The 65901-nt window shown below is 40.2% G+C and overlaps 1 protein-coding gene and 1 pseudogene across 3 annotated transcripts; one reads left to right on the top strand and one right to left on the bottom strand.

Moving 5' to 3' along the window:
- Positions 1-17488: 17488 nt before the first annotated feature.
- Positions 17489-18235, bottom strand: LOC139002685 (pre-mRNA-splicing factor SPF27 pseudogene; annotated as a pseudogene).
- Positions 18236-36486: 18251 nt separating this feature from the next.
- On the top strand, positions 36487-65408 carry NMD3 (NMD3 ribosome export adaptor). 3 transcript variants are annotated; one of them, XM_070406884.1, is made up of 16 exons: positions 36487-36544; positions 37191-37251; positions 38163-38297; positions 42345-42441; positions 44081-44161; positions 47220-47348; positions 47457-47547; positions 48642-48720; positions 49399-49495; positions 51418-51535; positions 53093-53238; positions 57363-57475; positions 58245-58317; positions 60231-60337; positions 63082-63152; positions 63801-65408. In XM_070406884.1, exons 2-16 carry the CDS (start codon positions 37208-37210, stop codon positions 63929-63931), a joined length of 1512 nt encoding a protein of 503 aa, XP_070262985.1. In that variant the 5' UTR covers positions 36487-36544; positions 37191-37207; the 3' UTR covers positions 63932-65408. The 3 variants fall into 3 exon arrangements, with proteins under 3 accessions (XP_070262985.1, XP_070262986.1, XP_070262983.1); XM_070406885.1 differs by having other exon boundaries at positions 36532-36563; XM_070406882.1 differs by having other exon boundaries at positions 36539-36628.
- The last annotated feature ends 493 nt before the right edge of the window (positions 65409-65901 follow it).

Here is a 65901-nt window from a genome sequence, read left to right as displayed (position 1 = left end):
AACTCTCTTTAAGTTTACCATTTGGGACTTAGGTCTGACTAAGCAGGCACATGCCTTTTATCTTTCTTCCTTCATTCTCCCCTTCTGGAATATAGATGCAAGGTGGAAGGAAAAGAGCTACTTTGGTATTAAGAGGTGAAAGGATGTAAGTACATGCTAGATATGTCAGAGCAGAGAGCTAGCAGGATCTTTGATGGCTCCTTTGAAGAAACAAGAAAAACCACTACCACAATTTAATTGACAACTGTTTAGTTAAGTTTTCTGTTACATACATACAATTGAAAATAATTTCTACTGATACAGACCATTTATTTAATTTTTAGCAATGTTAAAATGTGGAGTATTTGAGTAGTTTTCGTGTCATTTTGAGTTGGAGTCATCCTAATCCATTTTTGGGATTTGCTCCAATTTTGACATATGTACTCCTGAAGGGAACAGGATATTGTTTTTTCTTTAATGGTGAAAAATATTTAAAAGGAAGGATGTTTGAAAGATTTAAAAGTCAGGTCACCAAGATCAAGCAAGTGTCATCCTCAGTGATAATTACATGAGTCCATGGGAGAACCACAGAAAGGGAAAGTGAGATAGTCAATGGGCTGTTCTTAGAGAAATGGGCACTCTTTCTGCCTATTTTCAAATATTTGACAATGAGATGTTTATAAAAAGTATTTTCTGTTTTCTACTGCTTTTTAGGGATTAAGCCAGAGTCTAGAATTCAGAATTCAGAAATGAGTTTGAAATCGCCTTGATAATATGGGTATTGGATAATAAATTTGATAACAAGTATTTAAAGCAAGAAAGCATGAAATAGTTTAACTCAAGATAAAAGACTATAGCCAATATTGGCTTGGGATTTAGAACAAATCTGTACCTTTTGTTGTCATTACTGAATTAGAGTTGCCTGGTGGCTCTATCCTACTCTTAATTAAGCACTTAGGCAGCCACAGTCATTAACTCCTTCAGGTCCCCAGGATACTACTTGGTTATTGCTTCAATTTACTGTACTAAGCTCACTAATAGGCAATGCCTTAAAACACTGAGAATACCTAGGTCATAATGTGTTTAGACTTCTATATGATTAGAAGGAAAAAGCAATTCTAATTTAGTTCCTCATTCATTTTAATTTGGGTTAGCAGATGTTCGCTGTGTACTGCCGTCAACTATATAATTTGCATTATGAAAGAGCCTATAATACCAATTTGTCAGGTCTATTTTTTTGTTATAGTGTGGCTTTAATGTCCTCCAAGATGTTGCTATAAAAATAGGATACTTTTATTTTCTAATTCATGTAGAATACCCCACAAGCAAAATTGGGCTCATAAAATTCAAGCAATATTTTAAAATTAGTTTTGGCTGAAGAGAGAATGAGGGAAATAGAGGGAAAAAAAAAGTAAAGTGAGGGAAGAAAGGGAAGGAAGCTGAACAATGAAGCTCTTAGCTTGCCCAGGACCCACAACCACTGTGGGAACAGGTGGTGGTGGGTGGGGGAAGCAATTCGCCTGGAGAACATTCCTATTTCTAGTATCTATATAAATAGAAGCCTAAGCGACCATTAGACCAGTAGACTGGTTGACTGGTCTCTATGATGCGCACTGACAACCAGGGGCAGATGCTCAACACAGGGGCTACCCCTGGTGGTCAGTGTGTACCCACAACCAACCTCCCGAGGTTGGCCAACCTCCCACGGTCCCTTCCCCTGGCTGGCCGGCCCTGATCGGGACTGGGCAAGATGGCCCCTGATTGGCCCTGATTGCCAGCCAGGCTGAGGGACCCCACCCGTGCATGAATTCGTGCACCAGGCCTCTAGTTTCTATATGTTACTATTCAAAAACGTAGTTACTTCTATAATCTCCTATATTTGGGCCTATTCTTAAAAACCATGGGTCTTATCAATAATAACTTCATCTTTACATATATTGGTAGATAATGCTTACAAGATAATATTTTAATCACATAAAGCCTCGATCTCAAACTCAATTTCTTTAAGGCTGAGCAGGTCAGGAACATAAACGGAGACAGGTCCTTTAGGAGCTGAAAATACTCAGCTCACCCCAGTGTTCTCATGCAGGAATTTGAATTCTGGGTTGCCAGATTCTCCAAGTTTCAAGAGAAGATATAAATCTGTGGGGTGTTTTTACAATACTTAACAAAAATTCTTTTAATTCTCCATATTTTAAAATATTGTATCATTTAAAAAAACACACTTACAGTTCAAATAAAATATGTCTGTTGGCTAGCGCCATATCCTAGGTACCAAGAGATGAGAGAGAAGCTAAGTGTCTGGTAGTAATTGTATTGTGGCTAAAGCCTGTATCTACTGGGAGTTTTCGAAGTTCGAGTTCTGCACATTTCTAGGTGTCGGATAACCAATGCATGGTTTCTATAAAAAGTTCAGCACTGATGCTCCATCATCAGACAAAGGTAGTGTTTAAAGTCTTCTCATCAACAGTTCTCATTCATACGGACAAACTAGTTAAAATTTCCAAGAAAGATATTTCCCTGCATCTGTAACCACTTCCATGTGGATACACAATGGCCTACAATCTGACAGTGCTGATAAACCAGCTGCAGAAACAGTAAATGGAAGCCAATGTAGAAATAAGGGGTCAGCTGCCAGCTGGCTAGCGCTGATTTATAATCATAGGGCCAAGAAAGCTGAGGTTCTCTCTTCCTCGCTTTACTGTCAGCAGTTTGGAGGGTCCAGAACACATGTGCTCTACTTGAACCTTTCCTCCTTTCACTTTCACAGTGTTTAATACTTTATTCAGCACGGCTACTCATGTAAAATGTGAGTTTATTGTCCTTTAATCATAACCTCAGGAATATTATAATTGTATAATTACCGTGTAGGAGATACCTTTTGAATTTTTGGAAAATGAGAGAGGATGACATCTTAGGCATCATTTCTACCTTATTCTGTTGGTCAAAGCAAACTAGAGGCTAGCTGAGAATGAGCCATCTGCCCTATAGAGTCCCTGCAGGACTCACACACCAGGGATACCAGGGGTTACGTATGGTCTTGAAAATGGGAACCTCCTGAAGTCAATATTTAGAGAGGTCAGACCTTTAGTTTTCTTTCTGTGCATCCAGTGATTCCCAGGCAGGCAATCACAGGCTTGTTTTCTGGAGAAATTGAGCCAGAGTAGTAAGTGTAGGCACATTATGTGTGGTAGAGGGTGGAGGTAGAGGACAGAGCTTCTAAAATCCTTGGAATTTCATGAGTGATAAGAGTCTTTGTAATTCATAATGAACCCCTTTGGATGCAACTGAATTTATGCTAATGAGCTGACTTAGATTGAGGCCCCGGCCTGGCCTCGGGAGGTTGCCGGTCATCAGAAAGACCAAGTGATTAGAGGGTTGGGATTTACAGCCCCAACCAGAGACCTCCAGGGAGGGGGGCAGGGGCTGGAGATTAAGTCTATAAAAATTCTGAACAATGAGATTTGATGAGCTTCTGGGTTGATTAAGATGAAATGCTTGCTGGGAAGGTGGCAAGCCCAGAGAAGGCTTGCAAGCTTGCCCTATATGCATCTCTTCCATCTGACTGTTTCTGAGTTGTATGGACCAAAAAGGGGCCACATACTAAACCTGATGAGTTTAGGGGAGGCCTGCATGGCAGCCTTACAAACTCAGAGACCTAAAGTAACCACATAGGAGGGTCTGAACATAAAAATTCCTAACTAAAAGCGAGTAATGGTGAGTAGCCTCATCCCAGGCCTGTAGCTTCCTTGACAAAGGTCAGTCTTTACCTTAAGTGAGTCTGTCTATTGTCTTTTTACATCTGAGATAGCAAACCTTTGGAATGTCAAGAGTAATCCCCTTTTCCAGACCCCAGAGGGCACAACCTCCTCCCAGAGCACAAGACTACCGAACCCTTCCTTGATATCTTGTTCCCACATACCATCTCTATGTGCTGTAATGTTAATTGTTAATTATCCTATACCCACCAATGTACTAGTAAAAGAAGTATGTGTCTCTTTGTTTTTCTCTTTATTCAGTTCCAGAGATTCCCCTGCTTTACTTTCTCCCACCCCCTTAATCTACCACCAGTGGATTTCAGGTAACCCCTTTATGTCTCCCCCTTTGATTCTAATGTATAAAATAAGCTGCAAAATTGCCATTCTGCAGAGCATTTTCTCAATCCATTGAGATTTTGCTTCCTGGCAATTGTCATCAGTTTGGCTCAAATAAACTCATTAACATTCTCGACAGGTTTGGATGTTTATTACATCGACAGTTGTAAATGTAAGCAAGGTATTTCCCTGAGTTCTGCGAGCAATTCTGGAAAATTATCAAACCTTAGGAGGGAATCATGGAACCCATTTATAGTACAGGTTAGAAGTATGGGTGGCCCAGACTAATACAATGTGCCTATATAATTACTTCTTTTCCCTTCAGTTGAAATTCCAGTCCAGGACTTTTCTATTTTTGAATATGAAAATTCTGTGCTGATCAGCATGGAGACATGGTAATGTCAAGAACAGGTGCTCCTGGTCGTCATTTCTTTAGCAGCTTTCAGGTACACAGCTGCAGACAGTTTTATTTTGAGGCTTACCACGGAATTCCAGGGTTTTGACTGTGTTACCTATTTGGTTAAATCCTTTACGTGAATTGAATTCTTTCTTGAGGGAGGATAAGTAGCTTCCCTAAATGTCAGCATGAGACTTTTGACAGATTGATGCTCAATATCTTAGTGAGAGTCCTTCATGAGGCCCAGATGAGTCACATCAGCCTCCCCTCGCCTTGAAAATTCTATTTCTACTCCAAAAACTCTGCTAGTTTCTCCAGCCTTTGACAGCATTTCCTGGCATGTGACAGGCAGTCATTTTGCAATTGTATTAGTGACAATTCAGAAGACAGCTTTATTTATCTGTGGCCGCTCCTTCATTGTTAATATTTACTTCCCATAGCGAACATTCTTGCAGCTCCATCTCTGTGCTCTCTGCGGGCACAATTTTTGAAGACAATTTAAGAAAATTGGGACTCCAAGCTTAGGTCAAAATGTTTAACCTTGAATGTGGTTATCAATGCCAACTTACTACTCAGCTGGTTAGTGACAATATATTTTTAACTTCTCTGGTCATACAAAACTAACAACTTTGCTAATTTCATATATGAAAGTGGTTTCTCATCACTTCATGACACATATAAGGTGTAGCTCAATTTTTAGATAAGAGGTGAATAAAAATGTATATCTGAGAACAAAAAAAATTGGAAAAATCAGAGAAAAATAATAATTTAAAACCAACTTTGAGGACAGTCATTTCTGCCTTTTGTGAGGGGTATGGAGGGGCAGGATACCATAATTCATTTCTGCAGTTAAGCTATACTGGTGCATCTCTCAGGTGCGACGAGCATGCAGTCACACCCTTTGTATACCTCATTCCAAAGTCCAAAAAGCAGCTGCATATGTATAAGGATTAAAAAAAAAATGTTTTGTCTGTCTGGCCAGCGTGGCTCTGTGGTTAAACATTGACCTATGAACCAGAAGGTCAGGGTTCGATTCCCGGTCAGGGCACGCGCCTGGGTTGCATGCTTGAGCCCCAGTAGGGGGCATGCAGGAGGCAGCAGATCAATGATTCTCTTTCATCATTGGTGTTTCTCTCTCTCTCTCTCTCTCTCTCTCTCTCTCTCTCTCTTTCTCTCCCCCCTTTCCTCTCTGAAATCAATAAAAATATATATTTAAAAAACAAAACAGACAAAAAAATGTTCTGCCTATAAAGGGAGAGAAGAATGTTCCCTCTTCCTTTCCTTCTGAAAGGGTCTCTTCAGAAACAGAACAGGCCTTGAATTTCTGCTCTCACTTTTGGGAACATACATCAATCTCTCCAGGGCTACATCAGCCCCCAGCCCCTCTCCTGTTTCCCTTTGCAGAGATGTCTCCGAGCTCCATGCTTCCTGCTCCCTTGAAATGTCTACACACAACCGTGAAGTCCATCCTGAATAATGTCTCTCAAGGAGATGAGGGAAGGTCCCCTCTTCTTTCTTCTGCTTTGCTTAACGAATTGTGTGAAATTTCCTCCTGACTTTGTAGTTACTCACAGGCTCTCTATGTGCATATACTACTCTGTTGTGTTTACTCAGTGATCAGGGGTTTTTTTTTCTTTTCTGTATTGATATGCAGGGATCTCTCTTTGTTGGTAGAATTTTCAGTTCCCCAACATGTGCAAATGTTATTTTGTGCTTTAAAAAGAAATCAAGGAAAAGGAGATATGACCATTCTCTAGAGAAGAGATATGGCATCCACAGCAAAGCATCCTTACACAGAAATCATTCTCTTTCATCATTGATCTCTCTCTCCCTCTCTCTCTCTCTCTCTCTTTCTCTCCCCCACCTTCCTCTCTGAAATCAATAAAAATATATATTTAAAAAACAAAACAAACAAAAAAATTTATCAAAAACAAAAGTTTGGAGCCAGAGAAGACCAGGAGAAATATAGGGGCTCCCCATCTCCGGCCCCCGCTCCCTGCCAAACACAGACACACTTTAACTCAGAGTGACTCTGAGTTTCCAGTTTTGAAATTGGAATCGATTTATTAAGACCTTCTTATATTAGGTTACACATAAACTATTAATTTTTTACGTAATTGGGATCAACCTGTATGGATTGTTGATTTTAACATATTTTGTTTTAAGGAACATTTATGTAACATTTTTCCATGTTATGGAACATTTTTAAAACATCAGTTTTGATGGCTATGATAATATTAAATGGATATCTAAAAGTTTATTTAAGACATTTTTTTTCTTTTATAGATACTTCAATGAGTAGCTCTTTTGTAAAAACAACAACAACTTTTATTTGGAATAATTTCAAACCTACAGAAAATTTGCCAGAATAATACAAAGAATAGATATATACCCTCTACCTAGATTCACCTATTATTAACATCTTGCCTCTTTTGCTTTATCCTTGGTTCTTTGTTGTGTTTGGGGGGGTGGGGGGGGGGGGTGGGGAGGGTACTTTCTCTCTACCAACTTAGGTCAGAGTTCGGTGGGAGCCTGGGAATTAGCTGACAATAGCTAGATTCATGGGAGAAAAGACCAGGTTTATTTACATGCATGTGGGAGTGCTCATAACAGTTTATTTAGCAGTTGAATAAGAGGAAAAGAGCAGGTGGTTAAGAGCTTCCATGGGAAAGTATGGAAGATTTTACTGGGTTTTCTCATCCTGCTGCACATGGGCAGTCTCCTTCCTGGCTGGAAACTCCCCTGGAGTGGAATTTATGACAGCCGAATTCTTACCTCCCAGGTCTGTTTCCTCCCAAACAGGAAATTCCCTTGGAGAGGGGTTAATGACAGCTGTGTTTTCAGGGGCCTCTGCTTTAGTGAGATAAGGGGAGATCAAATAAGATTTCTCTCTTTATATCTATACTAGAGGCCTAGTGCATGAATTTATGCACAGGTGGGGTTCCTCAGCCTGGACGGCGATCAGGGCCGATCCGGGTGGCTGGCTGGAGGAGGGACCGTGGGAGGTTGGCTGTGGGAGCGCACTGACCACCAGGGGGCAGCTTCTGCATTGAGCATCTGCCCCCTGGTGATCAGTGAGTGTCATAGCGACTGGTCATTCAGTCGACTGGTCATAATGGTCACTTGGGCTTTTATATATATAGATATATCTAGATAGGTGTAGATGGATAGATAGATATATTTTAAACTCTGAGAAATAATATGTATATTTTTCTGAACCATTTCTTCCCACTGTATTTACTCTTTCTTGATTCTCATATCTTTGTGGGGTTCCCATATGTACATACATAAATAAATTTGTTTTTCTCCTGTTGATCTGTCTTTTATTATGAGCAGGGTGGCTGTCAGCCAAGAACCTAGAAGGGTAGAGGAAATTATTTTCCCTCTCCTACACTGCCTCCTGAAATAGACACAACTATTTAACTGAACTCACCTATTATTGGGACTAAGAGACTGGTTCAGTGAGATGGAGGAATATACCAACTCAGCTTCTGGACTGTGAAACTTACTGGAGATTACCGTATTTTTCCATGTATAAGACGTCCCCATGTATAAGACACCCCCCACTTTTCCAACCCAAAATTAAGAAATCAATATTTTAAACATAAAACAGAACACATTTTTATCTAGTAACTAGAGGCCCAGTGCACAAAATTTGTGCATGGGTAGAGTCCCTAGGTCTGGCTGCCGATCAGGGCCTTCTGGCTGCTGGCCAGGGCCTCCCTTGCCCGGCTGCTGGCTGCTGGTCTGGGCCTTCCTTCATTCCACACCACCCCCTGGTGGTTAGCACACATCATAGCAAGCAATCAAACTCCTGGTGGGAAGACATCATGAGTCCATGCAAATATTCTGCTATTCATCAATTTTTTTTCTCTAGATTTAGCATTTACTGATAAATTTTGCCTGCACCAATCAATACTGTTTTGGCTGAAACATTAAGATTTTTTTTTTTCAATTCAAGCATTCTTTTCACACTTATAAGTCAGCACTTTTTTTTTAAATCCTCACCTAAGGATATGTTCTTATGGATTTTAGAGAGAAAGGAAAGAAGAGGAGAGGAAGAGAGAGAAACTGTGTCCCAACCAAGGATTGAAAATGCGCCCTGGATATGTGTCCTGACCAGGAATCAAAACCACAACCTTTAGGTGTACGGGACAGTGCTCTAACCAAGTGAGCCACCTGACCAGGGCTCAGGTCAGCACTTTCTTACAGCTGCAGTGCATGAAATTATGCTTCTCTTCACCCTCATTAATACCTATTATCTTTGCAACTTAATAGATTATAAAGTATATTGTATCTTTTTGTGTTTCCTAGATTTTTAATAGGTTTATTAATTTTTAACTGTTCTTATTAAACAATATGTTTATATTATGTCTGCTTGTATCAAGAGCTTAGTGTTTTATATATCTGCATGTTTATATATATTAATGCTTTTAAACCATTTTCATATTTGTGACTCTTATTTTTCTAGTTTGTTAGTTGCATTTCAATTTTGTTTATACTTTTAACTTAGATTCACGTATTTAATTTTTATATTGAGTCAGATGTGTCCACCTTTTCCTTTGTGATTTTTTCCATTGAAATAATACTTAGAAAGTCTATTTCATAGAATACATAATAAACTATGTGCTAATTATTTCAGTGTTGGTTACATTCATGCTGCCTACATTAAAAGCTTAATTTTTGTGCAAGAGGGGATAAGAGAGAATGACAATTAGTTCCAAAGATAATTTCATAAGAGTAACAGTTATTAATACTGAAACTTTTAATGAAACAGATTGTGTGTGCATTTCTAAGAACTCTTTTAATATCAGGATCATTCACAACTCGCTCCTTAGGGTCAAGTATAGTTGAAAGGTAATATAACAGCATTAAGCCAAAGATTGCTGTTTTTACAAAAGACCAAATGGGGTAAAGACGCCCTCTAGTGGAAGTTTAGGTCCTTTCTACAATCAAGTGGAAAGGAGAAAAATCTATCCATTGTTTTATAAAATGCTCCACATAAGCCAGTGGTTCTCAACCTTCCTAATGCCTCAACCCCTTAATACAGTTCCTCATGTTGTGGTGACCCCCAACTATAAAATTATTTTCGTTGCTACTTCATAACTGTAATTTTGCTACTGTTATGAATTGTAATGTAAATATCTGATATGCAGGATGTATTTAGGCAACCCCTGTGAAAGGGTCGTTTGACCCCCAGAGGAGTTGTGAGCCCACAGGTTGAGAACCGCTGAAGCAGTTGCAGTGTGGGGCTTTTGCTTTCTTTCTAAACAACAAAATCAGTAACAGAGTTAGGACGTTCATTCCATTATATGAGAAATTATATTTCCATTCATATGTTCTTCTTCAATGGATGATATTTAATTATTTCTAAGGCACATTATCTTGTAAATAGGAAAAACCAAATTGTCATGAGCAGCAAAGTCTCTTGTTTTCCCTTGTGATAAAAAGTCAAACATTCTGTATTTTTTTTTATTTTTTGCTAAAAGTATTACAAAGGGTATTACATATGTGTCCTTCCCCCCCCCCCCCCCGCCCTTGACAAACCCCTGCCCTCCCTTACCCCCCAGTGTCTTATGTCCATTAGTTATGCTTATATAGATGCATACAAGTCCTTCGGTTCATCTCTTACTCCCCTCCCTCCTGTCCCCCAACCCTCCCTGGCCTTCCCACTGCAGTTTGACAATCAGTTTGAGGCAGCTCTGCCTCTGTATCTATTATTGTTCAAAAGTTTGTAATGGTCTTTATTATCCATGAATGAGTGAGATCATGTGGTATTTTTCCTTCATTGACTGGCTTGTTTCACTTAGCATAATGCTCTCCAGTTCCATCCATGCTGTTGCAAATGGTAAGAGTTCTTTCTTTTTTACAGCAGCATAGTATTCCATTCTGTAGATGTACCAAAGTTTTCTAATCCATTCATCTACTGATGGGCACTTAGGCTGCTTCCAGATCTTAGCTATGGTGAATTGTGCTGCTATGAACATAGGGGTGCATATATCCTTTCTGATTGGTGTTTCTGGTTTGTTGGGATATATTCCTAGAAGTGGGATCACAGGGTCAAATGGGAGTTCCATTTCCAATTTTTTGAGGAAACTCCATACTGTCTTCCATAGTGGCTGCACCAATCTGCATTCCCACCAGCAGTGCACAAGTGTTCCTTTTTCTCCACATCCTCTCCAGCACTTGTCGTTTGTTGATTTGTTGATGATGGTCATTCTGACAGGTGTGAGATGGTACCGCATTGTCGTTTTGATTTGCATCTCTCCGATGATTAGTGACTTTGAGCATGTTTTCATATGTATCTTGGCTTTCTGAATGTCCTCTTTTGAAAGGTGTCTATTTAGATCCTTTGCCCATTTTTTGATTGGATTGTTTATCTTCTTTTTGTTAAGTTGTATGAGTTCCCTATAAATTTTGGAGATTAGGCCCTTATCAGATATGACGTTGGCAAATATGTTTTCCCACGCAGTGGGTTTTCTTGTTGTTTTGTTGATGGTTTCTTTTGCTGTGCAGAAGCTTTTTATTTTGATGTAGTCCCATTTGTTCATTTTCTCTTTAGTTTCAACTGCCCTAGGAGCTGTATCAGTGAAGAAATTGCTTTGGCATATGTCTGAGATTTTGTTGCCTTTGTATTCTTCTAGAATTTTTATGGTTTCCTGTCGTACATTTAAGTCCTTTATCCATTTTGAGTTTATTCTTGTGTATGGTGTAAGTTGGTGGTCTAGTTTCATTTTCTTGCATATATCTGTCCAATTTTCCCAACACCATTTATTGAAGAGACTATCTTGGCTCCATTGTATGTTCATGCCTCCTTTGTCAAAAATTAATTGAGCATATTGGTTCGGGCTAATTTCTGGACTCTCTATTCTATTCCACTGATCTATATGTCTGTTCTTGTGCCAGTACCAGGCAGTTTTGAGAACAGTGGCTTTGTAATACAGCTTGATATCTGGCATTGAGATCCCACCTACTTTGTTCTTTCTCAGGATCGCTGCAGCTATTCGGGGTCTTTTTTTATTCCAGATGAATTTTTGGAGAGTTCGTTCTAGATCTTTGAAGAAGGCCATTGGTATTTTAATGGGAAGTGCGTTGAATTTATAGATTGCTTTGGGTAGTATGGACATTTTAATGATGTTGATTCTACCAATCCAAGAACATGGTATGTTCTTCCATCTCTTTATGTCTTCCTCTATCTCTTTTTTCAACGTCCTGTAGTTTTCTGAGTAGAGGTCTTTTACCTCTTTAGTTAAGTTTATTCCTAGGTATCTTAATTTTTTTGGTGCGATGGTAAATGGGATTGTTTTTATAATCTCTCTTTCTGAAAGTTCACTATTGGTATATAGAAATGCCTCGGATTTCTTGGGGTTAATTTTGTATCCTGCTACCTTGCCAAATTCATGTATTAAGTCTGGTAGTTTTTTGATGGAGTCTCTAGGGTTTTGTATGTATAATATCATGTTGTCTGCAAATAAGGACAGTTTTACTTCCTCTTTTCCAATTTGGATGCCTTTTATTTCTTCTTCTTGTCTAATTGCAGTGGCTAATACTTCCAGGACTATGTTGAACAGGAGTGGTGAGAGTGGGCATCCCTGTCTTGTTCCTGTTCTTAGGGGAAATGGTGTTAGTTTTTGTCCATTGAGTATGATGTTGGCTGTGGGCCTGTCATCTATGGCTTTTATTATGTTGAGGTATGATCCTTCTATTCCCACCTTGCTGAGAGTTTTTATCAAAAATGGGTGTTGGATTTTGTCGAATGCTTTTTCTGCATCAATTGATATGACCATGTGGTTTTTTTCTTTCAATTTGTTTATGTGATGTATCATGTTTATTGATTTACGGATGTTGTACCATCCTTGCATCCCTGGGATAAATCCTACTTGGTCATGGTGTATGATCCTTCTGATGTATTGCTGGATCTGATTTGCTAAGATTTTGTTGAGGATTTTGGCATCTATGTTCATGAGGAATATTGGCCTGTAATTCTCTTTCATTGTGTTGTCTTTACCTGGTTTTGGTATTAGGGTGATGCTGGCTTCATAGAATGTGCTTGGAAGTGTTCCTTCCTCTTGAACTTTTTGTAGTAATCTGAGGAGGACAGATTTTAGTTCTTCCTTGAAAGTTTGGTAAAACTCCCCTGAGAAGCCGTCTGGTCCTGGGCTTTTGTTTGCTGGAAGCTTTTTGATGACTGCTTCAATTTTTTCCATAGTTATTGGCCTATTGAGGTTTTTAGATTCTTCCTGATTGAGTTTTGGAATGTTGTATTTTTCTAGGAATTTGTCCATTTCCTCCAGGTTGTCTAGTTTGTTGGAGTAGAGTTGTCCGTAGTATTGTTTAACAATCATTTGTATTTCTGTGGGGTCTGTTGTTATTTCGCCTCTATCATTTCTGATTTGGTTTATTTGGGACCTCTCTCTTTGCTTCTTGGTGAGCCTGGCTAGGGGTTTGTCAATCTTGTTTATCCTTTCAAAGAACCAGCTCTTGGTTTCATTGATTTTCTGTATTGTTTTTTTGGTCTCTATTTCATTGATTTCTGCTCTAATTTTTATTATCTCCTTCCTTCTGCTCACTCTGGGCTTTTCTTGTTGCTCTCTTTCTAATTCTTTGAGTTGAAGAGTTAGATGATTAACTACCATTTTTTCTTGTTTTTTGAGATAGGCCTGTAGAGCTATAAACTTCCCTCTCAGGACTGCTTTCATTGTGTCCCAGAGGTTTTGGATTGTTGTGATTTCATTGTCATTAGTGTCCAGGATGGTTTTAATTTCTTCTTTGATGTCATTGGTAACCCAATCAATATTTAATAACATGCTATTCAGCTTCCAAGTGTTTGAGTATTTTGGGTTGTTTTTATTGTAGTTTATTTCTAACATTATGCCATCGTGGTCTGAGAAGATGCTTTTTATGATTTCAATCTTTTTGAATTTGTGGAGACTTTGCTTGTGACCCAATAGTGGTCTATTTTTGAATATGTCCCATGAGCACCTGAGAGGAATGTATATTCCGCAGCTGTGGGGTGAAGTGTTCTGAAGATGTCAATTAAGTCGATCTGATCTAGTGAGTCATTTAGGATTGCTGTTTCTTTGCTGATTGTTTGTCTAGCGGATTTATCCAGTGATGTCAGTGGTGTATTAAAGTCCCCTACTATGATTGTATTGTTGTCGATCTCTCCGCTGATATCTTCCAGACGTTTTCTTATGTATGTGGGTGCTCCTGCATTGGGTGCATATATGTTTACCAGGGTTATATTTTCTTGTTGTATTGATCCCTTTAGTATTATGAAGTGGCCTTCCTTATCTCTGGTTATGGCCTTCACTTTGAGATGTATTTTGTCAGATATAAGTATTGCTACCCCAGCTTTCTTTTCCTTTCCATTTGCGTGAAAGATATTTTTCCATCCCTTCACTTTCAGTCTGTGTGAGTCCCTTCCAATGAGGTGGGTCTCTTGTAGACAGCAGATGTATGGGTCATGTTTTTTTTATCCATTCAGCCACTCGATGTCTTTTAGTTGGAGCATTTAGTCCATTTACATTTAAAGTTATTATTGAAAGGTACTTGTTTGTAGCCATTTCTTTTTTGTGTGTGTGTGTGGCTGTTTTCTTTCTGAGCTTGATATTTCTTCTTTTACACCAGTCCCTTTAGCATTTCTTGCATGGCTGGCTTGGTGGTGATAAACTCCCTTAGCCCTTTTTTGTCTGTGAAGCTTCTTATTTCCCCTTCAATTTTGAATGATAGCCTTGCTGGATAGAGTATTCTTGGATTCAGTCCTTTGCTTTGCATTACTTTGTAGATTTCCGTCCATTCTTTTCTGGCCTGATGTGTTTCTGTTGAGAAATCATTTGATAATCTAATGGGAGATCCCTTGTATGTAACTTTCTGTCTCTCTCTTGCAACCTGTAAGATTCTCTCTTTGTCCTGAACATTTGCCATGGTAATTATGTGTCTTGGTGTGGGTCTTTTCGGGTTCACCTTGTTTGGGACTCTCTGGGCTTGTGTGACTTTTTTCTTCCCCACCTCAGGGAAGTTTTCTGATATTATTTCTTCGAATAGGCTTTCTAATCCTTGTTCCTCTTTCTGTTGTTCTGGCACCCCCTATTATTTGTATGTTGTTTCGTTTCATGTTGTCCCAAAGCTCCCTTAGGCTCTCTTCCTGTCTTTTAATTTTTTTCTCCAATTGCAGTACAGTTTGAGTGTGTTTTGCTTCCTTGTCTTCTAATTCACTAATTCGGTCCTCTGCTTCTCCTAGTCTACTGTTGATACTTTCAATGGCGTTTTTTATTGCAGCTATGTCGCTCTTCATTTCTTCTTGGGACTTACTTAAGTTGTTGATTTTTTCATCTTTTTCTTCTAGCTTCTTGCATATGGTATTGATTTTTTCCTCTGTCTGGTGCATGTACTCTAGGACCCTTATTCTGAATTCTTTTTCTGTCATGTTGCATGCCTCTGTCTCACTTAGCTGCTTTTCTGGCGAGTCCTCCTTATCTTTTCTTTGAGGGTTTCTTTGTCTACCCATGTTTGATCTCACTGACATATCTAGTTGTTGAGTTGTTCAGTGGCTGCTCCCTGGGTGGCAGTGGCTCCTCGGGCTGTGGTTGCTCCTTGGGCAGTTGTGGTAGCACCTGCTCCTTCGTTGGTAGCAGGGCCTCTGGTGGGTGCTGTTCACAGCTGTGGTGGCTCTTCTGGCTGGTGGAGGGAGGCTTCACACACAGTAACTGTTCCCCAGACAGAACGTGTGGTGATCAGGAGGCCGCTGTTGCTTGAATCAGCTGCGTTGATTTAAAGGCACCCAATACAACACAACAAGGCACAACATACCAGGCACTGAACACGAATGTATTTACAATATTAATAACCCCAAATAACCCGATCAAAGAGAGTTAGGAGATAAGGAAGATAGAAGAGAAAGAGAAAGAAGAGAAAAAAGAAAGAAAGAAAAAAAAAGGAGTGCAAAAATGAAATTGGAAAAAGGGAGGGAAAAAAAGAAGAGGAAAAGAAAAAAAAAGTAAGAGAGAAAAGAGAATGAAGTATAAAAGGGGAAGAGACTATTTACATGAGGAGAAAACTCCTATAGAACCGCCACTAATCCCAACAAATTACAGCAACAGATTCCTGGAGATGAATACAAACGACCAACAACCAATAATATCAAGCGACGCAAGGGAAAACAGAAGCACCGAAATAACCGGGGGGGGGGGGGGGGGGGGCGCAGAAAAATAAAAAGAATAAGCAGAATAACCTCAAACAACAATCCTAAAAAAAACCCCAATATACTCGTCAATCAAGCAAACAACAATAAAACAATAGAGAGAGAAAAGAAGAAGAAGAAGAAGAAAAAAAAATTTGGATAGTGAAGGAAGATAAGGGAAAGGTGTATAAGGATTTAGAGCAGGGGATTGGACAAAGGATATATAAGTAGGGTGAAATTATGACAGGGGTAAAAGGAATAGGGAAAATCTAAAGCTGGAGTAGGGTAAGAGAAACAGGACAACAAAAGGAAAAAAGTGGGGAAGAGGGTTTTAGCACAGAGGCAAAATTGAGGTAGAGAGAAATGTCGCTAAAGGGACGATGAAAATAGAATGGAGAACAATAGTCCCAAAATAAAATAAAGACAAAATAAAATGACACTTTAAAAAATGGTAAAATGGTAGCAGTAATAATACTAGTTAAAAATAAAAATGTAGTAATTGAAAGGGTAAAATCAGGTGATGGGAAAAAAAGAAGAAAAAAAAGGAAAAAAATGTTTTCTTAGTTAAGAGGTGAAAAAGTAATTTAAAAAAATAAAAATAAAAATGTGCAGTAATGCAGGTGCTTCAGATCTTCTACTCTTCTTTTTGGCACGCCCGGAATTCAGGAGAATGTTGAATTTCCCTCTGATACACTGTTCCTCCGTGTTGTAAGCCACAGTCCTGATTTTAAGGCAGGCTGTATTGGTCCCCCATACTGCCTTATCTGTATTTACAGAAGAGTCAATTCGTGGCTCTGCCTCTGGGTGGCAGTGTGTCTGGATTGACCTCCAAGGCTATATGTCCTCTCTGACCAGGAGTTCTTTATTGTACCTGAACCAGCTCCACTCCCAGCTCTGTTTCCCAGGCTCCCCAAAAACAATCTTCCCCTACAGGCTCTGCTAGCGACCCCAACTGGGCAATCCCATGCACTGGGCTCAACAATCAAACTCACAGATTTAAGAGGAAGTGTGTAAACAAGAGCCTGGGAAGCTGTGCAAACTTGCTGGGCTCCACCTTCCAGATTTGCGCAGAGACCTCTACGCGCGCTCTGGCCCCTGGCACCAAGTAGCAGGCCGGCTGGAAGATTCTGAGGCTGCCCCTTTGCATCCAGTCCAACTATGGGCTTATTTATAGTGTTACCTTCTGTGAGCAGCCCTGCGGGAGCCCTCCCCACTTGCGGTTCACGCTGGCCTCAATGGGCGCGGACTTTGTGGGGCGCAGATTTCCCCCCCGCGCACACGCGCGTTCCTTGTTCCAACCTGAATTGCAAACTGCACCTTTGGGGGGAGTCTAACCTTTCAGTGGAGGGAAGCAGGTCTCCTCTGAGTTCATGTAGTCGCCCTGCTTGAGAGCCGTTGCCTCTGGGTTAGTAGCCAATCTCTGGATGCGGATAACAGCTGCTCAAGATGGCGCGGTCTCACGGCTGAGCTGGCGCCCAGGGGGAGGTTTCAGCCTCAATCTCTAACCATCCCCATTTTCTAGGAGTTCTCTGTCTTTCCTGGCTGCAGACTGTTTCTCAGCTGAATCTCCTCTCTTTGTTCGGGCTGTATGTTACCCGTTTCAGCTGCTCGGCCTTATCTGCTCTGGGACAAAGCACCAACACGTCCGTCTCTAAACCTCTGCCATTATTTTCTCCAAACATTCTGTATTGATAAGTAAATATATTCCTTCTCATACAAGTAAATATTTTTTCCAAGTTGAAACTTTTTATTTTTCTAATGTACAAATAGAAGATCACGGTCCACTTTTTATGGTTTCTAAACACAAGTGATGATTTCCGTAGATGCTGCCGACCTTCACAGAGCAGTGCCTGATCTTCTGTGAAAGCCCAACCTGCCTTCCTTCCGACCCACCGAATTAATGTCTTTCCAGAAGGCTTGTTGGATGTTTTCTTTTTGTCCTCTCCGAGTTGCTGCTTCCTTTGAAAGACTTCATTTTCTAATTGTACAATAGTCCTTTCAATCTCATAATTCTTACTGACCAGGGATACCCAATTTGACTCCATTTCTCTTAATTTAGATCCAGCTGTGAGTTGCATGTTCTTTCGCTGCCAGTTTAAACCTTGAATATGCTTCCTTAACTTCTGGAGCTTTTTTCTGTGCCTGTTCAGTCATAGGAACTAGATCTTCATTATACACTTTCCAAGCATTGCATCTGTGCTGTGACATTAGTTCTAGATTCTCAATTTGAACCGCTTGATCCTCTAACTGGGCCATAGAACTGTTTACACATTCTCGCCATGCAGTAATGTCATTTTTCTGACCCAAGAAAGGGGCTGGAAGTTCATATCGTTTTATACTGAGCAATTCAATTGGTTGTTGAGCAGCCAATCTTTCAAATTCATTTCTCATTATGTCTGTCTCAAAGCAGAACTACCCAGGGCTGTCAGGTAGCTCAGGCAGTTCTTAGTAGGTCAGTATCTGCACTTCCTCCTCCATCAGTGCTGCAGCCACTTCCCACACTCCAGGGGCTTCATAACCTTGGTCAAAATATGGCAGCACATCTACCACAGCCTCTCCTGCCACCAAACCCATGCCCGCCATCCATAAATTCACCTACGTTTTCTCTCAGACAAGTAAATATTGATTTCTTGTACAAGTAAATATTGATTTTTTTAATAGATACTCAGTTTTCAGAATTTGCTTTAATTTTATAAAAGAAAATAATTTGAAAGTTATCAAAAGATCTATGATAAATACCTAGAAAAGGAAGACATTGACAGAAAGGTTTATTTTATGTCTTTCTGTGTCAATGTGTTTGGAAAAGAGGCAAAAGGATAAAGGAATTGAGTGCATAGTGTTGATTTTTTGTGTGTGGGGAGGGTATATTCTCAGAGGCTAGCTGAGGGTCTTCTTCACAGTGAAAATCAATAAACACTATTGATTTGAGGTGAGACAAGTTTTCCCTAACCATCTAAATAAAATCTCTTCTCTTTTGGATGAATTATTAAAATGACTGAGATGATAAAAATATTTGAAAAATGCAAAAATCCTTAGTTTCATTGGTTTAAAATTACACCCTAGCCAGTTTGTCTCAGTGGATAAAGTGTCGGCCTTTGGGCCAAAGGGTCCCAGGTTCGATTCCCATCAAGGGCAAGTACCTTGGTTGCCGGCTCCTCCCCAGCCTGGGCCCTGGGCCCTGGTAAGGGCTCAGGCAGGAGGCAGCCAATCAATGTGGTTCTCTCACATTGATGTTTCTCTCTGTCTTTTCCTCTCTCTTCCACTTTTCCTAAGAATCAATGGAAAAATAACCTCAGGTGAGGATTAACAAGTAAGTAAATAGAAATAAATAAAACTTATGAATTGTTTATTTAAATAAATAAATAAAATAAAATAATCCTGTAAAGCTCACACATATAGTCCTTTGGTTAGGACGAAAAGAAAGTTGAAGTACAATGGTAAAAGGATGGTCTTTTCAACAAATAGTTCTGGGTGAATTGGATGTTAATCTGGACAAAAAATGAATCTTAGCTTCTACCTGACACCATAAAGAAAAATCAAATCTCAAAAATCAATTGAGAATCTAGAACTAATGTCACAGCACAGATGCAATGCTTGGAAAGTGTATAATGAAGATCTAGTTCCTATGACTGAACAGTGCAGATCTAAATGTGAAAAGTAAAACAGCAATGCTTCTCATAGGAAACACAGACATTTCAAGGATAGCAAATATTTCTCAAACTAAAGACACAGAGCACTAACCACAAAGGGAAAGTTGCTAAGTTGTACTAAATGAAAATTAAGACTGTTTCTACATAAAAGACACCATTAAGAGCAAAGGCAACATGCTGGTAACAACTTATGTAAATAAGCTTAAAAGTATAGATGATAGTCAAATGTAGCAAAATAATTAGGAGGTAATGAATTTTGATTACTTACTAGTATTACTTTGTTTTAATATAACTTAATTAAATGTATATAATTTAATTTTAAATCATGGTTGTGTTTAACAACCGGCTCTCAAAGTTACTGAAAATTTAATTGCTGGCTCCTGAGAGCCAATGAGAGCCAACTCCAGCCCACCATTGACCTAACATAATGAAAAGATAGCCAATTCCAAGTGAGGCCCCATGACCTGACAATTCCTGGATATAGCCCCATCAGAAGCACCCACATAAATTCACCAAAGGCATATACAAGAATGTTCACAGCAGCACTATTCGTAATAGCCCTGAATTAAAAGCAACCCGATCATCTATCAATGATAAAATAAGTAAACTATAGTATATTCAATAAAAAGAAACAAACTACTGTTATACTGGTATGTACCAATATGGATGAATCTCATAATTGTATTGTTGAATGAAAGAAGCTAGATCCAAAGATATACATGCTGCATGTTTTTATTTGTATAATGTTCCAAAATAGGTAAAGTCATTTATAGTATACTAGAGGCCTGGTGCATGAATTTGTGCATGGGTGATGTCTGGCCAGCCTGCCCCGATGGGGACCAATCAGGGCTGGGCCGGTGGGGGGGAGGGAACTCGGGAGGTTGACTGGCTGGCCTCACCCCCGATCAGGGTTGGGGGACCAAATGGGGTTGGGGCCGGCCAGGGGGAGGGGCCGCAGTTGGTTGGGGGGCCGCTGATTGGGGCCTGGATTGGGCTGGTTGGTTGCCACAGTGGGCATCGTAGTGACCGGTCATTCTGGTTGTTCCGCCATTCTGGTTGCTGGGCTTTTATATATATAGATGAGTCAAGAGAGTGGCTACCTCATGAGATTGGAGTGCAAAGGAGAGTTCTGGGTTTCCGTTTATGTTATTTTTCTTATCTGACACTATTTACAGAGGTGTGTCCAATTTGTGAAAATTCATCAAACTGTACAATTTAAGATGTGTGTTTTTCTGTGAATGCTGCATTTCAATAATTTACTTTAAAACATTTTTTTCTCTCTCTTTTTTTTTTATTGCTTAAAGCATTACAAAGGGTATTACATATGTGTCCTTTTTCCCCCCCACCCTTGACAAGCCCCTGCCCTCCCTTACCCCCCAGTGTCTTATGTCCATTAGTTATGGTTATATGGATGCATACAAGTCCTTCGGTTGATCTCTTACTTCCCTCCCTCCTGTCCCCCAACCCTCCCTGGCCTTACCACTGAAGTCCGACAATCGGTTTGAGGCAGCTCTGCCACTATATTTATTATTGTTCAAAAGTTTGTAATGGTCTTAATTATCCATGAAAGAATGAGATCATGTGGTATTTTTCCTTCATTGACTGGCTTGAATTTACCTTAAAACAGTTTTAAAAACCCACTTCCTAGATTAAAAAACAGCAACAATGACCTAACTAATAATTCCAAGGTAAAAGTAAGTTGGCTGATTATATCAGAAGGAGTAGGGGATTAGAAACCAGAAGGTTAAGTAATGGAGTCCCATTATCCTATATAATAAAGAGGTAATATGTAAATTGACCATCACAACGCCCACGGCGGGGGTGGGGCTGGCTGCTCCACTGCCAATGGCAGCTCCCCAGCCACTCAGGGCCGGCCCAAGTTGCAGGCAAGCCTCAGATGGTGGCTGCCCCGCTGCCCAGGGCCGGCCCAAAGCACAGGCAAGCCTCTGATGGCAGCTGCCCAGCTGCCCAGCGCCGGCCCGAGGCTCAGGTAACTAGGGCCAGCCAAGGCTTGCTCTGCCAGCAGTGGCAGCAGCAGAGGTGTGATGGGGCATCGCCTTCCCCTGATCGCCAGGTTACCTCCCGCCCCTGAGGGTTCCCAGACTGTGAGAGGCGGCAGGCCGGGCTGAGGGAACCCCCATCCAGTGCATGAATTTTCATGCACCGGGCCTCTAGTCTCACTATAAGACCCTGTAAAAGGATTTTTTTCCTTTGTGACTCATCCTTTCTGCTAAAAAACAGCAGTATTGGTGGATTACACAAGCCAAAAAATGATTGAAAGGAAAAGTTTACCAAAAATCTGTACTATTCTTAAACAGAGCTAGACCTTTAATGAAGCTAAATTATGTCAGAGAATAATGTATTAAAAAAAAAAAGTCCACATGGTTCAGAACAATGACTTTAATGATAAGAATGAAATCACCTTTTAAAAGGTTTTCAAAGACATAATTTGAAAACTTGCTCATTTTTTTTTCCCCTATGGCCTGGATCCACAGAAGGAGAACAGCTACAAGTTGATAAAATGAGAAGGAAAGGCTTGCTTCTTAGTAAAAGATATGGGTAGATGGTTGAATAAATATTGGAAATGGAGTGAGGACTCCATCAGCCATAAACACAGTGGAAGGCAAGAAGCACATTTCTGCTGAGAAGTTATTTTGACATACTGTGTTTCAGACAAAAATATTTTCCAGAGATTAATTCCTATAGAATTATATGCCTAGATCTTCAAATTCATATAAATTACTTTTGAAGGTTTTCTCTTTATAAAGCACATGAAAATATTACATACAAAAGGATAGTAGACTCTGTTGCTACACTAAGACCCTCCTTCTAGAAGCTTTACTGCTATAGCACATTTCACATTTCTTAAATTTTTATGCCTCCTTTGCCCTAGACCAGTGATGGCGAACCTTTTGAGCTTGGCGTGTCAGCATTTTGAAAAACCCTAACTTAACTCTGGTGCCCTGTCACATATAGAAATTTTTTGATATTTGCAACCATAGTAAAACAAAGACTTATATTTTTGATATTTATTTTATATATTTAAATGCCATTTAACAAAGAAAAATCAACCAAAAAAATGAGTTCACGTGTCACCTCTGACACGTGTGTCATAAGTTCGCCATCACTGCCCTAGACTTTCCTTTCTATGTGAATTATTTAGCAGAATTTAGTTTAAGAATATGTGATATGTCTAGAAGAGTAATCTTTTTATTTATTTATTTTTAATTTTCTTACTGGAGGATATATTTATTGATTTTTAGAGAGACAGAGAGAGAGAGAGAGAGAGAAACATCAAGTGAGAGAAAGACATCGATTGGTTGGTTGCCTCCCATAAGCACACTGACTGGAGATCAAACCCAAAACCTAGGTATGTGCTCTGACCGGGAATTGAACCCACAACCTTTTGGTGTGTGGGATGACACTCCACCCAACTGAGCCACCTGGCCTGGCCAAGGGTAATCATTTTAGATGGATGTGATAGAAAGAAATAATTTTTTTTAATGTATATTTTTATTGATTTCAGAGAGGAAGGGAGATAAGGAGAGAAAACATCAATGACGAATGAGAATCATTGATCGGCTGCCTCCTGCAAGTCCCCTACTTGGGGTGGAGCCCACAACACGGGCATGTGCCCTTAACTGGAATTGAACCGGTGACCCTTCAATCCACTGAGCCAAACCAGCTAGGGCAAGAAATAATTTCTTGAAGGTTCCTGTGAGCCTTACATTTTGGTCAAGGATGAGAATCATCACTGAACATCAGTTTTGCAATAAATCTACCCATCTCTTTTCAAAAGACCTTGGAACTGTTTTATTTTTTTTATTTTTATTTTTAATTAAATCTTTATTATTCAGATTATTACATTTGTTCCTCTTTTTTCCCCCCATAACTCCCCTCCTTCCAGCTCCCACCCCACCCTCCACCCTCACTCCCCACCCACTGTGTTCATCCATAGGTGCATGATTTTTGTCCAGTCACTTCCCGCATCTCCCACACCCCTTTTCCCCCCAAGAATAGTCAGTCCATTCCCTTTCTATGTCCCTGATTCTATTATAATCACCAGTTCATTCTGTACATCAGGTTATTTATTCACTTGATTCTTAGATTCATTTGTTGATAGATGCATGTTTGTTGTTCATAATTTGTATCTTTACCTTTTTCTTCTTCTTCCTCTTCTTAAAGGATACCTTTCAGCATTTCATATAATACTGGTTTGGCGGTGATGAACTCCTTTAGCTTTTCCTTATCTGTGAAGCTCTTTATCTGACCTTCAATTCTGAATGATAGCTTTGCTGGATAAAGTAATCTTGGTTGTAGGTTCTTGGTATTCAGCACTTTGAATATTTCTTGCCATTCCCTTCTGGCCTGCAAAGTTTCTGTTGAGAAATCAGCTGACAGTTGTATGGGTATTCCCTTGTAGGTAATTGAGCCTCTTTCTCTTGCTGCTTTTAAGATTTTCTCTTTGTCTTTTGCTCTTGGCATTTTAATGATGATGTGTCTTGGTGTGGTCCTCTTTGGATTCCTTTTGTTTGGGGTTCTCTGCGCTTCTTGGACCTGTAAGTCCATTTCTTTCTCCAGATGGGGGAAGTTTTCTGCCATTATTTCTTGAAATAGGTTTTCAATATCTTGCTGTCTCTCATCTTCTGGCACTCCAATAATTCTGATATTAGACCGCTTAAAGCTGTCCCAGAGGCTCCTTACACTATCTTCACACTTTCGGATTCTTTTTTCATTTTGCTTTTCCAATTGGGTGTTTTTTGTCGAATCTTTGGTTTGATTATTGTGCTCCTCTGGTCTGCTATTGGGTATAATATTCTTTATTTCAGTCCGTGTATGCTTACTTTCTAATTTCTTTATCGTAGCATCGAGGGTCTCATTAGTTTTCGTGAGGCTCTGCACAAATTTATGGCAAGCCCTCAACATTGCGATTCTTAGCTCCATATCCTCCATTTCTGTCATGTTTTTTTGTCTCCGCATCTTTTATGCTTTCTTGGTGCACCCCCTTGTGGTCTCTGTGCGCAGTCTTGTTCTAGCCAAGCCTTAATTGTTGTAGTTAACACTAGAGGGGTTTGACCACCAGGCCGACTGGCTATAGGAATCAGCTGTATGGAAAACGTCTGCCTTCTGGGGAGGCGCTAATCCAGCCTTTGCCTGAGGCGATCGGCAAATGGCTGTGCGCAGGGTTTGGGCGGGGCGGGATCCACAGGGCGGGCGGAGGGAGCAGTTATGGCCACGCTCAGTCCCGTTCCCAGAGGCTCTGCTTCTCAGAACCCCGGCAGCCGCTGCAAACTTCGGAGAGAAAGCTGCCCTCAGGTTCCAACTGATGCCGGATAATCCCGCTTCTCCCGTTTGAGTCTGGGTCCCTAGAGACTCGCCCGGATCTGGAGCCCAGAGTCTGAGACTCACTCCCGACAGAAAACGACAACCGTGCCCTCAGCCACCAGCCCGCTTTGCGCGCGCACCTCGGTACCTTTGTATTTTCCACACTGCGCCGCCTCTGAGCCTCGATTTGCTGTTCTCTTTCCTTCTAGTTGTAGAGTCTCTCTTCAGCCAGCCTTCCTGTGGTTCTGGGTGATGTCCGTTCAGTCTTTTAGTTGTATTTTTGAAATGGTTGTTTGCGGCAGCGGTCTCCGGTGTTTACCTACGCCGCCATCTTGGTCTCCTCTTGGAACTGTTTTAGGTATTTGGCTCTGTACACTCACCAACCTTATAAATGTGAATAATAGGCTCAGATTGACTAAACAACCACATGAAGACACCACTTGGGGAAATCAAACAAGATTTCTATATTTAAAGGTGCAGCATTGTAGTCAGAGCAGGTAGGGTATGCAGCTCTCATTTCCTCTTTTAACAGAGAGAAGTGCTTCCCCTGGAGGATCCCTCAAAATGACCACACCAGCAGATACGCATTTGCAGATGCTAAGTCTGAGCAAATGAAACTCACATCAAGCCTTTCAAAGCTCAGCTGCCCCTTCAAACCCAGTCTTACACACAGGGTGCTAAAGCAGTTTGGGACATGGCCTTGCTTGGGGACATGGTGGGGACAATTGCACCCTGGCCAGGTATACCTCATCTACCTCAGAGTCATATAACAGGGTAGGTTAACTAAACTTCTCATTCATTACTCTTAACCTCTCCAAGCCAAAACAGCTTGAACCAGATAGAATCCTGAATTCCATGCTGTGGAGCCAGAGCAAGGATCTGTTACCAAGATGGTGCTGGGAGTCATGTGAATGCACCCTTGGACCGACTCTTGGGCCTAATCAACGAGTCCAGACTTACTTACTAGTATTGTTGGCAAGGAATCATGAAAGTGAAGAAGGAAAAAAAGGTGCAAAATATCTGCCTCAGCTATAGACTGTCCAATTATGTAGTCAGTAGGCATTGCAAAACAACTTTGCTACATCATTTTTATTTTTTATTTATTTATTTATTTATTTATATATATATTATTGATTTTTTACAGAGAGGAAAGGAGAGGGATAGAGAGTTAGAAACATCGATGAGAGAGAAACATCGATCAGCTGCCTCCTGCACACCTCCCACTGGGAATGTGCCCGCAGCCAAGGTACATGCTCTTGACTGGAATCGAACCTGGGACCTTTCAGTCCACAGGCCGACGCTCTATCCACTGAGCCAAACCGGTTAGGGCTACATCATTTTTTAAATACGTGGTTTTGTTTTATTGTTTATTTGCTTTTGCTTTCTAAACCTATGCATTGAGATATGATAAAATTTATATCTAGCCATTTTTCATCATCAGCCTTTCATCAGATGAAACACCCATTTGCTTTGATCATGTCCTTTCTTTCAACCCAGTTTTGAAAGATAGGATGCAAGTTGCTGTGTCTCAGTGAAATCCCAGCAATTTGCATTAATCAGTGGCTTACTCCATAATATTCAATCTGGAAAGAATTGCTCCATGTTACTCATCTCTTCCTAAAGCCTGGTCTAATTTAGCTACTCTTTCATGCTGAAACTTACTCATACTGGATGATTCTGCTGAGACAGAGAGCTGATTTAGATCAGAACTTAGGCTCAAACCCTGACTTTACCACCAATGGGTTCTGTGATTTTTCTCTTTTTTTTCTAATATATTTTTATTGATTTCAGAGAGGAAGGGAGATGGAGAGAGAAAAATCAATGATGAAAGAGAATCATCGATCAGCTGCCTCCTGCACACTCCACACTGGGGATCGGGGATCAAGCCCTCAATCTGGGCATGTGCCCTGACCGGGAGTCAACTGTGACCTCCTGGGTCATAGGTTGACGCTCAACCACTGAGCCATGGCAGCCAGGCTGTGGTTTCTTTTTTTAAGTCCAGATAGACCTTGAGCTTTGGCTTTCCTCATCAGTGAAGTGGGGTTAACTCTACCTTATGTGTTTGTAGTGATAGATAAGATACTGTTTGTAACCTTGCCTAGAAAAGTGTTTGGCACATAGTTTATGCTAGGCAAATATAAAACTGAGTCTAAATCTGACAGTTTAGTCTTTTGCAATGTAGCACATACAAAAATTCTTCTGCCATGGATGGGTTTTATTGAAAAACCTCTAAACTCAGCAATAAACTAATTGCTAGGATTTTTAGAGGATGAGTTTGTTGTGTTCTGAACAGAAGTTAAAATGCTTACAGCTAAAAGCATTTCCTTGTATGTGAAATTAAGGCTGTGACTACATGCCAAGCAACTCATGAATAAATATCATATTCTGGGCTACCACTTACCCTCTTGGAAGCTTTTTGAGAAAATTAATGAGTGCATCCAAGAATGTGTTGAACTCAAGTAAATTTTCACTGAGCTGTTCAATTGCTCACTGTGTTAGATGGATTAAAGGTTATTGGAGAAGGGCCATAGTTGACAGTGCCGTTGATGGACTAGGAAACAGTGAGCCAGCACAATAATGCAGGCAAAGAATCACTCCATAGAGGGATTAAGATTTTAATTGGTTTCTCAAGGCACTCACAGACTCTATTTAGATTCTAATTCTGAATTTGAAAGGATTACTAGAAGAGTGCAATCATAACCATTAGACCATTTAAGGCTGTATTAGACCATTTAGGGCTTTCTATTTTGCATTCATAAATATTAATTGAATGCATTACCACTGTCTAAAAATGGCCTAATAAATATTTACCAAGAACAGGCAGCTATTAGACTTCTTAACTCAGTGCTTCCAACTGTGTTAATTTTGTCAATGAATGTGCAAATTACTAAGCTTGTTTAGGGGTTCTAAACTCAGAAGGGGCAAAGGAGGGGGAGTAGGAGGGAGGTATTTGAAAATTAGCAAGGAAGAGACAGGGCAGTAGCAGGCAGTGGCTCAATTCTCCCCACCCCCCATCTCTAGTTACTGCCCAATCTCCTTCATCCACTCGCATGATCTGGGCTCTGTTGATTGCAGGAGCCTGCCCTGAACTTCTCAGCTAGTGATGCAAAGAAGCAGGGACTATGGGAAGCCCTGTGGTGGCCACATACTGGAGTGCCCAGGGAAACAGGGAGTTTGGTGCCAGCAGAAGCCTTGTCTGAGGTGTAGGTGTAGCATGTATCCTGTGACAGTGTGGTCTTCATGGGGTGAGTTGGCCCTGCTGTGTGGGTTTGAGTCATGTTCCTGGCTGCATGGCCCTGAGTCTGGTCCTCCACCCTCATTTGGATTCTGGGGCCGACCAAGAGCATGTTCACAAATTCTTTTCTGTTAAATTAGCCAGAGTCAGTTTTTTTCTTGCTTGTCACTAAGAATATAATGTAGTAGAGCAATTAATTTCATTTTTAAAAAACCAATGTTAGGCTGTCAAAAAGTTCCATAAGTTGGATCTGGTATGGTGCCCCAGTTTGAAACCTCCCTGGTATTACAAGCTCCTTTATAAATGAAGTGGGAGAAGAGAAAATATGAACAGAACCCATACAAGTTAGATTTCTTAATTTTTCTCCCTCCTCATTATCAAAGGAATACATCATCCTATCCTTTAAAACATTCTTTAGAAAATTGTTATAGGTTCAAAGAAAAGGCAAGGGTCAGGGGTGGAATGGTTGGTGCATAGGGGACTTCTAGTTTGCTGGAGCCCTTGACAGTCAATAATTGATAGCTTCCCTGGCTGGGGCTTCCCTGCCCCACACCCGGCTTCTGCAATTGGTGATGCCTATTTCTGCATGACACTTAACTGACTACCCTCCCTTGAAGCACAGAAGAAGAAGAAGCCGCCCACCTTTGGTCCTGGTGCCAGCGCCTGGGGCTGGCTGCAGCCCAGGAGATGGACAAGCTACTGGCCAGAGGTCCCAGGCTGCAGCCACCCAGAGAAGCTACCAGCCCTGTGGTCCAGGGCGCCAACGCCTGTGGCCAGGGAAACAGGTTCCCTCTTCTCCTACTGTAGTCATTACTTCAATATTCCCCTTCTGAATTTCTCTCCTGTGCTGCAACCCAACTCCACTTTTTATCGGAAGGATACGGAACAGAGAGAGCAGTGTTAAAAGCTTACATTTTTAAGCCGGTAAAGTTGGTACTTAAACATATAAATGGAAAACTAGAGTCCTTAAGGTAACAAAGGCTACAAAGGACAGGGACAGCGCATGACCTATTATATCCAGCAATCCATATGGGGACTGAAAACTTTGCAATGATGACAATTACTGAAGATTATATGAATCAACTATGGTCAGTGTTGTGCTGTAAAATGTTTAATAACTGAGGGATCCCCCCCCCCCTCGAGTGCACAAATTTTGTGCACTCGGCTACTAGTATGTAAATAAACGACTACAGTGTAACTGAACATCCCTGGGCCAGCCTAGTTTTTATGGGTGTTGGTTCACACCAGAGCATCAGAGGGCCCACCTGCCTGGGATGACTTTGATCAGTTTATTGTAGATGATGTTCTTTCTCCTTCCTGTCTAGCTCCCCTCTAGCTTCAGCAGGCCAGGACTCCTTCACAGTTATGTAATTTCTGAGTAGCTATGAGTATCTGGAGGACAAGATCATTTCTTCTAAGCCTCAAAGCTTCAGGTTTCTAGGAATAAGAGCATGAAGCCAGTAGCATCCTTTTTTCTTCTTGAATTTTTTTAGAATGAATTAAATATTTTCGTTTGTAAAAAAAAAAAATCTGCTAGGCTCAGATGAAAATATGGAATGTGGCAGATGAAAAATAAAGATACAATTGGTTTATTGAATAGAATCAAAAGTTGCCAACATTTCTTTGACTCTAGGTCAGCGGTTCTCAACGTGTGGGTCGCGACCCCTTTGGGGGTCGAATGACCCTTTCACAGGGGTCGCCTAAGACCATCGGAAAACACATATATAATAACATATTGTTTTGTGATTAACCACTATGCTTTAATTATGTTCAATTTGTAACAATGAAAATACATCCTGCATATCAGATATTTACATTACGATTCATAACAGTAGCAATATTACATTTATGAAGTAGCAACGAAAATAATTTTATGGTTGCGGGTCACCACAACACGAGGAACTGTATTAAAGGGTCGCGGCATTAGGAAGAGAGCCACTGCTCTAGGACCTTAAAATCTAGTTGGGATGATAAGCTGTAAACCCATGAAGAGATAAGAACAATCCAGGAGTTAAGTTACAATTCACATGCATTGAAGTGGCTGGAGAAGATGATCTTTAATGTCCCCTCCAGCACTAAACATCGATTATTCTGTGACAGCTGTAAGAGAAATGTCACAGGGCAGTGCATGATGAATTGCAATTCGGAGGTGCAGGCACTAAGTACTGTGAGGTCGAAAAAGGGAGCGACTGCCCAGGGCTGGAATGGTTTAGGAAGACCTTTAAAAAATTCTGAGCTGGCTACAACAAAAGCCCAATTCAATTAGGAGAGCGAGAGACTGATTATAATACACATTCAGGACAAGCTGAGGGGAATAAGAAACACAAAATACTGTAGAGAAAGAGGAAAGGAAAAGACAGTATCAGCAATTTGGTTTCTGAAACACACAAAGAATACTAAGTAGTCCTCATGCTTTTCATCCTTACAATAGATAGTTTTATTGATAGGCAACATTTATCAGCCTTGCTGAGAATATCCTGTGAGTGAGGAATCTATTAGAAACGTGTTACAACTAATAGAAAACCTGGCCAGTAGTGGCTTAAACCAATAAAGTGGCTTTTTTTCTCCTTCAATAGGTAGAACTCTGAAGGGGACGGCTCTTTCTAGCTCTCTGTGACATCATCACAATGGCATTTGCCTTTATTGCTTGTTGCCTGTAGTCAGGAGGTGGCTGCTGTGCCTCCAAGTATCACATTTGCATTCCAGACAGAAAGCAGACAAAAGGCAAAGGAGCAAAGAGTGAGAGCAAAATGGCATACCCACCTAGGTTGCCCAATATACTTCCCATTTTAACCTGCTGCCGAGGAGACTGGGGAGAAGTGTAATGTGGATGGGGTTAACCAGCCAACCAAGGATGAAGACCAAAGTGTTGAAGCCTTGTGAAAAAAATTACAAAAGATAAAACCAGGGAGTTGCTTTCCTTAAACAGGAAACTTTACCCTACATCTGAAAAAATCAAACTTTTAAAAAGTTTTTGATGATTGTAGATTCACATGCCATTGTAAGAAACAAAACAGAGAGATTCCTGAATGCTTTAACCTGTTCCCCCCCAAAGTCAACATCTTGTACAGCAATAATACAAGATCACAACTGGGATATTGACATGGATACAGTCAAAATACAGAACATTTCCATCATCACTAGGATCCTTCATGTTGTCTTTGTATAGCTACAATGAATTCTTTCCTGCCCTTTGCCTCTTTCTTCATTTGTGGCAACCATTAATCCATTCTCCAGCTCTTCAATTTTGTCATTTCAAGAATCCTATATAATAAAAGCCCACTGACTGAAATGGCAGAATGACCAGAGACCAGAATGACTGCAGCCCCTTGTCCTGGCTGGTCCTGCCCCCCAGCGGGGACCCCTACCCCAACCTGGGCCCCCCATCAAGGCAGGTATGGCTGGTCCCCACCCGTGTACCAGGCCTCTATCCTATATAATAAAGAGGTAATATGCAAATTAACCGTCACACCATCGCACAAGATGGTTGCCCCCACAGGGATCGGGCCTAAACCGGCAGTCAGACATCCCACTAGGGGTCCCAGATTGGAGAGGGTGCAGGCTGGGCTGAGGGACACCCCCCCCCCCCCTGCACGAATTTCGTGCACCGGACCTCTAGTCCTATATAATAAAAGGGTAATATGCAAATTGACCCTAACAGCAGAACGACTAGAATGACCACTGAACCAGTCATTATGAGGTGCACTGACCACCTCTCAGTCCCTTTCCCCGGCCGTCAGGCTCCAATCGCCCGATGGTGAATAGGGAACCGGGGGTGGGTGGTGCCAGGCCAAGACCCCCGCCCTACCACTCGCCCCACACACACAGGACAACCCATGGTGGGGGCGGGGCCAGAGAGTGGGCAGAATGGCCAACCTTTCAGTCCCTCCCCCCAGCCAGCAGGCTTCAATCACCCAATGGCAAATAGGGAACCAGGGGTGGGTGGCCAAGGCCCCCACTCCGCCAGTTGCCCCACACACAGGGGGCAAGCCGCAACGGGAGCAGGGCCGGCGAGCAGGCGGGAATGGCCAACCTCTTGGTTTTTTGTCCCGGCCAGCCGGCAGGCTCCAATCACCTGATGGTGAATAGGGAACAGGGGATGGGTGGTGGTGGGGGCCAGTTCAGCTGCGGGCAGCCAGGGAAGATGGCCCTGATCGCAGGTCAGGCCCAGTGACTGTACCTGCACATGAATTTCATGTGCCGGGCCTCTAGTCTATATATAAAAGCTTAAGCAACCATTATAACTGGTTGACCGAATGACCAGTCGATGGAATGACTGGTCACTATGATGTGCACTGACCACCAGGGGCAGATGCTCAATGCAAAAGCTGCCCCCTGGTGGTCAGTGCACTCCCACAGCCAACCTCCCGCTGCCAGCCAACCTCCTGTGGTCCCTCCCCAGCTGGCCGGCCCCAATCGGCCCTGATTGGGACTGGGCGAGATGGCCCCAATCAGCCCTGATCACCGGCCAGGCCAAGGGACCCCACCAGTGCACAAATTCGTGCACCGGGCCTCTAGTGTTATATAAATGGAATGATAGAGTATGTAACTTTTTGTAATTGGCTCTTTTTCTTCCCCTCTACATAATTCTCTGGAGATTCATGCAGGTTGTTGTTTGTACAATACCATAGTTCACTTCTTGTTGCTGAATGGTATTTCATAGTATGGATGTAATACAGTTTGTTTAATCATTCATCCATTGAAAGATACCTGGGATATTTTATCTACAACAAATGAAGCTGCTATAAACATTGGTGTACAGGTTTTTATGTGAGCATAAGTTTTGATTTCATTAGGATAACTGGTTAGAAGTACAATGGCTAGATTGTATGGTAATTGCATTTTTAGTTTTTAAAGAAACTGTCAAATTGTAAAATGGCTTTACCTTTTTACATGCCCTCCAGCAGTGTATAAGCAATCCAGTTTCTTGGCATCCTTGCCAGCATATGGTGTTATCAGTACTTTTTATGTTAGCCATTCTGATAGATGGGTAGTGATAGCTCATTGTGCTTTTAATCTTCATACCCCTACTGGCTAATGACATTAAACATCTTCCTATCTGCTTATTTGGCTACTGGATCTCCCCTTCAGTGCAATGTCTCTCCATGTTGTTGGCCCATTTTCTAAATAGATTTTTTTTCACGTTTCAGTTTTGAGAGTTCTTTATGTATTTAAGATACTAGTCCTGCCCGGCCATCATGGGTTGCGGGGTCAATGCCCAGTGTGGGGCGTGCAGGAGGCAGCCAATCAATGATTCTCTCTTGGCACTGATGTTTCTATCTCTCTCTCCCTCTTCCTGTGTCCCTGAAATCAATAAAAAATATATTTTTAAAAAAATATACTAGTCCTTTGGTAGTTATCGTTTGCATATATTTTCTCTCACTCAGTAGCTTGTCTTCTTATCCTCTTAACAGTGTCTTTCAATAGAGCAAGTCTTTAAATCTTGACCATTTAAAACCAACTTACCAAATTTCCCTTTTATGAATGATGCTTTTGGAGTCAAATATAAAACAATTCTTTCCTTAGTCCTGGATCACAGAGATTTTTCTCCCGAGTTTTTGTGAAAGTTTCATTATTGTACCTTTTATCTTAAATCCGTGATGCATTTTGAGTTAATTTTTATAGGAAGTGTGAGACTTAAGCCGAGGAGGTTTATGTTTTTGGTTGTGGATGGACATCGACTTGCTCCAGCACCATTTGTTGAAAGGGCCATTTCCTCCATTGAATTTCTCTTGGTTTAGATCGGTCAGTAACTTCCTCAGAAGGGTGCAAGTGAAAAGATCTTTATTCTCCACTCACACTTTATTGATAGTTTGGCCTAGAATAGAATTAAAGGTTGGAAATACTTTTCCTTCAGAATTTTCAAACTATTTCTTTATTGCCTTCTTGTTTCTGGTGTTGCTCTTGAGAAGGTTGAAGCTGTTCTGACTGTAATCCTCTGTATGTGACCTATTTTATTCTCCCTGGAAGCTTCCGGGATCTTTCTTTCATCACCAGCGTCCTGAACCCCAGCATAATGATCTAAAAATGGGTGGATGCCTATCTGTATCCATTTTGATGAGAATATGGTGGACCCTTTCAATCTGTGAATTTCATATCCTTACAGTCTGGAAAATATTTCTTGGATTATTTCTTCAATATTACTATTTTCTGTAATTGATTGAAAGATCATGGTTTAACTAACTGAAAAGTACCTTAAAGTACTTTAGCTACACACCCAGTCATTTTAGAAAGTACTTTATTCTGATATCCAAACTTGCTTACTTAGGAATAACCACTGAATGGTTTTAAGCTGTTCTTCCTCAGACTCTTAAGCAGAAAATGGAACTAAGGTTGATGGAAAATGAGTAGTTTCTTTAAAAAAAAAAAAAAAAACCCAAAAAACCTGTGGATAAGAATAGAAGGCCTAAGTCTCAGAAGGACAGGCAGCCTGATACGGTGTGGACGGCATAGGTACAGAGTTAGACAAACTATGGTTCAGCTCCTGGTCCTGCACTCACTTGCTGCAGAACTCTCAGCAAAGTACCCAGTCTTTCGGAATATCAGCCTCACCTGTAAAATGTAACCTCCATGAGGGCAGGGACCAAGTCTGTGTTGTTCACTGTTGTACATCCAGTGCCTAACAAACCTGGCACTGTGGCTCTTGGTGCCACATCAAATAGGGTATTGAAGGAGTATGTTGAGAAAGAAAAAAAGAGCTGCCTTGGACATTCAGAGGCTGGCCTGAACTCACAGGCAGACCATGTTACTCTCCTGTTGGGCATAAAAAATGTCATAGAATACCAACCTCAGACAAGGTTACTCCGAGACCATGATAAAAACAAGACAAAGCAAAGCCACTGCATAATTTTGTCTGAGCAATAAGTAAATACAAGGTCACTGTGCTACTCACACAATTCCAGACACTTACTCCCTCTTTTGGCCAAAAGGAGTGACTGCTACTTCTGTACCAATTGCAGCTTTATCCTTTTGCCTCTCTTCCTATTCACAAGATTTATTGAGATTTCCAATAATAGAATTGTCCCTGCTTTCTGACTACATCTAATCTACAGCAAATTCTTGCTTTCTTAGACTTTCTCTAAGTCAGCCTGCCAAACCTATGATAATTTTTTTTCTACCACCCTCTTACTAAAACACTCCAGGATTACTCATGGTCTGTTTGCACTTACTTCAATGAATAATAAACACAATCTGTCTAACTAGTAGTCTTTCTAGTGGTATTTGACTTAAGGGAAATGACAATGTGAATGAAAAAATAAATAAGAACACTGTCTCTTGTGAGTTTTTATCAAATGGATAATTAATTTGCCAAGATACACTGAGGGTGTGTTCTGTGCCAGGCATTGTGTTAGGTTCAGTGAATAATGAAGGGAATAAGACCCAGCCTGCTTTCTGGTAGTTTGAGCCCATGGAACATGCAGAATAGAACCTGTATGATCCAATTTAATGTTGCCAACACTACAAAGAGGCATATACCACCTATTAAGATGTTATACAACCATATGTAAAGGAGGAGGAGCATCTATTTTTAGACCTATAATCTCCAAAACTGTAAGATAATAAAGTTGTGTTGTTTTAAGTCACAAAATCTGTGATATTTGTTATGGCAGCAATAGGAAATGAACATAGGATGCTCCAGCTTAATCTTTAAGGTGGAGTGTCCCAGGCATAAACAAAGGTAGACCAGTTCTTGTGAGGAGCTTCTTGTGGGCTGTGTGCTTAGAAATGTGACAGGATTTGTCAGGGTCAGATGCTGAAAGGTCTTTCTACGCAGAAAATTGGAAATAATTCAGGAGGTGATCAGAGACCACTAGAGGATTAACAGCAGGGAAGTATGACAAAATCAGATTTGCATTTTAGAAGGATGAATTGGAGTCTGGAAAAAAAATGATGAATTGGAGACTTTTTAAGTACCCTGGGCAAGAAATGACAAGAGACCTTCTTTGATCACCTGCTGTAAGATGATCTTGCTTTTTCCTTGAAATTTGGGTGAGAACACTTGGAAAAAATATGAATGTGCTCTTCAAATATTTGAAATTCTGTCATGGGAAAGAGTGGATAGACATGGTCTGTTATGCTCTATGCTCAAGATATAAAGTTATAAGGAAACATTAACTGCACTATTAGGAAGTGCATTCTCATAATTACAGTGGCCTAAAAACAGCATAGACTTCTCAAATAATTATGCCTTACATTTTTCCTTTCATCTGTTCAACAAATATCCATTTGAGCATTTAGGATGAGGCAGGCATTAGGCTTATGGTGGTGAACACAATAAACAAAGGCACTGCCCTCCATGGAGTTTAATTTCTTTGTGTAATGTGACACTGTTTACAGATAGCTTTTATATAATCATTTCACCAAGAAGCAAGCTCCCAATCCGGATATCTGAAAAGTGGGCCAGGTTGGGTTGGAGTTAACTGGGGCCCAAGAAAATCGGTCAGGAAGATACCCCAACAGGAGAGTTGGAAAGTAGGTCTAAGTCTCAAGCATCTGTCGATGGTGCAACCCGGCCTTTCCTCCAGGATCCTCGCAGCTGCCCCGCCCCTCGCCCCGCCCCTCGCCCCCGCCCCGCTGCTCGCCTGTGCCCGCCCCTTTCTCCGCCCACACCTGCCCTTTAACTCCCAACTCTCGGCCGCGAGACTTGGATCCGTCTGTCGCGAGATCTTCACTGTACCGGAGGTTCGCGGTGGCCGTTGGGGTGGGTGGCGGGCCTTAGTTCTGTTGCGGCTTTAGAGACGTTTGGGTCCTGCCCGTAGGAACTAAGTAGGTTCTGGGGGCCGAGTCTCAGGCTTTTGTGGCGCGGGGTCCCCAGGGCAAGAGTGGGGCGCACCCCCCGGGTTCGGCCGGCCTTTGGCCGCGTGCGCGCCGCGTGGGCGCTGCGGGTCTTCATCCGAGGTCTCAGCGGCGGGTGCGGGGTGCGGGGTCCGTGGACGTGGGTGGCCCGCGGCGCAGTGACACCGTCCGGGGGCTCCTGCGGGTCCGGGAGGGTGGCCCGCGGCTCAGTGATGCCGTCCGGGGGCTCCTGCGGCTGGGGTCCGAGGCGTGGGGGTGCCCGGAGCGGCCGGGGCCGCCGGCGTGGGCGCCCAGGTGACACGAGGGGTCCGCGGCCGCGATGAGGGGCCCGAGAGGGTCTCGCAGACGGGCGACTCCGGAATTCCCTTGGTTTTCATATTAAAGAAGTGCTTTCAGAGTTACCAAGTAGAATTGGGTTTTCTTACTTGCTGCTTTACGGGCTGCGCTGCCTTATCAGAGAGGCAGGAGGAAGGTGTGTGTGAAGAAGTGCATGGACCCATGACAGGTGCCACGATGTGCTCTTTCTTTTTAGGATCGGGCACCAGCGCCATGGAGTACCTGGCGGACTCCGCCGAGCGCACCCCCGGACACATGTGAGTCGCGCCCCCTTCCTCCATCCCCTTAAATGTAACGATGTTAACGTGAGTCTGAAACTTACTGTGAGAAACGCTGTTTTGTTTTTTTTTTTTTTTTTTGATGGGGGCAATTCTTTATCTTAAGTGTAAAAAAATGAAAATCCTATTTCCTGAGGAAATAGAATTGATTTTTACTTGGAAAGTTATCGCAAATATTTGCTTTAAGAGTGTTTATATATTTATCCTACGGTCTTCTACATGAACACTGTCCAATACCGAGCCGTTAGCCACAGGTGGCTATTTCAATTTAAAGTAATGAAGGTGAAATAAAATTAATAAAAGTAAACATTCAGCTCCTCAGTCGTGCCGAGCTACATCTCAAGTGCTCAGTAGTGACGTGTGCCCGCAAACAGGGCATCACAGGTTACAGAACATTTCCTTGGGACAACATCAGTGATTCTTAAATATGTTCTGCTCCCAGTGCATCCAGGACCCCGACACTCTCATCAGTTACATGGAGTCACTAGACTTGCTGCTCTTGGCAGCCTGTAAAAATTTTCTGCTCTGGGTAAATGTTTACATTTCGGCAGTCCCTGTGCTATGCTGAAGCTTTAAAAAAAATGTCTTTGGACTATAATGCTATCCGAGGACGTTAGACATAATTCAGACTCTAGACTCTTTGGATATATTTTGAGGCTTTTTGGAATTTTGGCCATCCTTGATTTTTTTTTTTTAACCTCAGTATTCCAGATTGTTCTTTATTGCCTCTTTGAAGATTGCTTTTTTTTTTTTTCTTATTTGCTGCTTTTAGGGCAGAGATATTATGGCCCTAACTTGAAGGCTTTTGTTTATTTGTTTGATAGTTTTCAAAACGTAACCAGTGCATTTGTGAAATCTCATTTGTAAACTTTATGCTTTCTTTATTTAAGCTTGTGCTGTGAATGTGGTGTTGTAATTAGTCCAAATCCAGCCAATATTTGTGTGGCCTGTCTGCGAAGTAAAGTAGACATCAGCCAAGGCATCCCGAAACAGGTCTCCGTATCTTTCTGCAAACAATGCCAAAGGTATGGTGCGGTACCATTCATCCTACTTACGGTTGAGATTTATATATAGGAGAGCAACCAGGATGTGCTAGGATTACCAAGGTACATGAATAGAGTGCATGTAATTGAGAATTAATTTTATTTATGTCAGTGTTGCCAAAGATTTTAGAATTCGCAATTTGGTAGTGTACTTTTTAGTTTTCCCTGCTAATCTGGTAAAGATGTGTAAAGATATATAAATTTGTTCTTTTTATGTTCAGAGATTAGTGGGTTTGATATATACAGTTAATATATAACGAGTTGATGTTTGTAAGGGTGTGAACAGTTTAAGGACATACTATTATTATCATGGTAGTTTTTCCCCTCTTAGTCACTAGAAGCTAAAAAAGCACCTTATATTTTTAGTAATTTAGCAATGTGTTTTAAAAATCGCATCTATAAATGTTCCCATGTATTTAAAATGACTAGTTGATGGGGGAAAAAGCTCAGTAAATCATATCTGGAATGGTCTGAAATAAAACTGGATTTGAGGGCTGAAGACCTGAAAATTAATGTTTATATTCCTTCTTTATTCACTTTAGTTGTTGCCATAAACTACTTATATCTGTCTAGTAGGCCACTGAGTAACACAAACCTGCCCAATGAAACTGTTCGTAAAAAATTATATGCCTTTGATTTCCCAAATGGATTAGGATTATAGTAGTTCTTAACTTTTTTGGAGGGGAGGGGTTACAAATCTTTGAGAATTTGAAAAATGTATCTCCCAAGCAAAATACTTAAAATGTGTACATGTATAAATACATGAAAGTTTGTGCTGTTTCAGGGGGTTTACAGTTTGCAAGCTTTGCAAGTGTGAGGCTAAATGTATGATAAATATTTGCTATTCTTAAAAGAATGGTGGAATGAAAAAAGCACTGGACAAAGAATCAGGATACCTAGTTGCCTTGGGTTTCTCACAAACTAGCTTTTTTTTTTTTTGCCGAAACCAGTTTGGCTCAGTGGATAGAGCATCGGCCTCAGGACTGAAAGGTCCCAGGTTCGATTCCGGTCAAGGGCATGTACCTGGGTTGCGGGCACATCCCCAGTAGGAGATGTGCAGGAGGCAGCTGATCGATGTTTCTCTCTCATCGATGTTTCTAACTCTGTATGTCTCTCCCTTCCTCTCTGTAAAAATCAATAAAATATAAAAAAAAAACCTAGCTTTTTGAAACTCTTGGCCAATTAATCACTCTAAGCCTTAATTTCTTCATCAGAATGAAGGAGCTTTATTAGATGACTAGAGGCCCGGTGCAAGAGCACTGGTGGCGGTGGGGTAGCTAGGGCTGGCCTGTGGCTCTCTGAAATCCCCCGAGGGGTCCCAGATGGTGAGAGGGCACAGGCCAGGCTGAGGGACCCTACCCGTGCACAATCAGGTTAGCTTTCAGCCGGACCCCAGCAGCAAGCTAACCTACCAGTCGGAGCGTCTGCCCCTTGGTTGTCAGTGCGTGTCATAGCGAACAGTCGACTGGTCGCTTAGGCTTTTATATATATAGATATACTAGAGGCCCGGCGCACAAAAATTTGTGCACTCGGTGAGGAGGGGGGTCCCCCAGCCCGGCCTGTGCCCTCTCACAGTCTGGGACCCCTCGGGAGATAACGACCTGCTTCCGGGTGGCAGAGGGCAGGCCCAATCCCTAGGTGCAGCCCCTGGTCAGGCTCAGAGCAGGGCTGATTGGGGAGTTGGGGCGCCGCCCCGTCATGCACAGAGCAGGGTGGATTGGGAGGTTGCAATGCCACCCTCAATCACACTCAGGGTGGGGCCGATTGGGGGGTTGGGGCACTGCCCCCTGTCACACTCAAGGCAGGGTCGATGGGAGGTTGTGGCGCCACCCCGTCACACACAGAGCAGGGCCCATCAGGGGGATTGGGGCTCTGTACCCTGTCACGCACAGAGCAGGGCCCATCAGGGGGTTGGGGAGCTGCCCCCTGTCACTCACAGAGTAGGGCCGATAGGGGAGCTGGGGCACCACCCCCTGTCACACACAGAGCAGGGCCGATCAGGGGGTTGGGGTGCAGCCACTGTCACACTCAGGGCAGGGCTGATGGGGAGGTTATGGCTCTACCCAGTAACACACAGAGCAGGGCCCGTGGGGGGGGGGGGGTTGGGGCGCCGCCCTCTATCGCCCACAGAGCAGGGCCGATCAGGGGGTTGGGGCGCAGCCACTGTCACACACAGAGCAGGGCCTGTGGGGGGCGGGTTGGGGCGTCGCACCATCACACACAGAGCAGGGCCGATCAGGGGGTTGGGACGCCGCACCCTGTCACACACAGAGGAGGGCCTGTTGGGGGGGGGGGGGGTTGGGGCGCCGCACCGTCACACACAGAGCAGGGCCAGTCAGGGGGTTGGGACGCCGCACCCTGTCACACAGAGCCACAGAGCGATCAGGGGGTTTGGGCGCTGCCTCCTGTCATGCTGATCCGGTGCCAGGAGGCCTTGCGGCTCCGCTGATCCCAGTGCTGGGAGGCATATTACCCTTTTACTATATAGTATAGAGGCCTGGGGGCCGGCTGGTTTGCCTTGAAGGGTGTCCTGGATCAGGGTGGGGGTCCCCACTGGGGTGCCTGGCCAGCCTGGATGAGGGGATGATGGCTGTTTGCAGCTGGTCACACACCCTTCAGGGTGGGGGTCCCCACTGGGGTGCCTGGCCAGTCTGGGTGAGGGGCTGAGGGCTGCTTTCAGGCTGGCGGTTGTTGACTGAAGCTCCCAACCGCTCCTTCTTTTTCTCTTTTTTAAATTTTATTCTGGGCCAGCTTTAGCTCTGGCTCTAGCTCTAGCTTCCGCTGCTGGTTTGCGTTCTATAATCGAAACAATGTATAACTCCAGCTCTGAGATCCCTGTGGTTTTGTTTAGCTTCTATATTTGTTACAAAGTTTCAAACTGCCAGCTCAGAGGCCGGCAGCACAGGCGGGGAACATTGGAGTCCTCCTTCACTGAAGCAAGCAAGCCTCATGTTCGCTTCCAGCTGCCTGGCTGCTGGCCGCCATCTTGGCTGACAGTTAATTTGCATATACTCACTGATTAGCCAATGAAAAGGGTAGTGGTCGTGTGCTAATTACCATGTTTCTCTTTTATTAGTGTAGATGAAGCCCTTTCTAACTGAAACATGCTTACAACAAAGGGACCTGTATAACATTTTTGAATGAATCTTTAAAAGTGTAGCAAAAGAAGTATTTGCCTAGCACATTAATGTATCATGTATTTAACAAGCATTTATTGAGCACTTAATATGTGCTGGGCATGGTTGTAAGTTTTGGGTGGGCTGGGCTAAAAAACTTAAAGCACATGCATAAGGGATTTCAATTTTAACTTAGGTTTTATGAAAGATTTTAAAACTTGAGTTTTACAGTTAAAATTTGGAAAGGGACTTGAAATAGATGAATAGGCTGAACTATATTGGTACATAGTATGTGGTACTAATTTATTTTTTTAGTGTGAGAAATAAGCAGTTCCCTAACATTATTCAAGTACATTGCAAATCTTTTATTTATTTAATATATATTTTATTGATTTTTTACAGAGAGGAAGGGAGAGGGATAGAGAGTTAGAAACATCGATGACAGAGAAACATCGATCAGCTGCCTCCTACTGGGGATGTGCCCGCAACCAAGGTACATGCTCTTGACCGGAATCGAACCTGGGACCCTTCAGTCCGCAGGCCAATGCTCTATCCACTGAGCCAAACCGGTTAGGGCTACAAATCATTTTAATGCCATTTTGAGATTCATGGAACTTTTGATCATTTTGTCATCCTCACTGAAACTCTTACTGGTGTTTGAAGAATAAGACCTCTTTAATAGGTTATTTTAGATTATTTTTTGCAAATACCCAGAATTTTACCTTTTTAACTAAAGCTACACTTCTAATTGGAAGTTTTCTAGAACTATTAAAGTATATTTGGGATAAGTGCTTCAGATCAGCCCTGGGTTATTATATCTGGTTAATAATCAGTATTATATCTGCATATTGATGGAAATTTTTTGTTTTTCCTTGAGAAAGGCTGGGTTTCAGTATATTATCTTCTCTCTCAGATATTTCCAGCCACCAGGAACTTGGATACAATGTGCATTAGAATCCAGGGAACTTCTTGCTTTGTGTTTGAAAAAAATCAAAGCCCCTCTGAGTAAGGTAGGTCAAATAGCTACCTTTTTGTAATAATACCTTTTTAATATCTCATTTTCGGAAAATCCTTGTGTAAGTAGGTTTTTCAAAAGTAACTATTAAATGATACTGTTGGTAAGCATTCTACTACAGATATTTCATTTTTAAAGTTACATATATTCTTTTTTACGAAAGTGAAAATCTGCCTGCTTTGAAAGACTTAATATACAATCAAATTTGTCATTCATTATTTATGGAGAACCTCTTACATGCAATTAATTTCTTGGGAAATATTTGTATAAAACCATTGCTAAACTTTGTCTTTTTCCTTTTGTATTCCTTTAAATCTTTATGTTGTACTGTTTTGTCTTTTTTTCCCTGTGTTCTTGGCAGTTTTCTTTACTTTATCTTCCTGTCTTTGTATTGATTTTTCCCCCCAGTAGTAATATTTTTAAGTTTCAGTCTTGATGCATTCTGTTCTTGAATTTTACTGAGGGTTTGTTAATAGGTTTTTTAAAATTTATTTTCTATTTTCTGATTTGTCTCCTTTATTTCTGGAGTCAGTTTTTTGTGTACAGTTAAACCTCAATATATTCTGGATTGCTGCAGCTATACTAGCTAATCTAGCTCTCACCAGCCAGGACTTGATTAAATTATCACCTGCCACCGATATCTCCCAAATATGTTGTCTAGAGCTCAGATTTCTCCATAGAGCTCCAGACTAAATGTTGTCTTATCTACTGAACAGCTTCACTTGTACATCTCATAGATCAGTCCTCTTAAACTCAAATGTGTGAAACCAAATGTAGCATCTTCTCCCTATTAAATCTGATTTTTTGTGTCAGAAAAATAGCATTATCTAGATGCCCAAGCTGGATACTTGAGCATCATTCTAGAATGCTCTTTTCTTCCTTCCATATCTAGTAATTAAATCCTATAGATTTTATCTACTGAATAGCTCTTGGATCTTTTTCTGTTATTTGCAGCACCTCTCAGTTCAACTCACCTACAACTTCCAAATTATTGAAACTGCCTCTTGTTCTTTCACCTCCTTCTTTAAAATACCCATTTTAGCAATATTGGTCTACGTTCAGTGTCTCACATAGCAAACTGTTCTTGGTCTCTGCTGACCCTGCTTATTTAGCAGTGTATTATCATTGTGGATTCGCTGTTCAGTGCATGAAAAGCCCTCTAATGAAAGTTCATTATTTATTTATTTATTTTTTGTTAATCTTCACCTGAGGATGATTTTCCATTAATTTTTAGAGAGAGTGGATAGGAGGGGGAGAGACACAGAGAGAGAAACGTCCATGTGAGAGAGACACATTGATTGATTGCCTCCTGCATGGGCCCTGACTGGTGCCGGGAACTGAGCCTACAGTCAAGGTATGTTCCCTTGACTGGGAATTGAACCTGTGACCCTTCAGTGTGAGGGCTGACGCTCTAACCACTGAGCACACTGTCCAGGGCAGATTGTCCTTTTATTTGCTGTTTTTGTTGCCATACCTTTCATGATAAATTTTTATTTTCTACTGGTTAGGTTGGGTAGTGATGCTAATTACAGATTTCTTTAACATCTTATGAAATTTATTTGTTAATGAACTGTTCTTTCATATTTTTCTCCTCATGGTAATTTATGTTTCGTTCTGTTTGTGTTTTATTGAAGGTTCGGCTTGTAGATGCAGGCTTTGTTTGGACTGAGCCCCATTCTAAGAGACTTAAAGTTAAACTAACTGTTCAGAAAGAGGTAAGCTGTGCATAATTTTCTCAGCATGGTTAAAATATAGGTAGTCAAAATGAAGGGGCTATTGATAAGTTACTTTGTGACTTGAACAGCTTAAAAGGACATGAATACACTCTTAATTTAAACTTTTGTTTTCTTTTGAATCATTTGCAAAGAGCAGTGGTTCTCAACCTGTGGGTCGTGACCCCTTTGGCGGTCGAACGACCCTTTCACAGGGGTTGCCTAAGACCATCCTGCATATCAGATATTTACATTACGATTCATAACAGCAGCAACATTACAGTTATGAAGTAGCAACGAAAATAATTTTATGGATGGGGGTCACAACATGAGGAACTGTATTTAAAGGGCCAGAAGGTTGATAACCACTGGCATAGAGGATTGGGTCACTAATAATAGCAACCATTGCTTATGATTAATGGGCTAAGATAATCTTATTTTTGTGTTAACTGCTCAATTTATTTGGGTTGCTTAATACCCCAACTTGGGCCCATAAGATAATCTTTTCAAAGTTATTTATTATTTTATTACTTTTTAAAATATATTTTTATTGATTTCAGAGAGGAATGGAGAGGGAGAAAGAAACATCAGTGATGAGAGAGAACTATTGTTCGGCTGCCTCCTATACTCACCGACCCACTGGGGACCAAGCCAGCAACCTGGGCATATCCCCTGACCAGGAATTGAACTGTGACCTCCTGGTTCATAGGTTGATGTTCAACCATCTGGCTGGGCTCAAAGTTATTTTTATTAGGAAAAAGATTGAACTAAAAATACGAGCTAAGACAATGCTTCTCAAACTTGTGTGATCATCATGACTCATAGTAACTGAGTCAAAATGGATTCTACTGGATGTGAGACACAGGAATATATATGTTTGAAAAGCTTCCCAAGTGATTACAGATGATTGGCTATGTTTGGAAACAATTAAATTAGGAGAGTTTTTGTCTTATTTTTTTTCGTAAGGATGAATTTTATACACACACTAGTAGCCCGGTGCACGAAATTCGTGCACATTAAAAGGAAATTAATTGCCCTAACCGGTTTGGCTCAGTGGATAGAGCATCGGCCTGCGGACTCAAGGATCCTGGGTTCGATTCCGGTCAAGGGCATGTACCTTGGTTGCAGGCACATCCCCAGTGGGGAGTGTGCAGGAGGCAGCTGATCGATGTTTCGCTCTCATTGATATTTCTAACTATCCCTCTCCCTTCCTCTCTATAAAAAATCAATAAAATATATTTTTTTAAAAAGGAATTAATTAGCGGAGATATTTTAATATTGCTATTTCCCCTTTCTCTATAATAGAAGTGTGAGAAATGAAAGGAAATTAGTAAAATGTATATGAAAATAATATATAAATTTATTAATGAACAAACAGTAACGAAAGGATATAACAACAACAGAGGCATGATATAAAAACGACAAAAACATGATATGAAAACAAAAACATGATATAAAAACAACAGTGATGCAAACAGTGACTGATAAATTGATTAAACTTATTCTAATATCTCCCTGTACACCACATTAAGAGTGAAAACACTTTCAGAGTGCTTGAATTGGTCATTTATATTGGGAATGAATGGTTCTTCCACCGAGAAGTAAATTTGCAGCAATTCCTGTAGACGCTGTGGGTAAAACAGTACCACCACAACCTCTAATATAATGTATTAGAACTTTATTGTGGGGAGCCGCTACAGTGTTTTGGACAGGTTCAAGCCTTGGACTGATGAGAGGGCACAGTCCTCTCATTGCCATGTGCAAGTCCCAGCTTGGAGGGCAGGGCCCTCCCAGCACAATTGTAGCCAACAGCTATAGTTGTAAGCTTGAACCTATGGTCCAAACACGTGGCCCCACGTGCCTGAGTGATGTAGTCTTGATAGAGTTCAGATGCATGTAGTTGAGTAGGATTGAAACCCAGGAGAATGCTGTAAACATCTTGGTCACGCCCTTACTTTGCCTCATGGCATCTGCTATAAAGTAAAGACACGGCTGTGGGCATGGTTGCTGTCTCTCAGAGAAGCAGTGTCCCACCAAGACCCAGATTTCATTCTCTTGTCTGTCTTTTCTAAGCCTTTCAGCTGCCCCCACGCAGGTTCACCCTTGGCTGTGGTGGTGCAGCACACTTTATAAAGATATGCCTCCACGCTCCGAGGGCAGGTTCCTGCCTCAAACCCCACCCTTACAGGAAACAGCTCGGGGGGAGGGTGCAGTTGTGTTTCCAAGACAACCCCTGCAGGACTGACTTCTTTCTGGTTGGTCGCGGTTCTGGCCGTGATGTTACACCCAGGGTTTTTATATAAGTAGATATGCAAATACTAGAGGCCTGGTGCATGAAATTTGTGCACTCTGGGGGATCCCTCAGCCCAGCCTGCACCCTCTTACAGTCCTGGAGCCCTTGGGGGATGTCCTTAGTGCTTCTGCAGAGGCGGGAGAGGCTCCCACCACTGCCGCTGCCCTCGCCAGCTGTGAGCCCGGCTCTGGGAGCACACTGACCACCAGGGGCAGCTCCTGCGTTGAGCATCTGCCCCCTGGTGGTCAGTGCGCATCATAGTGACTGGTCGTTCCACTGTTTGGGTGATTTGCATATTAGCTTTTTATTATATAGGCTGTCCTATATAATAAAAGCGTAGTATGCAAATTGTCCCCTCGACCGGGAGTTCCTCTGGAAGTTTGATCAGGGGGTGGGGCTGGCTGGGGAAAGGGAGGGAGTACCCTGGCTGCAGCTGGCAGTCGCTAGGGACCCTGCCAGTGCACTAATTTCATGCACTGGGCCTCTAGTATAGATATAAAATTCTATAAAAAAAATTCTCAACCATTTCAACTGAAGGTAAATTTGAAATGTTAATATAGTAATAAATACTACATTAAACCTGTATATCTTTTATGAAATAGTATAACTTATTTGTATGAGTTAATTTAAAGTGATTGTTGATATTCTCAAAGCATTAATGGGAAAAAATTTTGAGTTACATATTAAAAATGTCCTCTTTTAAGAAAATGATTTGTTATTAAACAAAAGGAAAGGATGAAGGAGTATGATTGTTTTTTTTTAAATCAGGTGATGAATGGTGCTATCCTTCAGCAAGTGTTCGTGGTGGATTATGTTGTTCAGCCCCAGATGTGTGGAGATTGCCATAGAGTAGAAGCTAAAGATTTCTGGAAGGCTGTGGTTCAAGTTAGGCAAAAGGTAATGAAAGAAAAATCATTTTAGTTTTAAAATCAGTGTGCTATATCTATAGATAGCTTTTTTTTTTTTGCATTTCATCTATTAATTTAATAATGCATTTATGTTTAGACTTTGCACAAAAAAACTTTCTACTATCTGGAACAGTTAATTTTGAAATATGGAATGCATCAGAATACACTTCGTATCAAAGAAATTCATGGTGAGTTAAAATGTAAAATCATTTGAAATGATGTCAGAATTTTATTTCAGCTAACCTAAGGACTCTTTTTACTGATAATATCTAAAGTAGTATTGTTAAAAAGAACTTTCTGTTAGGAAGAAAAAAAAATCTTAGTTCTTTATCTGTACTGTCCAGTATGTAGCCAGTAGCTATATGTGACTTGGATACTTGAAATGTGCCGAGTGCAACAGAGGAACTGAATTTTAATTTTTTTTCTGTTTTAATTTAAATGTATACTAAGTAGCTAGCAGATGAGCAAACCAGTAACTACATTAATAGATTGTCAAGTGCTATGATAGAAAATTCATTGGAAATTTGTTTTAAGCAGAGATCAGTTTTTGATGGGAAGAAAGTTATTTTTGAGACCTCTAAGTTATTCTGTAGTATATTTGTTTTTCATATGCCTAGTGGCATTTATTATGGACTAGAAGCCTGTTGCACGAAGATTCGCACAATAGTCCTTCCTTCCTCTGGCTGCTGGCACCGGTTTTCCTCCGGCACCTGGGAGCCAAGCCTCTTCAGTCATCAATCTTCAGTCTTCAGTCCGGCCAGAGCCTTCAGTCTTTGCTCCGTGCCTGCCTATGCAAATTAGCCATCTTTGTTGGTTTAATTTGCATACTCATCCGATTGGCTGGTGGGCATAGCGGAGTGACACCAATTTGCATGTTTCTCTTTTATTAGTGTAGATATGTTAAATCAGAAGACTACACTTAGTAATAATAGTGATATACAAATGATATAATTAGATTTCTTAAAGATGGAATTTAAAATTTTTTGTATAATTTTATAATGGCTCTTTAGAGCATATTCTTATCACTTGCTGTTGATGTAGCATACTTATACAACAAGATGATGGATGAATATTTCTTTAATTAATAAAATATAAATATTCTTTAGCACACTCTTAAATTTCTTGCTAACAGTGCTTGCTGTTGGTGGAAATGTACATTGTTATTCTAGTCTCTAAGGTACAGGTTTAGAAATAGCTTTTCTTAAAGGATTTGTTATATAGTCATGTTAGTAGAGGAAAATCTTATTTTGCAGAATTATTTTCATGTTTTTTTTTTTTAAAGATGGACTGGATTTCTATTATTCTTCAAAGCAGCACGCTCAGAAGATGGTAGAATTTCTTCAATGTACAGTTCCCTGTAGGTATGTTCTGAACCTAAATGTGATTAAATCCAAGGAGTGGGAAGTGGATATAGGTCATATCCATGCTTCAGACTGAAACAACCTCTCTTATGCTAAAATATTTAAAATTGTAGTAGGAATGCTTACACAATTAGTGAACATTTATTTGTTTTAGTCACTTTAAGGGAAGTATTACCGTAAGAGCACATAAGAATCACTTTGGGGATATAGACTTCACCCTGTGGTAAGCACTGTAGTGCCAAACGATTGATTGAATATCTTTAAGAGAACAGAAAGAAGGGGTAGAGAGCTTTGGGGAGAAGCTTCCTGGAGGAGGAAGGACTCCTAAAATGGGAAATTTTCAAAGGTAGAGTTTATATTGAAAAGTGAGATTAGTGTGAACAAAGACTTATGGATATTAGTGTACCTTCTAATAGATACTGCATATGGATTAGAATCGTCTGAGCCTAAGACATGTTTGTAGGTTTTTAGTAGATAAAGTTGAAAATAGTTAGGGTGCGGTCATATTGGTGAAGGTTTGAAATGTAAGTGGATGAAATTAGGCTTCTCCATAGCCGACATCAGAAAGCTGTTTCGGACTTTTGACAGTGATGGTTGGATTTGATGAAAATTGGTATTTCGAGACCTTATAAGTAAGACATTTGTCTTTTCATTACTGTTAACTTTTTCTCTTAATAGATACAAAGCCTCACAGAGACTGATCTCTCAAGATATCCATAGTAACACATACAATTATAAAAGCACTTTTTCTATGGAAATTGTTCCAATATGCAAGGTACTTTTTCTTATTTAATTAATCTGAGTCTATAAAAGAGTACAAGTAATTAATTGGTTTATATGTAACGATTAGCTTTTGGTTTCCATCCAGGGTTGGTTAAAAATTTAGAATAACTTCCTTCATAAATGATTTCTAACACACTAAGCCATGTGAAAAAGATGTTAAAAAGTAATTACACTTAAAATTGGCGTACCCTTTCTTTTAGTGTACTAATTAAAAGGCCTGTTTCAGTTTTTTAATGTCCTTATTCCTTAAAATTTGTGATCCTTGTGGACACATGACAGTCCTATGAAATTTTGAATACAGGGATTGACATTAAAATAAATATCAGTGAACTACTTTGGAATATGTTCAAATTGGATTTTAGCATGATGAAAATAAACACTATTGTAGAAATGAGACCATAGAATCATTTTTGTGATTTAAAAACATAGTATGAATAACACAAAATGTGTAGGTTATCATTTCATTTAATTGTGCTAAGGTAAAAACTTGCTTCTAAAAACATAAGTGGATTAAAATTCAACAAGTAGTTATTGAGGATCTAGTGTACAGAAGGTTGTGTGTTAAGGATTATGTCTCTAGAGGTCTCTGCAATATAGGATCTTGTATGTTGATCTTTAAATCACTAATAATAATAAGTGTCATAATTTATTCCGAGCATTCTGTATAAGTTAATATGTAAGTACTTGAGTATATTTCACCTCTTTACGTCTCATAATAACCTGGGTAAATTATACTAGCATTTTGAAGATGAGGAAATTGAATCTTCTGGGGATTAGATGACTTGACCAAAGTTACATAACTGTAAAATAATGAAGCCAGGATTTATTTGTACCTTAAAGCTGTTATCGCTAATTTATAATGTAATGCAATTTCAGGGATGAAATGATGGCTTAAAACAGGGTTAGCAAAGTTTTTCTGTAATGGGCCAGATAGTAAGTATTTTCAACTTTTAGGCCATGTAGTCTCCTTTGCAACTATTCAACTCTCGCTGTTGCTTAAGATAGCCATAGTTAATAGGTAAATGAATGGCTGAGGATGTGTTCCAGCAAAAGTTTATTTATAAAAGTGGGCTGTAGGCCAAATTTGGCCTGAGGGGTATATTTTGCAAACCCTGATTTAAAACTGAACATTTTACTGGTGCAGAGCGTGGGAAATATAAATCTAGGTGTTAGGGCATATTTAAGGCCTTGTGTAAAAGTACTTTGAGTGATTCGTACAGATAACTGGATGCATACACCATGTAAAGTAGTATTTTCATTCATCTTTGAAGACTAAGTTAAAAAGGCAGTACTGGAATAGGTACTGTTAAAGATGCACAGATGTCCTTTTAGTGGAAAAACCTATGATTGTGAATAGATGCAGCTTAAAATATAACCCATATTCTTTTATATTTTAATACAGTTTATAAATAGATAACCCCATTACTGGTATTATTTTTCAGTGTACACACAGAGGTTTACTGTTTGGGGCATATTATTAATGTAGCCATGAGAGAGAAACATGTGGCTCCCCTGAAATTTGTTTTTTATGGAGATTGAAAGAAGTCACAGTTGGATTTAGAAAATAACTCTCCTTCTGGTGCTTAATACTTTGCTTAGAGTGTACAATGTTAACATAGAGTGATAAGCATTCACACTTCAATAAACTTGAAATAAACTTAATAGCTTGATGAATATGACCTGAAAAAAATTAAAGCATTTTTATTAAGACAAATATCCACATTTTAAGAAGGTAATAGCTTATTTTCTGCTTCTCTAAAAATTCCCTTTTTGGGCCCTTTGTTGACACACAGAATTAGAAATTTAATGTTTTAGTTTGAGCAAATGCACTTGGATCAGGTATGCATTGATGAGTGTTTTTTGAGACTGTTACTTAGGATTAGCTTCACTCTAAATGTTAGTTCTTATGCCTAGGATAATGTTGTTTGTCTGTCTCCAAAACTGGCGCAAAGCCTGGGAAATATGAACCAGATTTGTGTGTGTATTCGCGTAACCAGTGCCATCCATCTCATAGATCCCAATACCCTACAAGGTAAGTTTTTGGAACTGTTTTCCTTGACAGTTCTATCTGGCAAGCAGTAATAATTTATATTGTAAATTTTATCAAATTTTTCAATAATATTCTGAAAAACTAGTTATCATTTTTACTATTGTTTCTTACAAAACACTAATTTTTAAAGCTTTTGATGTTACCTTGTATTTTTTACTTGAAGAAATAATTCTGCGAACTTTTAAAAATGTACTAGTGTTATGCTATTTATTTTATTTTTTAATTTAAAAAATATTTTTATTGATTTCAGAAGGAAGGGAGAGGGAGGGAGAGAGAGAGAGAGAGAGAAACATCAATGATGAGAGAGAATCACTGATTGGCTGTCTCCTGCATGCCCCTTAGTGGGGTTTGAGCCTGCAACCTGGGCATGTGCCCTTGACCAGAATCCAACCCGGGACCCTTCAGTCCGCAGGCTGACATTCTATCCACTGAGCCAAACCAGCCAGAGCATATGCCATTTATTTTTACTGAAATTGACTTATTTACCTCATTTTACTTTTGCGACTAATTAAAGTTTAGGACAGTTAACTTTTTGTAATTCAGTAGAACATTTAGTTTAAATATGAATTTTAACTAATATCATCATTACTATACATAATTTTTAACATTTCCTTAATAAAAACTATTTTTTAAAGAAGATCCCATATTGATAGGTGTCTCCTCAGGACTTGTTTGCATCTCCTACTTAGTCTTTTTCACTTTTTATTTCTAATATAAGTTTTCTGTTATTAAAAATTGAGTTTATTTTGCTATTTTCCCGAAAGTCATTTATTATCCTTGTCAATTAGATTAGAATTCATCAGGCAGATGAATTCATTTTTTTTTATAATATTGGGATGAACATCTGTCAGGTAAAACTTTTCCATAAATTAAGTGCCTAAGATGACTGATAATGTTTCCTAAATAAAATGTCAACCCATGAAACAACTATACAACTGATGGGATCTGACCTCATATTAAAGTCACTTAGCCTTGTGGTGGTGTGATGGTAGTAACTATTTAAAGATAATGTTTGACACCTGATAGTTTCTTGTGCTGTGAGCAGTTTGGGCTGATTTATAGGATTAAATGGTGATTCTAGAGCAGTGGTTCTCAACCTTCCTAATGCTGAGACCCTTTAATACAGTTCCTCATGTTGTGGTGACCCCCAACCATAAAATTATTTTCATTGCTACTTCATAACTGTAATTTTGCTACTGTTATGAATCGTAATGTAAATATCTGATATGCAGGATGTATTTTCATTGTTACAAATTGAACATAATTAAAGCATAGTGATTAATCACAAAACAATATGTAATTATATATGTGTTTTCCGATGGTCTTTAGCAACCCCTGTGAAAGGGTCGTTTGACCCCCCCAAAGGGGTTGCGAACCACAGGTTGAGAACTGCTGCTCTAGAGAGTGAGTTGCCCCTGTTGTTCCTGTTGACCTGATGCTTCCCACTTCGTACATACCAAATTGTTCCTACTTGTAACACTTGTTGACTTTTAAAACACTTCATTTCTCTTGTTCTTTAATATCTGTGTTTATTCTTAGTGGCAGATATTGATGGGAGCACTTTTTGGAGTCACCCTTTCAATAGTTTATGCCATCCCAAACAGCTAGAGGAGTTTATTGTAATGGAATGCAGCATAATCCGAGATCTAAAACTCAAAGCAGGTGCCGGAATGATATCAAAAAAGGTAAGTACTATCTTACACATCTTTTTTTTTTTCTCCCTCAAATTATTATTTTGGTCCCAGTAATTCTAAAATGTGTTTCCAGATAAAGCTAACACCACACTAGATTAAAAATGCATTCCATGTTTGTATATTGTTTGCTTTTAGCATGTCATTGTGGTGATTATTATCAGGCTTACACTATCTGGGAAGTTTATTTTTTTGTTTAATGTGAAACATTTAAAAAAGTGTTTATTTTTATGGAAAAGCATTTTCTTGCTTTACTTTTGTACAAGAGGACCAAGTGATAAGTTAATCTTTTTATGAAAGCTGTATTATCAGTAAATACTGAATACATCAGTTTGCATTTCTAAAACATGGGAACATTCTCTTCATAATCAGAGTGTTATCATACTGTTATGCAAAATGCTGAGGTTCCAGAAAACCTCAGCATATTTTTTGTGGATTCCAAAGAAATAATCTGGAGGATTGGCTGTGAAAGACAGGTGTTTATTAGGATTTACATGCATACTTTTGAAGCGGCCCCACAGGGTGGGGGGATGGGCAGGTGAAGGGGCAGCCAGTACTATTGTTTTGCTGCCACATAAGGTTTTATAGAGTACAGAAAACAGGGCATGCAGGGGAAGGGGAACATGCATGAATTCAAAACAGTAACTGTTTACAAGCCAGGCTCATACCTAGAAGCAATTTCTCTTTGGCCTTTCTTAGATCGAGTTGTTGGCCAGGTTCTCAAGGTTTCAGTCTGCTTACAGATGGCCTTCACTGTTTCCCACATGGTGGGAAGGGGAGTTGGAGCATGGGAAGGGGCCCATGTTCCCATTTACCATAGACATACATAAAAACATTATTATTTATATTTAAATTTTCTCATTTATCCCAAAGTATCTTTCATGATTTATTTAAACTAATATCAATTTGGGGATCATACATGGAATATAAACATTATACCTCTTAAATCTTCTATTTAGTGATTGCCCCCCTCCCCCCCCTTTTTTTTTATGATACCAACTTCCTAAGTAGGGCATTTATCTTGTGGATCTCTTATTGTTTCCTCATGATGTCATTTAACTTGCTACTTAGTCTCTAGTAATTCCTTTAAGAAAGTGGATCTAAAGGCTTGCTTAAATTTATTTTTGGCCAGAACATTTGAGTGGTGATGTGTATTTTCTATGATATATCAAGAAAGAAGTAATGGTTGGCTATTTCACTGATAGCCAGATCTCTCTATTGTAATATTATGATTTCCCCCCCTTATTAGCCGGTCTGCCTGACTTCTTTCTTTGCTTCCTTCCTTTTCCCCTTTCTTCCTTTCCCTTCCTCCCTCTCTTCGTTCCTTCCTTCCTTCCTCCCTTCCTTCCTTCCTTCCTTCCTCTCAGATTGCTCCAAATTTTGCCCATGGGAACCCCTTGAGAATAGTTTCAGTGTCTTGTTAAAATTTTTTTTCTAGTGGCTTTTATTTTTTTAGAGCAGTTTTAGCAAATTAAGAGGAGTTCAGAAATTTCCCATATACCCCCTCCTCTACACATGCATAGCCTCCTCCATTCTTAATATCCCCCCATCAGAGTCTTCCTAGCACGAACATGGTATTTCTCTACATTTATTTAGCTGGTTTTTTTTTTTTTCATTTTATTCATCAGAGTTTTGTAGTTTTTCTCATAATGTATTTTAATAGATTTAGATCTAAGTATTTCGTTTTGGGGGGTACTAATATAAATGGTATTGTGTTTTTAATTTCAAGTTGCACTTTTTCATGTTGGTATATAGGAAAGCAATGGACTTTAATTTATAACCTTGTATCCTGTAACTGTGCTATATTCTGGTAGTTTCTTTGTTCATTCAGATTTTCCACATATACAGTCATTATCTGCAAACAAAGATACTTTTATTGTTTCCTTCCCAATCTATATATTTTTCATTTTCTTTTCTTGTGTTTTTACATTATCTAGGATTTCTAATAGGATAGAGCATCCTTGCCTTGTATCTGGTCTTAGTGGGAAATCTTTGAGTTTCTCACCATTAAGTATATTAGCTGTGTTTTTTATATATTCTTTATCAAGTTGATGAAGTTCCCCTCTGTTCCTACTTTACTGAGAGCTTTTAACATGGATGGTGTGTTGGATTTTGTAAAGTGCTTTTTCTGTATTGATACTATCATAATTGTTTTTGGTGTGATTGATAGAATGCATTAATTGATTTTCAGATATTAAACCAGCCTTGAGTACATGGGGGTAAGTCACACTTGGTCATGATATACAGTTCTTTTATATTTTGTGGAGGATTTTTATTTCTATGTTCATGAGAGAATGCTGGTCTGTAGTTTGCTTGCCTGGTAATGTCTTTGTCTGGTTCTGGTATTAAAATAATGGATGCCCTTGTAAATGTGTTAGGAAGTATTCCGTCTTTTTCTGGAAGAGATTGTAGAGAATTGGTATAATTTCTTGTTGAAATGTTTGGTTAGGTTCACCAGCAAATCCATCTGGGCCTCGTGCTTTCAGTTTTAGAAAGTTATTAATTATTGATTCAATTTCTTTAATAGATATAGGTCTTTTCCTATGTCCTTTTGACATGACTTTCCTAGTCTTGAAAGCATCCTTAGTTTCTTGCACAACACCACAGTGTTTAGGTGTTCTAGAATCACATTGTATAGTTTCTTACCCCATGTCTGAAATCAGGTATTTCTTCAAGGATATAAATCTGTGGGTTTTTTTTTATTTTTTTATTATGAATTAGTACGTAGATACCCCTAATCTGTATACTAATGAGGCTTATATTGCTTATTTCTAGAGAAGTAATATTGTGTTTTAAGGCAAAAATAACTTCTGATAATTTGGGAACATCAATGGAAAGGGAAAACAGGTTATTTTTCACATTTTTATTTAAAATGAAAAATGTAATAAGATTACTAGTAAGAGCAAAATTTTATCATTTACAATAAATGTAGAATACCACTTTTCCATAGGCAAATATAAAACCAGATAGTATATATTTTTGGTTTTCATATGTCTTTTGTAATTATAAGCAGTCTGGTAGCCAGAAAGTGAATCCTGTTACATAGGATTTAGTCTCTTTCTGGTAATTCACTTTTTTAAAAACAATTTCTTTCCTAAACCTAAGACTTTTTAAATTTCAATTTTTCCTTTTATCGCTACTTCTTTTCAGTTCTTTGAGATTCCTTATTTCTATCTGTAGAATTAAGTAAGTTCTACACTTTGGTAAGTTTTTTCTTACCAAAAACTCAGTATTGCTCTTGATCTTAATGGATCTGTTTTTGTTAGTAAAAGATCTTGGCATGTGCTATACTTATCTGCAAGTCTGAATGTCAGTTACAATTGCTTGTAAAATTCTGTGTTGGAAGGGGACTTGGTTTTCTAGTTTAAAGTTTCAACCTTGGGATGTTGTTTCTGCAATGGTTTTTTTTTTAATTTTTTTTTTTAGTGTTAACACTTCAAAATAGTTGGCATCCAAAAAATAAATTTGATAAAGGTTTAGGTTCTCTAGTAAGTAGTGTGGCCACTAGGGTTGCTAGAATGTTTTGTCTGAATAATCCTGATTTTTTTTTTTTTAAGTTTATGTTTAAAAAACACAAGGGGTTGCTTAATATTGGACTTAAGAGTCCCCTGTTTTCCCAATTACTCTCTTTGCTCAGTCTGTGTTGGCCCATCTCCCTGAGAAAACATTTCTTATGAAAATTCTATATATGTGGCCCTGGCCAGCGTTGTTCAGTTGGTTGGGCATTCTCCTGTGCACCAAATGGTTGCCAATTCGATTCCCTGGTAGGGGGGGTGCAGGAGGCAACCTTGTTTCACTCTCACATCGATGTTTCTTTCTCCCTCTCTATTCCTCTCTCTAAAAATTAATTTTAAAAATGTTTTTAAAAATTATACGTATGTCTGTTTTTAGGTGACATTGGTATATTTTATAAAAGCTTTGACTGAAATCTTAATATTTTATGAATTTCTTAGGAATCTTTTTTTATACTCATAGAGTAATTTGTTAATTTGTCAGTGTTTCAAAGATCTAAAAAATAAAATAATTTCTGTTTTTAAAATGAAAATTAGAAAACCAAAATCATTGTATTTAAGTTTTCTAAGAAATGCATTTTGAGTTCCATTTTCTTTCCTGTTAAGCATACCCTTGGGGAAGTCTGGGTACAGAAAACATCTGAAATGGATACAGATAAACAGTATTTTTGTCGCACTCATTTGGGACATCTTCTGAATCCCGGGGACCTGGTATTGGGGTTTGTATTACTTTACAATATTTTCAGTTGTCAATTTGCATTGCAGATTTTCCTCTGGAATAAGCAGAGCTATCTATAAAATACTAAAGTTTATTCCAAAAAGAATTTAAAAGTTCTCACTATTAATAAGTAAATTAAAGTATGGATTGGACAGAAGCCCATACTTATTCCATTTGGTCGTCATCTTAAAGCGTTATTTGTTCCAAAATTTTGAGTAACTGAACTCTGAGGTTGTATGGTTAGATCATATTTACAGCTTTTTGAGAGGAGTTTTATGCATATGCTGCTGCTCAGACATTTCATTTTTACAAAATGGCAGCCATGTATGTAAAAGGCATTTACAGGCATAGGATAGTCCTTTCTGATGCAGAGCTTATCATCTTGCCTTAAACATTACTTTTGCTCTTAAGGTTTTAGTTAATTTTACTAGAGAATGAGGGTGTTTTTTTGTTTGTTTTATTATAAACTGAATGGAAAAATCTGACAGTCCTTTAGATTGATATATAATTCTGTTTTGCTTCTTTACAAATACATGGTGAGATAGACAGTAATAGATATGTGAAACTCAGATATAGAGTGCATTGTTATCTTTACTATGATATGTAGAAGCTTGTTCACTGTATTTGTACACTGCAAAACTTTTGAAATTGGTACGCATATTAAATGTCTGATCTTAGGAAGAACTTTTAAGTGATCACCCATAAAATAAAAAGTTACATGGAAAGGGATAATGTATTTGCCATTAAGTATTTTATTATTTTCATTTCAGGTTCGATTTGGCAAACTGTAATGTAAATGATGAACATGTCAACAAAATGAACTCCGATAGAGTCCCAGATGTGGTAAGGCTTTAGATTTTTCCCTTTTTTCTTGTGTTAAAGAGGATTGATGTAACTCTTATGGGTAAGATGCACAAGTTCACATTTTAAAAATTAACAAATCAATTTAGAGGTTTCTTTTGAAATTGCACTTAAGGTATAATAGCAAAGGCCTTCATTTTAAGTTAGCATTTTTCAACTAGTATGCCACAAGATTTTTTAAAACTTGCAATACCTGACTATTAGTCAGATGCACTGACCTCTTTTCTCTTAGATTGTCAAATAAAAAAATGACAGCCAACACAACAATAGCCGTCTGGTATGAACGAATCAAAAATATACTTATTTTTTTGTCAGATTGGCAAAAAATATATTTTTTGGTGTGCCACAGAATTTTAGTAACTAGTTTATGTGTGCCATGAGATGAAAAAGGTTGAAGGTTGCTGTTTCATATGATTTTTCTTAGTGGGGAAAACCCAAGATTTAAAGAGTTCTTCTGTTGCTCTTATAATTAAATTATCAAATATTCTATCAAAATAACTATTAATAGAGGAAAAAAAGAAATTTGCAGCTAAAGTCGATGACCTTTATAGGTTATTCAGGTTCATTCTTTTAGGCTCAGCTTATTTCATGTATTGTTCAGTTAGGAAGGCATTTAGAGTTAAACTCTTTCTGGTTGGAATATAATTGCAGTTGACAATGATCTTCACACTAGTAAGTCTTAGAGAAAGAATCTGACCTTTGGAAAAAAAACTGTCAAATTCTAGCATCTATATCATAAAAGGCCAAATGAGCAGTGGCTCTCACTGCAGGGTGGGGCGGGGTGGGGCGGGGTGCTGCAGGGAGCCAGCAGCGTCCCTGGAGCATGTGAGGCATCGCGAGGTGGCGGACATGGCCCTGATGGCAGGCTAGGCCTAGGGCAGGGGTGGGCAAACTTTTTGACTCGAGGGCCACAATGGGTTCTTAAACTGGACCGGAGGGCCGGAACAAAAGCATGGATGGAGTGTTTGTGTGAACTAATATAAATTCAAAGTAAACATTACATAAAAGGGTACGGTCTTTTTTTTTTTTTTTTTAGTTTTATTCATTTCAAACGGGCCGGATCCGGCCCGTGGGCCGTAGTTTGTCCACGGCTGGCCTAGGGGGACCCTACACCGCATGATTTAATTGTGCGCTGGGCCGCTAGTGAGTTTATAGGAGTCATGAGCAACAGTTAATGTGAAATGTAAAAGATCTGCTTCCTTAATCTTTTAAAATAAACATTGATCCCTTTAGCTGTGGGCAGAATAAAGTCGTGGTATAAGGTAGACTCCTCTCACCACCCAGTTAGGCTTCTGTTAGTTAATAGATTAAGATATAGAAGCATGGCTTAGGTGTAAGTTGGTATTTCTAAGTAGGTCATAAAAGCAGATCATGATGGTCTTATAAGATTTTGTATTGTGTAAAATTATTTATTCATTCTGCAATTTTATTAAACTGTTCTAGGACATACGTTGTGAATGATGTATATAGTTCTGTAATTAGTGGGAATAAAAGGGAGAAAAAGTGTCTGTGATAATGTTTCAGAATGACTTATGTGAATGGTAGCTAAAAACTGAATGATGCTGTAAAAAACATACCAGACACCTGAAGTTTTTGGTATGAAGGAAAAAATTTTTCAATTACTAAAAAATTTTAGTAAATTTTAACAATTATACAAAAAAAGTCTGAATGCATTCTCATAAAATAATAAGTACATGCAGAAAAATATTAAAAGTTCTCTTGACACTGCCTCTCAATCCCTCCCTACTCCTTCCCCTATGGTATAACCACTGTCATCAGTTTGGTGACTTCCTGGCATTCCCATAACCTTTTGTTTTTTATTTTCGCTGGATTTTGAGGCATTGTTGCCTAGTTCCCATTTTGTATAACTTTGCAAATATTTTTGTTACTTTTAGGTATTAATCAAGAAGAGCTATGACCGTACCAAACGTCAGCGTCGTAGAAACTGGAAACTGAAAGAGCTTGCAAGAGATAGAGAAAACATGGACACAGATGATGAAAGGTCCCACTTTTCTTTCAACCTGTGTGTTGTCTCAAAGGAAATTCTTATGATAAGTCTTTATGGTTTTTATATTAGAAACTAGAGGCCCGGTGCACAAAAATTGGTGCACTCGGCGGGGGGGGGGGGGGGGGGGGGGGGGGGGAGGGAGGGTCCCTCAGCCCGTCCTGTGCCCTCTCGAAGTTTGGGACCCTTCAGGAGATAATGACCTCCTGGCTTAGACCTGCTCCCGGGTGGCAGAGGGCAGGCCCAATCCCTAGGTGCAGCCCCTGGTCGGGCTCAGAGCAGGGCCGATTGGGGAGTTGGGGCGCCGCCCCCTGTCATGCACAGAGCAGGGCAGATCGGGAGGTTGTGATGCCACCCTCAGTCACGCTCAGGGTAGGGCCGATTGGGGGGTTGGGGCACCGCCCCCTGTCACACTCAAGGCAGGGTCGATAGGGAAGTTGCAGCGTCACCCCCTATCACGCACAGAGCAGGGCTGATCAGCGGGTTGGGGCGTTGCCCCCTGTCATGCACAGAGCAGGGCCCATCAGGGGGGTTGGGGCTCCATACCCTGTCACACAGAGCAGGGCCGATCAGGGGGTTGAGGAGCTCCCCCCATCACTCACAGAGTAGGGCCGATAGGGGAGTTGGGGCACCGCCCCCTGTCACACACAGAGCAGGGCGGATCAGGGGGTTGGGGCGCTGCCCCCTGTCATGCACAGAGCAGGGGGGTTGGGGCTCCGTACCCTGTCACACACAGAGCAGGGCCGATCAGGGGGTTGGGGAGCTCCCCCCTGTCACTCACAGAGTAGGGCCGATAGGGGAGTTGGGGTACTGCCCCCTGTCACACACAGAGCAGGGCGGATCAGGGGGTTGGGGCGCCGCTCTCTATCACCCACAGAGCAGGGCTGATCAGGGGGTTGGGGCGCCGCCACTGTCACACTCAGGGCAGGGCCGATGGGGAGGTTATGGCTCTACCCCATCACACACAGAGCAGGGTCCGTGGGGGCGGGTGGGGCAGGGGCAGTTTGGGGCGCCACACCGTCACACACAGAGCAGGGCCGATCAGGGGGTTGGGGGTGCCGCCACTGTCACACTCAGGGCAGGGCCGATGGGGAGGTTATGGCTCTACCCTGTCACACACAGAGCAGGGCCCGTGGGGGTGGGGGGTTGGGGCGCCGCCCCGTGTCACACACAGAGCCGCAGGGCGATCAGGGGGTTAGGGCGCTGCCCCCTGTCATGCTGATCCCGGTGCCGGGAGGCATATTACCCTTTTACTATATAGAATAGAGGCCTGGTGCATGGGTGGGGGCCGGCTGGTTTGCCCTGAAGGGTGTCCTGAATCAGGGTGGGGGTCCCCACTGGGGTGCCTGGCCAGTCTGGCTGAGGGGCTGAGGGCCGTTTTCAGGCTGGCGGGTGACTGAAGCTCCCAACTGCTCCTTTTTTTCTTTTTTCTTTTTTTATTCTGGGCCAGCTTTAGCTATGAGGCCTCAGCTGCTGAAAGGAGGTTTATGGCCTTTGTTTACCTTCTGTTTGATACAATGTTGTGGTCTGGCTGGCTGAAGTGGCTGATTGAAAGCTGGTTTCTGGGGTTTTGTTTAGCTTCTATATTTGCAACATAGTTGCTTAGAGTTGCAGCTGAGAGGCCGGCAAGTCAGGTGGGGAATGTTGGAGTCCGCCGTCACTGGAGCAAGCAAGCCTCCCTGTTCGCTTCAGTTCATGGCTGCCGGCCGCCATCTTGGCTGGCAGTTAATTTGCATATCTCAGTGATTAGCCATTGGGAAGGGTAGCGGATGTACGGCTAATTACCATGTTTTTCTTTTATTAGATAGGATAGTCATCACACAATTGATCCTTGCACTCAATATTAATTTTTTTTTCTTACCAGTGTTGTATAGAATTAGTATATCAGACTATAATGTCATTTAACACAGATTTAGGTATTATTTCCTGGGGTATAACCTAACAATTGCAGTGTTATTGTAAACAGTTTATTTGAAAAGACAAAATATAGTAATAGCAAGTGAGTACTATGACCTGGGATACAAAGAAAATGGATCATTGATATCAAATATGCTATTTTCAAAAAAACGTAAGGAGAAATGGAGATATTATGTTCTAGTGAAGTGTATTAGATAATTTGAAAAGTGGCCTTAATGGTAAAGACATTGATATCTAAAAAAATGAAGAGTTTAAATAAAATTGTGTCATTAAGTGTGTATGAAACATCAGTATTTCTAAAACATTCTTATGTAATTTAAAATAAGTATGTATTAAATATGTAATCATAAATTAAGTAGGTGTAAGTATGCATTTGACTATTTCATTTATAGTCTTAAAAGTATATTATGAAATTTTGAAAGAAAAAACTTTAAAAAAATATTTTGTTGATTTCAGAGAGGATGGGGGAGAGAGAGAGAGAGAAAAACATCAATGATGAGAGAGAATAGTTTATCAATTGCCTCCTGCATGCCCCCTACTGGGGATCGAGCCCACAGCCTGGGCATGTGCCCTGACCGGGAATTGAAACATGACTTCCTGGTTCATAGGTTGATGCTCAACCAGTGAGCCACACTGGCCAGGCGAAAGAAAAACTAAAAAAACTCATCAGAATATTTAACATGCATATTTGAAAATCAGATATTATTTTAAAGATTGTAATACTTGTAACACACTTACTTTATACTTGTGAAAATGAAGAAAATATGACTTTATACTTTCTTTGTAAAGATGAAATATTTAAATGTTTCTTTCTTCTTCTATAGGCAATACCAAGATTTCCTTGAAGATCTCGAAGAAGATGAGGCAATTAGAAAAAATGTAAACATTTACAGAGGTTGGTGTTTGAATGTTTTGTGTCTTTATACTATATAGTTGTATTCCCCCACAGTGAGTATTCCAGTACTTTAAACTTTGATTCTATAAATGACTTTTATTGTGTGTTTTTTAAACTACTCTAGTTAAACATTTATTTGAAAAAAACTTGTGGAACAATAAATCTTATTAAAATGTTTGCTATATCACATTTGCATCCTAGGATGATCTCTCAAGTTGTTGACCCCTATACTAGTAGATATTTATTCATATACTTATGCAGCTCAGTCATTCAATGAATGTTTAAATGTCTGATCTAGTTATGATATAAGAGCTATGGGTATAATACGGTTAAATAATAGTAATGTGCCGAAACCGGTTTGGCTCAGTGGATAGAGCGTCGGCCTGCGGACTGAAGGGTCCCAGGTTTGATTCCGGTCAAGGGCATGTACCTGGGTTGCGGGCACATCCCCAGTAGGAGATGTGCAGGAGGCGGCTGATCGATGTTTCTCTCTCATCGATGTTTCTAACTCTCTATCTCTCTCCCTTCCTCTCTGTAAAAAATCAATAAAATATATTTAAAAAAAAAAAATAGTAATGATGGTAGGGGGTTGGTATTTGCATATTTCTGTATTTGTATTCATTTGAAATCCTTGTGTTTTTTTCTTAGATTCCACCATTCCTGTGGAAAGTGACACAGATGATGAGGGGGCACCTCGAATTAGTCTGGCTGAGATGCTTGAAGACCTTCACATTTCTCAAGATGCTACGGGGGAAGAAGGTGCCTCGATGATGACATAATGAGATCATGTTGTGGATGGTTTCCGTGTCTGTAGGCTCAGGATGTTGGATAAAAGAACCTTTTCTATTTCATTTATGCCTTCATACTTAGAGAGGAGAAACTTAGTCTTAAACCATTTTGATTGCCCTCTCAAAGCATTGAAAAAGATGGATAGCTTAGAAATTTTCGATAAAAGATTATGGAGAGTACTCCTATTACTGATACTTAGGCTATTTTACCTGTAGGATTTGATTGGTTCACTTTTTTTCTTACACAGTATTTTTACATAACAATTGCGCTGGGTTTAAAAGCTTAAAAGTTGTGATTCCTTGGAGGTTACCTAAGTCTGAAAGCATAAAGCAAGCTTTTACATTCTTTTTATATTGATTGCTTTAGTAAAAGAGCATATGATGAAACATTTTTAATATGAACTTGTTATGCACTTTGATCCACTTTAGGTTAGTTTTATGTTTTTGGGGTAGGGAAGTTGGGGTTCAGTTTATCACTGGACATTCAGGAGGAAAGTAATCATTTTTTATTTACACCTTTAAAAGTTGATAAATTGACCTGGCAATTTATTAGAAGAAAATATATTTAAATTATTTGTGGATTTGTAGCAAACATAGACTAATTATTTAAAGGTTCAATAACAATTTGTACCTTTGTTATTTTTCCCTATGCCAGCAGCTTAGGGCAGTAGTTGCTTATGTCATTGAAATGTCTTCCTTTCATGTCAAAGATTTTGGTTTACAAGTTGAGAGGGAAGGGATTCTCTCTCTATAAGTTTCTATCATTGAACACATAACCATCACAAAGAATATTAGAAGTCAGCGTATAGATGATGAAGTAGTAAGAATGATCTTCATGTTTTATAAAACCATGAATCTGCCAAGCCGGTTTGGCTCAGTGGATAGAGCATCGGCCTGCGGACTGAAGGGTCCCAGGTTCGATTCCGGTCAAGGGCATGTACATTGGTTGCGGGCACATCCCCAGTGGGAGGTGTGCAGGAGGCGGCTGGTCAATGTTTCTCTCTCATTGATGTTTCTAACTCTCTATCCCTCTCCCTTCCTCTCTGTAAGAAATCAATAAAAAATATTTAAAAAAAAAAAAAAATAAAACCATGAATCAGATTTGAATGAGGAACGCCTTCCACATCCTTGAAAGAAAAGAGCTGGCTGGGGTTTTGAAGTGTTCTCAGAATGAAATGGTAAGATCCTGTTTTTGTAAGCGAGATCATACTTACTAAATATGCCAGTCTAAGCGCTAATTTAAAAATTCTAGGTATACCACTGACGAAGGAAATTGAGTAAGTGCTGAATGGAACATTTTCCTTTTTTTTAAAGATTGAACTCCTTAATTCTGAAGTTATGAATAAAGGCCTAACTTTCTGTATGGCTTGTTTTCTGTCTTCATATTTAAAGTTTTCACTTGTGGTCTGTGTTTACTTGTTCTATGTCAAGACTTTTAAAAGCGTGAAAATAAAAACATTTTCCCCTTCTTTGTGTCCTTGAAGTGATTGCATTGGTGTTATATTTAAATGAAAATATCTCATGTAGTTTTCTAAACTGGAATTGCATTATTTAAGTATTTGTCATGATTTTTCCACTGAAAAATATAGTTGGCCATTAACCTGGGTAGTCTTCTCTTTTGGATGCCATGTCTTTCTAAGTAATGTAACTTACCGGTTGAAATAGGTTGTGACAGGTGCAGCAATGTAGCTAAGAGAAAAGCTGTTTATCAGGAGTTGCACGGCTATATAGCCTTGATAAATCTGCCATTTTAGAGTATAGTGAATAGGCTATGGGTCTCAAAATACTCTTGTGATGTTCCAGAGTTGCTACAATTTGGGAATGCTGGTATTAGTGAATTTCACAGGAAGCTGATTGATAACCCAATTTATAGATAGGAGTAATTTCTACGTCAGTATGATTAATTTTCTTCTTTGGAGCCAGATCTGCACTGGAAACTGCTGTTTTATAGGCAAAAGTCA

The sequence above is a fragment of the Myotis yumanensis genome, unplaced genomic scaffold (assembly GCF_028538775.1).
Source record: "Myotis yumanensis isolate MYYU_CA2020_CCGP unplaced genomic scaffold, mMyoYum1.0.hap1 SCAF_2, whole genome shotgun sequence".
NCBI classification, from domain to species: Eukaryota; Metazoa; Chordata; class Mammalia; order Chiroptera; family Vespertilionidae; genus Myotis; species Myotis yumanensis.
This window is presented reverse-complemented; position numbering and strand designations above follow the sequence as displayed.

What these genes read in the sequence shown, in the direction of transcription:
- NMD3 (XM_070406884.1), top strand. Translation starts at nt 37,208, where the DNA reads ATGGAGTACCTGGCGGACTCCGCCGAGCGCACCCCCGGACACAT. An exon ending in TCAAAGCCCCTCTGAGTAAG is followed by an intron (nt 42,442 to 44,080) that starts GTAGGTCAAATA and finishes GTTTTATTGAAG; the next exon opens with GTTCGGCTTGTAGATGCAGG. An exon ending in TGGTTCAAGTTAGGCAAAAG is followed by an intron (nt 47,349 to 47,456) that starts GTAATGAAAGAA and finishes ATTTATGTTTAG; the next exon opens with ACTTTGCACAAAAAAACTTT.